This window comes from Bombina bombina, chromosome 5 (assembly GCF_027579735.1).
Source record: "Bombina bombina isolate aBomBom1 chromosome 5, aBomBom1.pri, whole genome shotgun sequence".
Lineage (NCBI taxonomy): Eukaryota > Metazoa > Chordata > Amphibia > Anura > Bombinatoridae > Bombina > Bombina bombina.
This window is the reverse complement of record NC_069503.1, coordinates 728,966,878-729,038,966: the sequence shown is the minus strand read 5'-3', so window position 1 is coordinate 729,038,966 and position 72,089 is coordinate 728,966,878.

Sequence of the window (72,089 nt, the reverse complement as noted above, 5' to 3'; positions counted from 1 at the left end):
TGTCTCCGATGATTCAAGTAGATCAAAAGACCAGAGATTCACTCCGTTGGTGGCTGACCCTGGACAATCTGTCACAGGGAATGAGCTTCCGCAGACCAGAGTGGGTCATTGTCACGACCGACGCCAGTCTAGTGGGCTGGGGCGCGGTCTGGGAATCCCTGAAAGCTCAGGGTCTATGGTCTCGGGAAGAGTCTCTTTTCCTGATAAACATTCTGGAACTGAGAGCGATATTCAATGCTCTCAGAGCTTGGCCTCAACTAGCAAAGGCCAAATTCATAAGGTTTCAATCAGACAACATGACGACCGTTGCATATATCAATCATCAGGGGGGAACAAGGAGTTCCCTGGCGATGAAAGAAGTGACCAAGATAATTCAATGGGCGGAGGATCACTCCTGCCACTTGTCTGCGATCCACATCCCAGGAGTGGAAAATTGGGAAGCGGATTTTCTGAGTCGTCAGACATTCCATCCGGGGGAGTGGGAACTCCATCCGGAAATCTTTGCCCAAATAACTCAATTATGGGGCATTCCAGACATGGATCTGATGGCGTCTCGTCAGAACTTCAAGGTTCCTTGCTACGGGTCCAGATCCAGGGATCCCAAGGCGACTCTAGTAGATGCACTAGTAGCACCTTGGACCTTCAACCTAGCTTATGTATTCCCACCGTTTCCTCTCATTCCCAGGCTGGTAGCCAGGATCAACCAGGAGAGGGCCTCAGTGATCTTGATAGCTCCTGCGTGGCCACGCAGGACTTGGTATGCAGACCTGGTGAATATGTCATCGGCTCCACCATGGAAGCTACCTTTGAGACAGGACCTTCTTGTTCAGGGTCCATTCGAACCTGGTTTCCCTCCAACTGACGGCTTGGAGATTGAACGCTTGATTTTATCAAAGCGTGGGTTTTCAGATTCTGTAATAGATACTCTAATTCAGGCTAGAAAGCCTGTAACTAGAAAAATTTACCATAAAATATGGAAAAAATATATCTGTTGTTGTGAATCCAAAGGATTTCCATGGAACAAGATACAAATTCCTAAGATTCTCTCCTTTCTACAAGAAGGTTTGGAGAAAGGATTATCTGCAAGTTCTCTAAAGGGACAGATCTCTGCTTTATCTGTCTTACTACGCAAGAGACTGGCAGCTGTGCCAGATGTTCAAGCATTTGTTCAGGCTCTGTTTAGGATCAAGCCTGTTTACAGACCTTTGACTCCTCCCTAGAGTCTAAATCTAGTTCTTTCAGTTCTTCAAGGGGTTCCGTTTGAACCTTTACATTCTAAGATAGTAACTTAATATCTATGGAAAGTTTTGTTTTTGGTTGCAATTTCTTCTGCTAGAAGAGTTTCAGAGTTATCTGCTCTGCAGTGTTCTCCGCCCTATCTGGTGTTCCATGCAGATAAGGTGGTTTTGCGTACTAAGCCTGGTTTTCTTCCTAAAGTTGTTTCTAACAAAAATATTAACCAGGAGATAGTTGTACCTTCTTTGTGTCCGAATCCAGTTTCAAAGAGGGAACGTTTGTTACACAATTTGGACGTAGTCCGTGCTCTAAAATTCTATTTAGAGGCTACGAAAGATTTCAGACAAACATCTTCCTTGTTTGTTGTTTATTCTGGTAAAAGGAGAGGTCAAAAAGCGACTTCTACCTCTCTTTCCTTTTGGCTTAAAAGCATTATCCGATTGGCTTATGAGACTGCCGGACGGCAGCCTCCTGAAAGAATTACAGCTCACTCCACTAGGGCTGTGGCTTCCACATGGGCCTTCAAGAACGAGGCTTCTGTTGACCAGATATGTAAGGCAGCGACTTGGTCTTCACTGCACACTTTTGCCAAATTTTACAAATTTGATACTTTTGCTTCTTCGGAGGCTATTTTTGGGAGAAAGGTTTTGCAAGCTGTGGTTCCTTCCGTTTAGGTGACCTGATTTGCTCCCTCCCTTCATCCGTGTCCTAAAGCTTTGGTATTGGTTCCCACAAGTAAGGATGACGCCGTGGACCGGACACACCAATGTTGGAGAAAACAGAATTTATGCTTACCTGATAAATTACTTTCTCCAACGGTGTGTCCGGTCCACGGCCCGCCCTGGTTTTTTTAATCAGGTCTGATTAATTATTTTCTCTAACTACAGTCACCACGGTATCATATGGTTTCTCCTATATATATTTCCTCCTGTCCGTCGGTCGAATGACTGGGGTGGGCGGAGCCTAGGAGGGATCATGTGACCAGCTTTGCTGGGACTCTTTGCCATTTCCTGTTGGGGAAGAGAATATCCCACAAGTAAGGATGACGCCGTGGACCGGACACACCGTTGGAGAAAGTAATTTATCAGGTAAGCATAAATTCTGTTTTATGTAAGAACTTACCTGATAAATTAATTTCTTTCATATTGGCAAGAGTCCATGAGGCCCACCCCCTTTTTTATGGTGGTTATGATTTTTTTGTATAAAGCACAATTATGTCCAAATTCCTTTGATGCTTTTTACTCCTTTCTTTATCACCCCACTTCTTGGCTATTCGTTAAACTGAATTGTGGGTGTGGTGAGGGGTGTATTTATAGGCATTTTGAGGTTTGGGAAAATTTGCCCCTCCTGATAGGATTGTATATCCCATGCGTCACTAGCTCATGGACTCTTGCCAATATGAAAGAAAGGAATTTATCAGGTAAGTTCTTACATAAATTATGTTTCTCTTGTAAGGTGTATCCAGTCCATGGATTCATCCATTACTTGTGGGATATTCTCCTTCCCAACAGGAAGCTGCAAGAGGATCACCCACAGCAGAGCTGTCTATATAGCTCCTCCCCTAACTGCCACCTCCAGTCATTCTCTTGCTGCTCTCGACAAGGAAAGTATCAAGAGATGTGTGGTGTTTTAATGTAGTTTATCTTCAATCAAAAGTTTATTATTTTCAAATGGTACCGGAGTTGTACTATTTTGGCCTCAGGCAGAAAGTTGAAGAAGTCTGCCAGAGGTTTTTGATGATCTTAGCGGTTTGTAACTAAGGTCCACTGCTGTTCTCACACATAACTGAAGAGATGGGTAACTTCAGCTGGGGGAATAGCGTGCAGGATTACCTGCTCTGAGGTATGTGCAGTTTTAAATTTTTCTAGAGAGATAAGCTAGAAAATGCTGACAGTGCCTGATTTATTTAAGGTAAGCCTGATTACAGTGATTTAATAACGACTGGTATCATGCTTGCTGTAAAGGGTAATCTTATTTACTCTCATTACTTAATAGATATAACGTTTGCTTGATGTATATAAACGTTTATTACAAATGGTGATAAAACTTTATTCTGGGGCCCAGTTTTTCCACATGGCTGACTAGATTTTTCCTAGGGATAGTTTTTTAAGGCCCTCACTGTGAGTACATGTTGGGAGGGGCCTATTTTCGCGCCCTAATTGCGCAGTAGTTTTTGCAGCTTGAGACATCCAGCTTCTCTGAAGGAGCCCTCTGACATATAGGACCCCTCTAAAGGGTTTTTGTGCCTTCCAAAGTCGTTTTATGGGCAGGTAGGAGCCACAGTAGAGCTGTGGCAGTTGGTTGTGACTGTTTAAAAACGGTTATATCGTTTTTTTGATCCGGTTTTGAAACTAAGGGGTTAATCATCCATTTGCAAGTGGGTGCAATGCTATTTCAGTCTATTATACACACTGTAAAAATTTTGTAAAATTTACTGCTTTTTTTCACTGTTTTGCAGTTTATGTGATTGTTTTTTTCTCTTAAAGGCACAGTACCGGTTTTATTTTTTGCTTGTTCAGTTATTAAAGTGTTTTCCAAGCTTGCTGGTCTCATTACTAGTCTGTTTAAACATGTCTGGCATAGAGGAAACTCATTGTTCATTATGTTTAGAAGCCATTGTGGAACCCCCTCTTAGAATGTGTACCAAATGCACTGATTTTACTATAGATTACAAAGACCATATTCTGGCTTTAAACAAATTATCACCAGAAGAAATTGACAAGGAGGAAGTTATGCCGTCTAACTCTCCCCACGTGTCAGAACCTATTACTCCTGCTCAGGGGACGCCAAGTACATCTAGCGCGCCCATTGCGTATACCTTACAAGACATGGCGGCAGTTATGAATCATACTTTTACAGAGGTATTATCTAAACTGCCAGGATTACAAGGAAAGCGAAACCGCTCTGGGACTAGAATACATTAAATACAGAGCTCTCTGACGCTTTAGTGGCTATGTCTGATACACCCTCACAATGTACTGAAGCCGAAGCAGGGGAGCTTCAATCTGTGGGTGATTTTTCTGATTCAGGGAAGACACTTCAACCTGATTCTGATATGTCTACATTTAAATTTAAGCTTGAACACCTCCGCATATTGCTCAGGGAGGTCTTAGCAACGCTGGATGACTGTGACGCTATTGTAGTCCCAGAGAAATTATGTAGATTGGATAAATACTATGCAGTACCTACTTACACTGATGTTTTTCCAATCCCTAAGAGGTTTTCTGAAATTATTACTAAGGTATGGGATAGACCAGGTGTACCGTTCTCTCCCCCTCCTGTTTTTAAAAAGATGTTTCCTATAGACGCCGCTACATGGGACTTGTGGCAGACGGTCCCTAAGGTGGAGGGAGCAATTTCTACTCTAGCTAAGTGTACCACTATCCCTGTCGATGACAGTTGTGCTTTTCTAGATCCAATGGATAAAAAATTAGAGGGTTACCTTAAGAAAATTTTTATTCAACAAGGTTTTATTCTCCAGCCTCTTGCATGCACTGCCCCAGTCACTGCTGCTGCGGCGGCTTTCTGGTTTGAGTGTCTAGAGGAGGCTCTACAGGTTGAAACCCCGTTGGAAGATATTATTGACAAGCTTAAGGCCCTTAAGCTAGCCAATTCATTTGTTTCTGACACCGTTGTTCATTTAACCAAACTAACGGCTAAAAATTCAGGTTTTGCTATTCGGGTACGTAGGGCGCTATGGCTTAAATCCTGGTCAGCTGACGTGACTTCAAAGTCTAAACTTCTCAACATTCCCTTCAAAGGACAGACCCTATTCGGGCCTGGACTGAAAGAGATCATTTCTGACATCACTGGAGGAAAAGGTCACGCCCTTCCTCAAGACAGGTCCAACAAATTAAGGACCAGTCTAGTTTTCGGCCCTTTCGAAACTTCAAGAGTGGCACAGCTTGAACTTCCTCTAACACAAAACAAGAGGGAACTTTTGCCCAGTCTAAGCCGGTCTGGAGACCTAACCAAGCTTGGAACAAGGGGAAACAGGCCAAAAAGCCTGCTGCTGCCTCTAAGACAGCATGAAGGAGCAGCCCCCGATCCAGAAACGGATCTAGTAGGGGGCAGACTCTCTTCACCCAGGCACGGGCAAGAGATGTCCAGGATCCCTGGGCATTGGAAATTGTGTCCAAGGGTTATCTTCTGGAATTCAAAACCTCTCCCCCAAAAGGGAGATTTCATCTCTCACATTTATCTGCAAACCAGATAAAGAGAGAGGCAATCTTACATTGTGTTCAAGTCCTCCTAGTTATGGGAGTGATCCACCCAGTTCCGCAGGAGGAACAGGGGCAGGGCTTCTATTCAAATCTGTTTGTAGTTCCTAAAAAAGAGGGAACATTCAGACCAATCTTAGATCTCAAGATCTTAAACAAATTTCTCAGAGTCCCATCCTTCAAGATGGAGACTGTTCGAACCATCCTTCCTATGATCCAGGAGGGTCAATATATGAGTACCGTAGACTTAAAGGATGCTTATCTTCACATCCCGATACACAAAGATCATCGTTTTCTCAGGTTTGCCTTTCTAGACAGGCACTACCAGTTTGTGGCTCTTCCCTTCGGGTTGGCCACGGCACCAAGAATCTTTACGAAGGTTCTAGGGTCTCTCCTAGCGGTCCTAAGGCCGCGGGGTATAGCAGTAGCCCCTTACTTAGATGACATTCTGATACAGGCGTCGACTTTTCAAATCGCCAGGTCCCATACGGACATTGTTCTGGCATTTCTGAGGTCCCATGGGTGGAAGGTGAATGAAGAAAAGAGTTCTCTATCCCCTCTAACAAGAGTTTCATTCCTAGGGACTCTGATAGATTCGGTAGAAATGAAGATTTACCTAACGAAGGCCAGATTGTCAAAACTTCTAGACTCTTGCCGTGTTCTTTATTCCACTTCTCATCCTTCAGTGGCTCAGTGTATGGAAGTAATCGGTTTAATGGTAGCGGCAATGGACATAGTACCGTTTGCCCGCCTACATCTCAGACCGCTGCAACTTTGCATGCTCAGTCAGTGGAATGGGGATTACACAGATTTGTCCCCTCTACTAAATCTGGATCAAGAAACCAGGGATTCTCTTCTCTGGTGGCTATCTCAGGTCCATCTGTCCAAGGGGATGAGCTTCCGCAGGCCAGATTGGACTATAGTAACGACAGATGCCTGCCTTCTGGGCTGGGGTGCAGTCTGGAACTCCCTGAAGGCTAAGGGCTCGTGGACTCAGGAGGAGGCACTCCTTCCGATAAACATTCTGGAACTAAGAGCGATTTTCAATGCTCTTCAGGCGTGGCCTCAGCTAGCTGGGGTCAGGTTCATCAGATTTCGGTCGGACAATGTTGCGACTGTAGCCTACATCAACCATCAGGGGGAACAAGGAGTTCCTTAGCAATGTTGGAGGTTTCAAAGATAATTCTATGGGCAGAGGTTCACTCTTGCCATCTATCTGCTATCCATATCCCAGGAGTCGAGAACTGGGAGGCGGATTTTCTAAGTCGGCAGACTTTTCATCCGGGAGAGTGGGAACTCCATCCGGAGGTATTTACACAGTTGATTCAACGTTGGGGCAAACCAGAACTGGATCTCATGGCATCTCGCCAGAACGCCAAGCTTCCTTGTTACGGGACCAGGTCCAGGGACCCCAAGGTAACGCTGATAGATGCTCTAGCAGCGCCTTGGTCCTTCAACCTGGCTTATGTGTTTCCACCGTTTCCTCTGCTCCCTCGTCTGATTGCCAAGATCAAGCAGGAGAGAGCTTCAGTGATTTTGATAGCACCTGCGTGGCCATGCAGGACTTGGTATGCAGACCTGGTGGACATGTCATCCTGTCCACCATGGACCCTGCCGCTGAGGCAGGACCTTCTACTTCAGGGTCCTTTCAACCACCCAAACCTAATTTCTCTGCGTCTGACTGCTTGGAGATTGAATGTTTGATTTTATCAAAGTGTGGTTTCTCTGAATCAGTCATTGATACCTTAATTCAGGCTCGAAAGCCGGTTACCAGGAAAATCTATCATAAGATATGGTGTAAATATCTTCATTGGTGTGAATCCAAGGGTTACTCATGGAGTAAGGTCAGGATTCCTAGAATATTATCTTTTCTCCAAGAAGGATTGGAGAAGGGATTGTCGGCTAGTTCCTTAAAGGGACAGATTTCTGCTCTGTCTATTCTTTTGCACAAGCGTCTGGCTAATACTCCAGACGTTCAGGCGTTTTGCCAGGCTTTAGTTAGAATCAAGCCTGTGTTTAAACTTGTTGCTCCGCCATGGAGTCTAAATTTAGTTCTTAAAGTTCTTCAAGGGGTTCCGTTTGAACCTTTGCATTCCATAGATATCAAGCTGTTGTCTTGGAAAGTTCTGTTTTTGGTAGCTATCTCCTCGGCTCGACGAGTTTCGGAGTTATTGGCTTTACAATGTGATTCTCCTTATCTCATTTTCCATGCTGATAAGGTACTGTTGCGTACCAAACCTGGGTTTCTTCCTAAGGTGGTATCTAATAAGAATATAAATCAGGAGATTGTTGTTCCTTCACTATGTCCTAATCCGTCTTCAAAGAAGCAACGTCTATTGCACAATCTTGATGTGGTCCGTGCTTTAAAATTCTATTTACAAGCCACTAAAGATTTTCGTCAAACATCTGCTTGCTTTGTGGTTTACTCTGGACAGAGGAGAGGCCAAAAGGCTTCGGCAACTTCTCTTTCTTTTTGGTTAAGAAGCATAATCCGCTTTGCTTATGAGACTGCTGGCCAGCAGCCTCCTGAGAGAATTACAGCTCATTCCACTAGAGCAGTAGCTTCCACATGGGCTTTTAAAAATGTTGAACAGATTTGTAAGGCGGCGACTTGGTCTTCGCTTCATACCTTTTCTAAATTCTACAAATTTGATACTTTTGCTTCTTCAGAGGCTGTTTTTGGGAGAAAGGTCTTGCAGGCAGTGGTGCCCTTCGTTTAAGTGCCTGCCTTGTCCCTCCCTTCATCCGTGTCCTATAGCTTTGGTATTGGTATCCCACAAGTAATGGATGAATCCGTGGACTGGATACACCTTACAAGAGAAAACAAAATTTATGCTTACCTGATAAATTTATTTCTCTTGTGGTGTATCCAGTCCACGGCCCGCCCTGTCATTTTAAGGCAGGTGTTAATTATTTTTTCTTTTAAACTACAGTCACCACTGCACCCTATAGTTTCTCCTTTCTCTTGCTTGTCTTCGGTCGAATGACTGGAGGTGGCAGTTATGGGAGGAGCTATATAAACAGCTCTGCTGTGGGTGATCCTCTTGCAGCTTCCTGTTGGGAAGGAGAATATCCCACAAGTAATGGATGAATCCGTGGACTGGATACACCACAAGAGAAATAAATTTATCAGGTAAGCATAAATTTTGTTTTTTTCATGGGAATGGGATAAGTTTGGGATTCTTTCTTCTACAAGATACAAGTCCACGGATTTCATCCTTGTGGGATATTAACCTCCTGCTAACAGGAAGTGGCAAAGAGCACCACAGCAGAGCTGTATATATAGCTTCTCCGTTCCCTCCACCCCCAGTCATTCTCTTTGCCTGTGTTAGTACTAGAAAGAGGTAAAGTGAGGTGTTAGTTTTAATTTCTTCAATCAAGAAGTTTTTTATTTTTAAATGGTACCGGTGAGTACTATTTTCTTTAGGGAGATATGGAAGAAGATTTCTGCCCTTAGGTTGATGATCTTAGCAGATGTATCTAAGATCCATGTTGGTTCCCACAGAGCTTCTGAAGGTAGTACATGAGAAATCTTCAGTGTGAAGAACGGTTTCATGCTACAAGCAGCATTGAGGTATGTTCAGTCTTTTAATTCTGAGGAGACTTGGTATATCAGAACTGGCTGACATTTTTTCCCTGCAAGGGAAGGGGTAAGCAGTAGACCTGTACACAAAGGGTATTACTGAGAATCCTGTATTTATTTAATTGACGAGAGGCATTCTTATGATACTGGGCTGAAGGCAGTATATAAAAGGGACACTGGGAGAGGCAGCTTAACTATTTTTATTTGGGAAGACAAATAATCAGTATGGCTGTAGTTTTTATGTTGTGCTTTGAGGGGACCACATGGCTTATTTGCTAAACCGCTTCCCATGCGGTTGTACAGACTAATGCAAACGTCCATGATGGGCGGGGCCTATTTTCGTGCACTCGGACGCACAGTTTCTTCTGACTGAGAAGGCAGCAGGCATTAGCTCCGGTTGGGCCTAAACTTGTTTTCTGTTAACCGGATCGTTGTCGAGTCATTTTGCGGTACCCTGGGGGCAGGTAGGCGCCACAGAGGTGCAGGGGTCATTTTTTCTAATCGAATAGATTTTTTTGCTATAAATGTCTTTGAGGTTAAATTCACCCTTTGCTCTTAGGGTGCAATAATTTTTGGCACTATTGAATATGTGTATTTAATTATATTGTGTTATTTAACGCTTTTAGGCAGTTCAGAAAAAATTGTGGGCTTTTTTATTTCTTAAAGGCGCAGTACACATTTTTAAAAAAAAAATTAAATCAATAAATAAAGTGTTTAACGACTATTGTGGTTATTGCTAGTCTGTTCAACATGTCTGAAATTGAGGATACTAATTGCTCTATGTGTTTAGAAGCCATTTTGGAACCCCCTCTTACATTGTGTACCTCTTGTACTGAAAGGGCATTGTAAAAAGCATATTTTAGGTAAAGAAAGTGTGCCTAAGGATGATTCTCAGTCTGAAGAGAATCAGGATATGCCATCTAATTCTCCCCAAGTGTCACAACCTTTAACGCCCACACAAGCGATGCCAAGTACCTCTAGTGCGTCTAATTCTTTTACTCTGCAGTTATGTCAACTACCCTTACAGAGGTATTATCTAAATTACCAGTGTTACAGGGTAAACGCAGTAGGTCAGGTATTAATGTGAATACTGAAACCTCTGATGCTTTATTGGCTATTTCCGACGTACCCTCACAGTGCTCTGAGTTGGGGGTCAGGGAATTGCTGTCTGAGGGAGAACTTTCAGACTCAGGAAATATGTTACCTCAGACAGATTTGGACGTCATGTCCTTTAAATTTAAGCTTGAACATCTCCGCCTGTTACTTTGGGAGGTTTTAGCGACTCTAGATGATTGTGACCCTATTGTGGTACCACCAGAGAAATTGTGTAAGATGGACAAATATCTAGAGGTGCCTACTTACACTGATGTTTTTCCGGTTCCTAAAAGAATTTCAGAAATTGTAAAAAAAGGAATGGGATAGACCAGGTATACCGTTCTCTCCTCCTCCTAATTTTAAGAAAATGTTTCCCATATCAGACACCATTCAGGACTTTTGGCAAACGGTCCCTAAGGTGGAGGGAGCTATATCTACCCTGGCTAAGCGTACAACTATACCTATTGAGGACAGTTGTGCTTTCAAAGACCCTATGGATAAGAAGTTAGAGGGTCTTCTAAAGAAATGTATTCATCAGGGTTTTCTTTTACAACCTACAGCTTGCATTGTTCCAGTTACTACTGCAGCAGCTTTTTGGTTTGATGCTCTAGAAGAGTCTCTGAAGGTTGAGACCCCTTTAGAGGACATTTTGGATATAATTAAGGCTCTCAAGCTAGCTAATTCTTTTATTACAGATGCCGCCTTTCAAATTGCTAGGATTTGCGATTTTAGCGCGTATAGCGTTATGGTTCAAATTTTGGTCTGCTGATGTGTCATCAAAATCTAAGCTTTTAACTATTCCTTTTAAAGGTAAAGACCCTATTCGGGCCTGAATTGAAGGAAGTCATTTCTGACATTACTGGAGGTAAAGGCCATGCCTACCTCAGGATAAGTCTGTTAAAGGGCCACTGTAAGTAAATATTTCTCCAACATTGGTGTGTCCGGTCCACGGCGTCATCCTTACTTGTGGGATATTCTCTTCCCCAACAGGAAATGGCAAAGAGTCCCAGCAAAACTGGTCACATGATCCCTCCTAGGCTCCGCCCACCCCAGTCATTCTCTTTGCCGTTGCACAGGCAACATCTCCACTGAGATGGTTAAGAGTTTTTTGGTGTTTAAATGTAGTTTTATTCTTCTATCAAGAGTTTGTCATTTTAAAATAGTGCTGGTATGTACTATTTACTCTGAAACAGAAAAAGGATGAAGATTTCTGTTTGTAAGAGGAAGATGATTTTAGCAGACAGTAACTAAAATCGATTGCTGTTTCCACACAGGACTGTTGAGATGAAGTAACTTCAGTTGGGGGAAACAGTTAGCAGACTTTTCTGCTTAAGGTATGACTAGCCATATTTCTAACAAGACCATGTAATGCTGGAAGGCTGTCATTTCCCCTCATGGGGACCGGTAAGCCATTTTCTTAGTTAAACATAAAAGAATAAAGGGCTTCAAAAAGGGCTTAAAAACTGGTAGACATTTTTCTGGGCTAAAACGATTGCTTTACTAGGCATATTATGCAGATTCTAACTAATAATTGGTATTATAATCTTGGGGAACGTTTAGAAAAATGGCAGGCACTGTGTTGGACACCTTTTTCAGATGGGGGCCTTTCTAGTTATAGACAGAGCCTCATTTTCGCGCCATTAATGCGCAGTTGTTTTTGGAGAGCAAGGCATGCAGATGCATGTGTCAGGAGCTAAGAATCACTGAAAAAGCTTATAGAAGGCGTCATTTGGTATCGTATTCCCCTCTGGGCTTGGTTGGGTCTCAACAAAGCATATAGCTGGGACTGTATAGGGGTTAAATGTAAAAACGGCTCCGGTTCCGTTAATTTAAGGGTTAAAGCTCTGAAATTTGGTGTGCAATACTTTTAATGCTTTAAGACACTGTGGTGAAATTTTGGTGAATTTTGAACAATTCCTTCATACTTTTTCACATATTCAGTAATAAAGTGTTTTCAGTTTGAAATTTAAGTGACAGTAACGGTTTTATTTTAAAACGTTTTTTGTGCTTTGTTGACAAGTTTAAGCCTGTTTAACATGTCTGTACCATCAGATAAGCTATGTTCTATATGTATGAAAGCCAATGTGTCTCCTCATTTAAATTTATGTGATAATTGTGCCATAGTGTCCAAACAAAGTAAGGACAGTAATGCCACAGATAATGATATTGCCCAAGATGATTCCTCAGATGAGGGGAGTAAACATGATACTACATCATCCCCTACTGTGTCTACACCAGTTATGCCCACACAGGAGGCCCCTAGTACATCTAGTGCGCCAATACTTATTACAATGCAACAATTAACGGCTGTAATGGATAACTCCATAGCAAATCTTTTATCCAAAATGCCTACTTATCAGAGAAAGCGCGATTGCTCTGTTTTAAACACTGAAGAGCAAGAGGACGCTGATGATAATTGTTCTGTCATACCCTCACACCAATCTCAAGGGGCCATGAGGGAGGTTTTGTCTGATGGAGAAATTTCAGATTCAGGAAAAATTTCTCATCAAGCTGAACCTGATGTTGTGACATTTAAATTTAAATTAGAACATCTCCGCGCACTGCTTAAGGAGGTGTTATCTACTCTGGATGATTGTGACAATTTGGTCATTCCAGAGAAATTATGTAAGATGGACAAGTTCCTAGAGGTTCCGGTGCCCCCTGACGCTTTTCCTATACCCAAGCGGGTGGCGGACATAGTAAATAAAGAGTGGGAAAGGCCCGGCATACCTTTTTGTCCCCCCCCCTATATTTAAGAAATTATTTCCTATAGTCGACCCCAGAAAGGATTTATGGCAGTCAGTCCCCAAGGTCGAGGGGGCGGTTTCTACTCTAAACAAACGCACTACTATTCCTATCGAAGATAGTTGTGCTTTCAAAGATCCTATGGATAAGAAATTAGAGGGTTTGCTTAAAAAGATTTTTGTACAGCAAGGTTACCTTCTACAACCAATTTCATGCATTGTTCCTGACACTACAGCAGCGTGTTTCTGGTTCGAGGAACTAGAAAAATCGCTCAGTAAAGAATCTTCGTATGAGGAGGTTATGGACAGAGTTCAAGCACTTAAATTGGCTAACTCTTTTGTTTTAGATGCCGCTTTGCAATTAGCTAGATTAGCGGCGAAAAATTCAGGGTTTGCTATCGTGGCGCGCAGAGCGCTTTGGCTAAAGTCTTGGTCAGCGAATGTGTCTTCCAAGACAAAATTGCTTAACATTCCTTTCAAAGGTAAAACATTATTTGGACCTGATTTGAAAGAGATTATTTCAGACATCACTGGGGGAAAGGGCCACGCCCTCCCACAGGATAGGTCTTTTAAGGCTAAAAATAAGCCTAATTTTCGTCCCTTTCGCAGAAACGGACCAGTCTCTAATTCTGTATCCTCTAAGCAAGAGGGTAATACTTCACAACCCAAACCAGCCTGGAAACCAATGCAAGGCTGGAACAAGGGTAAGCAGGCCAAGAAGCCTACCACTGCTACCAAAACAGCATGAAGGGATAGCCCCCGATCCGGGACCGGATCTAGTGGGGGGCAGACTTTCTCTCTTTGCTCAGGCTTGGGCAAGAGATGTTCAGGATCCTTGGGCGCTAGAAATAGTTTCTCAAGGTTATCTCCTGGAATTCAAGGAACTACCCCCAAGGGGAAGGCTCCACAGGTCTCAATTATCTTCAAACCAAATAAAGAGACAGACATTCTTACATTGTGTAGAAGACCTGTTAAAGATGGGAGTGATACATCCAGTTCCAATAAGAGAACAAGGAATGGGATTTTATTCCAATCTGTTCATAGTTCCCAAAAAAGAGGGAACATTCAGACCAATTTTGGATCTAAAGATCCTAAACAAATTTCTCAGTGTACCATCGTTCAAAATGGAAACTATTCGAACGATCCTACCTACTATCCAGGAAAATCAATTTATGTCTACCGTGGATTTAAAGGATGCGTACCTACATATTCCTATCCACAAGGAACATCATCAGTTCCTAAGGTTCGCTTTTCTGGACAAGCATTACCAGTTTGTGGCACTTCCATTCGGATTAGCCACTGCTCCAAGGATTTTCACAAAGGTACTAGGGTCCCTTCTAGCGGTTCTAAGACCAAGGGGCATTGCAGTAGTACCTTACTTGGACGACATCCTGATTTAAGCGTCGTCCCTGTCAAAAGCAAAGGCTCATACGGACATCGTCCTAGCCTTTCTCAGATCTCACGGATGGAAGCTGAACAAAGAAAAAAGTTCTCTGTCCCCGTCAACAAGAGTTCCCTTCTTGGGAACAATAATAGATTCCTTAGAAATGAGGATTTTTCTGACAGAGGTCAGAAAATCAAAACTTCTAAGCTCTTGTCAAGTACTTCATTCTGTTCCTCGTCCTTCCATAGCGCAGTGCATGGAAGTAATAGGATTGATGGTTGCAACAATGGACATAGTTCCTTTTGCACGAATTCATCTAAGACCATTACAACTGTGCATGCTCAGACAGTGGAATGGGGATTATACAGACTTGTCTCCGACGATTCAAGTAGATCAAAAGACCAGAGATTCACTCCGTTGGTGGCTGACCCTGGACAATCTGTCACAGGGAATGAGCTTCCGCAGACCAGAGTGGGTCATTGTCACGACCGACGCCAGCCTAGTGGGCTGGGGCGCGGTCTGGGAATCCCTGAAAGCTCAGGGTCTATGGTCTCGGGAAGAGTCTCTTTTCCCGATAAACATTCTGGAACTGAGAGCGATATTCAATGCTCTCAGAGCTTGGCCTCAACTAGCAAAGGCCAAATTAATAAGGTTTCAGTCAGACAACATGACGACCGTTGCATATATCAATCATCAGGGGGGAACAAGGAGTTCCCTGGCGATGAAAGAAGTGACCAAGATAATTCAATGGGCGGAGGATCACTCCTGCCACTTGTCTGCGATCCACATCCCAGGAGTGGAAAATTGGGAAGCGGATTTTCTGAGTCGTCAGACATTCCATCCGGGGGAGTGGGAACTCCATCCGGAAATCTTTGCCCAAATAACTCAATTATGGGGCATTCCAGACATGAATCTGATGGCGTCTCGTCAGAACTTCAAGGTTCCTTGCTACGGGTCCAGATCCAGGGATCCCAAGGCGACTCTAGTAGATGCACTAGTAACACCTTGGACCTTCAACCTATCTTATGTATTCCCACCGTTTCCTCTCATCCCCAGGCTGGTAGCCAGGATCAATCAGGAGAGGGCCTCGGTGATCTTGATAGCTCCTGCGTGGCCACGCAGGACTTGGTATGCAGACCTGGTGAATATGTCATCGGCTCCACCATGGAAGCTACCTTTGAGACAGGACCTTCTTGTTCAGGGTCCATTCGAACATCCGAATCTGGTTTCCCTCCAACTGACGGCTTGGAGATTGAACGCTTGATTTTATCAAAGCGTGGGTTTTCAGATTCTGTAATAGATACTCTGATTCAGGCTAGAAAGCCTGTAACTAGAAAAATTTACCATAAAAAGGATTCCCATGGAACAAGATAAAAATTCCTAAGATTCTGAGGGGCGGAGCCGGCAGCTGACATGAGTGCAGCTTAACTCCGGAGCTCCGCCGCAAATAGCCCTCAATCACACAAATATCCTGGCCATCCACCTCAGAATCGCCTTCATAGGCACTGGCAATTAAATATCTAAACCCTAGAAAGGGCAGCGGGGCTAACTTGTAACGCTCCGGAGCACTTAGATCTCAGCATCCACACGGCCGCCACAGGCCGCACCAGACTCACCACCCACCTTTCCTGGGGCCTTACCGTCTGTCACGGAGCCCCTACAGAAGCGCCAATACAGCGGATCACCACCCTACAGCCTAACCTACCCTCCGGACTGATCTCCCACCAGGCCGCACAGTGAACCGGATAGCGGCCACAACTTTAGGCCGGGGATTGGGCCTACCGCGGCACTCAAAACGGACCCGGGTAAGCCAGCAATCATACAGCTTCTGCCCACAACACAGCGGTATTGCCGAACAGGCCCCTGTACCCCCTTCATCAGCCTTCATAAACTCTCACACTAAAGGGCAACCTTATCTGGGGTTTGGGCCTATCATTAAAGACAAAACAGAAAACAGCAAGCTTTGCTGCCCACACTAAACTAGTGTCTAAGCCTACCTAAAACTGCACCTTAGAAGCCTAAAATACCCTCACAGGAGGCCCCCCCTCATATGGGTTATTAACCTCTGACAGAGTAAAACAAGCATAAATCAAAAGGAGGGGAAAGAAAGGCAGGAATACAAAGACACAAAAAGAAAAACTAAAAGAATAAGGGAGAATACAACAAAATAAAGACACTACCCTCTTTTAATTCTCCAGGAACCAGCTCCTCATATACACGCTGCCTTGTTCCACCTGCAGCCTTAACCTAACATTTGCCAAACGTCCTCTATAAGGTGACACCATCCAGTGCAAGGTCACCCCACTTTCTTCTTTGTTTATCACCTTGCCACCTATCTGACCCACATACTATCCAAAATGACGTCAAAGCGCAATACAAAACAAGACAAATTGATCAAACCTGCAACAGGTAAATCCCTCACTATGTCCTCTTTCCTACAATGCCCTGACCCAATCTCTCCTACCAGCCGCAGGCCCAGGGAAAAATCCCCCCCTGCACACTCACAAGAACTGCAAGCAAGCAACACCCAGCCAGAAAACTGTCCACTCTCACCCACCTTCCTCAAAAATTTGCCGTCAAAACAAGATATTGCAGATATAGTACGATCCTGCATAAGAGAGGAACTTGCGGAAATGAAACAGGACATTCACACATTAGGTTTTCAAGTTGAAACCCTAGAGAGTAATCAGGACACTATCAAAGAAGATGTACATCAACTAAACGAGCAGCTCGCTTCCCAACATGAAACTATCCTCTCACTTCAAGAAAAATTAGACGATTTAGAGAACCGCAGCAGGCGCAAAAACATGCGCATCAGGGGGGTACCTGAATCAATTCTACCCAGAGACTTTCCAGTCTATCTCCAAGACCTATTCCGCCATTTAAAAGACTCATCCTTTCCAGACGATATCCAATGGGTCAGGGCACACAGGACATTACGACCAAAGCCACCCTTACTCAGCCCCACCTAGAGACATTGTGATACGCTTCAAAGTATTCCAAGAAAAGGAAATGCTCTTGAATCAATCTCGCAAAAATCAACCTATACGTTTCAGGGGCAACGTATTACAATTCTTTCAAGATTTGTCAACTCGGACCCTGCAACGCAGGAAAGAATTCTCACCCCTTACAACCCTACTCAGGAACAAGAAGATTCCATACAGATGGGGCTTCCCTACGAACGTCTGGACCATCAGCAACAACACCCGCGTAGTCTGCAAATCTCCAGAGGACATTCAATCATTTTGCACATCACTTGGACTGGACCCTCCTAAAGAAACACCCCCTCCGGGGCAGAAAACACCCCAAAACCCCAAGAGACTAAGCAATCCTGCAGAGTCTTGGCACACCGCCATTCACAAAAAAAACAAGCCTTCGAGTACAGCAGCTAGAAGCCAACTCCCCTCTAGCCCTACCTCCTCCTGCAGCCAGTCGCCTTAAAGACGAACTACCTATATTCCAACCCTCAGAGACGTTGCACATCACTTTGAACTTTGGGTAATGTTTTCTTTTTAATTTGGATGAATATAATTGAATGCTATGCCCTCTGTTCTCTCCCATCTACCACTTACCTTCTCACCCCCCTCCTAAAACCCTTTCCCCACTGCCCCCCCACCCCCCCTTCCCTCCCTCCCTTCCCATCACCTACCCCAAGCCAGGATGTCTGTCAAATTAACCCTAAGCAAAAAAAAAAGGACTATTAGGGCTCTTTGCGGTATTACCCCCGCACTGCTCTCAATTATGCCCTACAATAGGATGAGAGACTTTTTCACCATTTGTTTGTTGTTCTTCATAGTTCAGTTCACGCTTGTTATAATCATCAATGTTATAATGTTAACCATGATTTATTGTTCATATTGTTGTACTTTTTTATGCACCTTTTTATTCTCCTGCAGGTATTCTGTCACACAGACTGTACCCTACCATAACAGGTCCACATCTACTATACTGTCTCATCTTGTCAAAACATCAACCACCACTACACCATGACGTCCAAAGACACCATTGACCAGACAAGAACACTAACCCTCCTTACGCAAAATGCAAAGGGACTGAACTCTCCACACAAAAGATCAAAAGCCTTACTTGACCTATCCAAAAGACAGGCCGATATCTTGTTTCTACAAGAAACCCACTTCAGACGCAATAGGGAACCCAAGTACTTTGGTAAGACCTACACCACACACTACCACAGTTCTAATACTTCTAAGAGCGGTGGGGTCAGCATTTTAATTCACAAATCGCTCCCCTTTACCCTGTTACATGCAGCGAAAGACTCAGATGGCAGGTTCCTCGCCCTAGTGGGACTGCTTTTTGGCAGGCCAATCACATTAATCAACATTTACGCCCCAAACACTAATCAAACCCCCTTCTTCAAATATATACTTAATAGAATAGTCGACATCGCAAAGGGCCCCACTTTCTTCGCTGGCGACTTCAATGTACCATTGCAACCCATAAAGGATAGCTCTAACCCCAATGTTACTATCTCTAAAAAAATCACAAACACACTTTGGGTAGGACTACGAAACCTTAACCTACACGACACTTGGCGTTTCATCCACCCGGACACTAGGGATTATACTTTCTTTTCACATCCCAACAAGACGTACAGTCGCTTAGACTATATCTTTTCCAACCAGGCATCTTTAACCTTGGTTAAAAGATGTGATATCTCCCCCACATCATGGTCCGACCACTCCGCAGTAAAACTCAAAATCTCTTGGCCAAATACACCCGTAACACCATACATATGGAAACTAGATAATAACTTACTAAACGACCCAGCCACCATAACAAAGATTAGCTCCACCATACAGGAATACTTCCACCTAAATACACTCTCGGTAGACAATAAATACACAATCTGGGAAGCACATAAGTGCGTGATCAGAGGGGAGCTAATTGAACTTAAAAATCGAGGGGTGGAGCCTGGAGGGAGAGCGGAATGGCCGCATAAAGGTAAAGCTCCAGGCAGCCAAAAAGATCAACAGGCGTATTTGACCAATTTGCCTCATGCTAGCCAAGAGATAGATGTCCGGAGGCAAGATCAAAAGGACCGGAGCAGTTTGAGGTTAGCGGCGGAACGCCGCGCTGAGCACCCGACAAGGAAATTACTCACGAGTAGAGGAGCGGGCAGAAAGGAGACAGCGGCCATGCTTGTATCCCACGTGGCAACCCGACGATAGATCCAGAGCACACAGTAGTGCCGGGCTCATCTCAAAACAGCAGATGTGACTTGCGATGTTTGCCGCATGTCCGTGGAGGACCAGTAATGTAAGGCAAGGGGTATCCTCACGAGGGGTCTAGTCACTGTGGCGGTGTTTGCACCGTGGGTGACCCTGCATAGGTAACGAGAGAGATAGTTACACACGGGAACACGCAGGGAGGCCCGCGATTGCCAACGATACCTCACAGCATCGAATTAAACACAGAAAGGCACAAAAAGCTGCAGGGGGGAAAAATGAGCAGCACGAGCCCCTATGATCAGTAAGAACAAGGATGCATTGTGAGGCACTGTAAATGACCCTCCACATGTTTAGCTGAAGCTTGCTTAGGCCCTGCAGGATCACATAGACCTTTTCAGAACTAAATAGGGGTCATAAGAGACACATGTAGTGAACACACCGGCATTACCTGAAAGAGGCCTTAAAATAGAAAGTAAACTGAAGAGGGCCAGAAGAGGGGACTGTAAGTTGTTGTGACATCATCTGTGGCCTATGGTATGCTTCCCCACCAATATACAGATTTTGGAAACACGATGACAGTGTACTGAAGGGGCACTTAAGTGACTAATAGACTGCTGGAGGTGAACATATTGATTTACACATAAGTTAGTCTCTGCCTGGTAATTGAGGAGCCGCAGGCATGGCCTCTAGAAGGAACATTAAAACTACACCAGCTAACAAGCAGGCTACGGCGCCCATCTTTTTTAAAGCTTCCAGGGGGGAGAGGTCACCAGAACAAAGATCACCCCAAGCAGACAGAGAGGGAGATAACGACACGAACCCCCTCCCAGAGGCGGGTAGCCACGAACCCCTAACCAGAGCTGATCTAGAACAGCTGGTGTCAAAACAGGACATTTCTACAAATTTTGAGAGGCTCCTTGAAAAAATTGAAACGCTCCAGAACACGGTCGCTAACAGTCTATCGGAACTTAAACAGGAAGTGGGCGATCTAGGTTCTAGAGTGGACTCCTTAGAAGAAAGTGGAGAAGCTCTAACAGAAGGCCTAAATGATCTTTCATCTCAGACGACAGCCCATCAACAAGAGCTGGATGATGTACATGACAAGCTCGAGGATCTCGAGAACCGCAGCCGCCGCTGCAATATACGCCTTAAAGGTGTCCCAGAATCGGTAACCCCAAAAGAGCTGAATACGTATCTACTCAATTTATTTCAAGGTATCACAGGGGTCGAAGGTGAGGAGAAATTTCAGATAGAAAGGGCACACAGGGCACTTAGGCCAAAACCTAAAGGTGATGACCCGCCTAGAGATATAATAATTCGCATGCTCAGATTCCAAGAAAAGGAAGAAATAATGGCGGCAGCACGCAGACACCCGACATACAAGCATCAGGGCAATATCATCCAGTTCTTTCAGGATTTATGCCTAAGGACACTACAGAGAAGAGGGGCTCTTCGTCCACTCACAGCCCTACTGAGGAAAAATCAGGTCCCGTATAGATGGGGATTCCCATTCGCTCTGCACATCTCTTGGGAAAATAGAGTCATATCAATTAAAGACCCAGCAGAGATCCCAGAGACTTGCAGAAAAATGAAACTTGAACCACCTACTTTTCATCAACAAAGACCCTCAGCAGGGGGTGAAGAGGGTAACAGAATGCCACTCCAGAAGAAGTGGACTCGTGTTCCCGAGAAGAGAAAGAAGACATGAAGATACAGGGACTTTTTTTCCTTTTCTTTTTCTTTTCAAGGTTGAAATTAAGTGATACTTAGTGGTGCTCTGTCTTTGGACTTGGCCGTGCTGGACTTGCACGACCGAGTGGTGCGAGACTTTTCAGGACATGAACGCCGGACAGATGAGTATATAATACTGTTAGAGTTGTATTTTTCTTACAGGTTTTTTTGTTAATAATGTGTACTGGACTTTGGTTCGAGGTTCTGAAGAAGACTGTTTATTAAAATTGATCAGTATGATAGAACTGTTAAAGACTATGACCTTTGCTTCACAGGAAGGTCACTACACTTGAGGTTGCAGAAGTGGCTTTATATAATAGTACGCCAGTTTGAGTCATTATAAGAAAGTAATTTTTGGCTGCCTTTTAGGCCTTTCTAAATGTATTGTTTAGTCGAGATTGGCTTATTTTATGTTACATTGAAAAGTTATTGCATGTTTTTGTTTCTATTCTTACAGGCTGGGTCTCCAATAAGTAAATACGAAGTTCAAATCAGGGGATTAGGGAAACGGGAAACACCAGAGGAGTCACAGGTTAGGTTGTTGAAGCCCAGACATAACACTGAGGGGATCACAGCCATAAGGGGGGAGAGGAGACATGGAGTGAAGGGTACTGCAGGATGTCACCACACAACATAACCATACTTACTCACAATGTTAGGGGACTAAACACAGACACTAAGAGGAGGACTGCTATAACCCAATACCTGAGGACAAAGGCCAAAATTATCTTTTTACAAGAGACCCACTTTGTGAAGTCATCTATCCCCAGGTTTTGGTCACGCCACTTCCCTCATCACTTCCATTCCACCTCAGACTCGAAAAAAAGAGGGGTCACGATATTGGTGCACAGATCTCTCGACCTAGTAATTGACAAGGTGACCACAGACAAAGATGGACGCTATGTTATAGTGCAGGGGACAATTCAGGGTTCTAATGTGATGTTATGTAATTTATATGCCCCTAATGAGACTCAAAATGCCTTCTTCAACACAATCTCTTCTTTACTTACACAATGGTCACAAACTAGAGTGATCCTCGCCGGGGACTTCAATGTTAATTTGGCCCCTAAGGAGGGGACTGGGAATTCCAAGCTTTCTAACAAACAGCACAGACACAACAGCATAGTCAAGTCCATTAAAAATTCATTGGAGGAACATAGCCTTATTGACACGTGGGAGGCAATGGGTAGACTCGACCACGACCACACTTATTACTCCCCGGCACATAAACTATACACCACACTTGACTACATCTATATTAGCCAAATATTATCACCTTCTCTGGTGAAGGTGGGCACTCAGGCATGCGTCTGGTCAGACCACTCCCTGGTCTACGCGGAGATGGCGGGCTTAATTAACTTCGCCAGACAACGCTCATGGACATATAGTTCGGGCTTGCTGAGGGACCCGGATATATATGGGAAGGCACAGAGGGCACTCAGGGAATACTGGGACATGAATATGGGTTCAGTTAATAATCCATTGGTGGTTTGGGAGGCGCATAAGCCCTTTATTAGAGGTCTGTTAATAAAGGAGAAGTCAATTAAAAATAAAACGTCAGCAAAATTAGTAGATACCCTTCAGAAAGAAGTTGAACAATTAGAAAAAGACCACCGTCAAAACACATCCACTCACATTTACCAACTTTTAGTGGCAAAGAGGAGGGAGTTGGCTAAAATCTTGAATGACGCTTCCGTTAGGGCAGCCCTGCGGATGAGAGCCCATTATTTTGTATACGCCAACAAACCCGATAGGTTCTTGGCATACAAATTGAGAGAAAGAAATAAATTCTTCTCCATCCCTAAGCTTTATACAGAAAAGGGGGATCTCATCACACACCCACAAGAAATAGCTGATAGCTTCGCAAAGTATTACGAAACTCTCTATGATGGGAAAAAATTAGGGCCAGGGGATATAGAGGACAAGACGAGACAATTTTTAGAGAGAGCAAGACTCCCGACCGTAAAAGATAGTGATTTAGAGAGTCTTAACAAGAAAATAACTAGTGTAGAGGTCCTGAGGGTAATTAAGGATTTGAAAACTGGTAAGGCGGCAGGCCCTGACGGACTGACCGGGGAATACTACAAACTTTTTAGAAATGAGCTGATACCCCATTTGGTCAACTTCTGTAATGGAATAATGGAGGGTTGGGAGATACCTAGAGAAACACTTAAAGCTAAGATAATTGTGATTCCAAAAGGGGGAAAAAACACTAAATTATGTCAGAATTATAGACCGATATCCTTGATAAACCACGACATAAAGATATTTGCCAAGATAATGGCAAATAGATTAAATCAGATAGTCCCCACGCTGGTCCACCAGGATCAAGTGGGCTTTGTACAGGGAAGGGAGGCCCCGGATAATGTTAGGAGAGCTACCACCTTAATAGATTTCGCGAGGGCTGCTGGGACCCCAGCTCTATTCCTGTCATTGGACGCAGAAAAAGCGTTCGACAGGGTAGACTGGGGTTTCATGTTTACAGTGCTCTCGACCATGGGGTTTAAAGGGTCCTTTATACAGGCTCTCAAAGGTATCTATTCTAGTCCACCAGCGGTAGTGGGGGCAGCGGGACACATTTCTAGACAAATAACAATCTTGAACGGGACTCGACAGGGGTGCCCACTGTCACCATTGTTATTCGCCCTATGCATAGAGCCACTGGCCTCATATATTAGGAATGAAAAAGATATCAGGGGAATACAGGTGGTGGATTCAGAACATAAATTAATGTTGTTCGCGGATGACGTGTTACTAACGATAACCAGGCCCCTACACTCATTAACACACCTGTACAAAACATTAGACGAGTTCTCAATAATTTCGGGCTACAAGATTAATGCTGCCAAGTGCGAGGCTCTTCAGGTCTGTCTCCCAGCACACACGAAAAAGATGATTGAACTGAATTTCAATATTGAGGGGGGGAAAAAGCACATCACTTACTTGGGAGTTAAACTAAGCGACAGCTGGTCAGATCTATATAAGTTAAACTATCTTCCAATTTATAGGGCCATTAGAGGTGACTTGGCAAAGTGGAAAAAAGGGAAATTCTCATGGTATGGTAGATTGACGGCGATCAAAATGAATCTCCTACCAAGACTGATGTATGTTTTCCGTGCTCTGCCCATAGGTGTCCCCACTAGAGACCTTGAGGCCTTACAAGATGACTTAATAAAATTCTTAAGGGGCGACGGAAAGAGTAGGATCGCGGCACAGGTGCTGAAACAGCATAGACAGTTGGGGGGAGTGGGAGTACCAAATCTTGTGGACTATTATCGGGCCTCAAGACTGGCCCAAACGGTGGTGATGGGAAAGAGTGACAATGAGCTAATCTGGACTAGGTTGGAGGCAGCTATAGCAGGTTATGATAGGGCAGCAGACATCTTATGGGATACAGAAAAGCTCCCCAAATCAACAGACTATAAATCACCGGTTACAATGGAGGCCTTAGGTCTTTGGTCAAAAATCACGAGAGGACTAAAACTGTGTAGACCGGAATCCTTGTGTAAACCCATTAAATTTTTGATACCTAGGGAACTGAGGAGAACGGTCGGAAAATGGGAAAACAAGGGGTTGTATAGAGTGGCAGACTTCTTGCAGAACTCAAAAATTCTCACATTTAATCAGATTAAAGACAGAATTGAACCAGAACCCCTGCATTGGTATTTATACCTACAGATTAGTGCAACCATACATACTTACATGTCACCAAAACGGTCTACGCCAACTACAGAACTAGAGACAATGTTAAGAGCTCCGTTCAGGGGGAAAAAACTGATCTCACGAGTCTACCTGCTAATGCAAAAGGCGAGAAGCCAGGCTAAGTCACCCTTGATGGAAAGATGGGAGGGGGACCTGGGTGAAGTCAGGGAGTTAGGTGAATGGGAAGATTTACTGGGGGAAGCCAGCAAGGGCTTACTTAGCGCAGACCTAAGGGAGAATGCTATCAAGGTGTCGTTTAGATGGTACCTCACACCGATCAGAACGGCACACTATGCGGCTGTACGCGACGGCAATTGCTATAGAGGTTGTCGTGAGAAGGGGACATATCGACACATGTGGTGGGATTGCCCTAGGGTTCAGTCACTATGGGAGAAAATGTCACTGCTGATAGGCACACTTTTGAACGAAAGAGTTTCCCTCACGATTTCACAGGCTCTGCTACATGACAGGGTGAGACCTTTTAACAAGGCAATTAACTGTCTTATTAGAATACTATGTACGTGCCTGAGAATTTGTGTCGCTAGACATTGGAAAGAAGGGACGCCCACGTGGCAGGAAGTGACGGATAAAATCACAGACACCTTTCAACTATCAGAGGCGGCGGCATGGGCACAGGGGCAGACGGAGCAATTTCATAAGACATGGTATTATTGGGTGTTGAGGAAGGGTGAGGTGCGGATTCTGGGAGATCAGGCAGGTCAAGGCGTAGATCAGGCGTAGGACCCGTTAGGGTAAGATTGAGATGTTGGTTTGGGTAGCGGTGATACATCCCGTTTAATTAAGGGTAGTTCTGAGGAAGATTTGTGATATACACTAATCCTCATATAAGATGGAGACATTTTAACACAGCCTGGGAGAAGGGGGGGGGGTTGAGGTTTACAAGTTGGGGAAATTGTATTTTCGTTTTTTGTGTTTTTTCTTTTTATGTACAAGGAGTCAATCTTGCATACAGGCACAGTATAGAAGGGATGGTCTAGGCCATCGAGGTATATTTAAGGTTTCACATTATCTACATGTCTGTTAATGTTAGATGTTGTCATGGTGATTCTTACTTGTGCTTGTAATTTTGATAGCCATTGTATTTTTGCATAATACTCAATAAAAATCATTTCAACTAAACTTAAAAATCAATACCAGAAGTCGCAGAGACAATTATATAAAGAGCTCTCAGACACGTTTGCCCGCCTAGATTTAGCCCATAAGCTGTCCCCAACTGATCCGCTAATAACTGCTAATCTACAAGATGCCAGACAAGCTTTAGATAACTTTCTTCAAATTGAATACCAGTCACTTAGGACAAAAAACAACAGCATGTTCTTTCATGAGAGCAATAGATCAGGGAAGCTTCTAGCCAGGGCCTTAAAAAAAAAGAGACTTAAAGCATACATAAACGAAATTAAGCGACCCCACCCCCCCGCTACTCTCACTACCACTACCGACATCTTACAATCTTTCCACGACTATTATTCAAAACTCTATAACATCAACAAAAATTCCACACCAAATGGGCCCTCCCCGGAACTACTCTCTTACCTGGCGCAAGCACAGTTACCCAAAATAACACCTGAGCAAACTCGACATCTTAACAGCCCTATTTCCCAATCCGAAATACTTGTGGCTATTAAATCACTCGACAACGGGAAGAGCCCCGGCCCAGACGGCTTCACAGGGAAATATTATCACACCTTCTCCTCCCTACTCCTACCCCATCTCACTCTGCTTTTTAACGAAGTATCAGAAACTAACCCTTTCCCTCAATCAATGCTAGAAGCACAAGTTTCAGTGTTACCAAAACCAGGCAAACCCCCCACCACACCTGCCAATTTCCGCCCAATATCCCTTTTAAACACAGACATCAAGTTATACGCCAAGATACTTGCCACCCGTATCAATAACATACTGCCGCCAATCGTACACATTAACCAAGCTGGATTCACCCCCCTTAGAGAAACCAAAGACAACACCACTAAAATCCTTCTTCTAATGGAATACGCTGCCACTAACGGCATACCCTCCGCATTCATCTCCATGGATGCGGAAAAAGCCTTTGATGGGCTGGATTGGCTTTTTTTACAGACAACCCTAAAACAATTTGGCTTTGAACAATTGTTCATAGGAAAAATATTCTCCCTCTACAACCGCCCACAGGCAAAAATCAAACTAAATGATACACTCTCCCAACCATTCAACATCACAAACGGCACACGACAGGGATGCCCTCTCTCCCCTATTTTGTTTGTCCTCGCCATGGAGGTCCTTGCCTCCTACATCAGGCACAATGAGGCTATACATGGAATCAAAATAGCACACCAAGAGTACAAAGTTACTCTGTACGCTGACGATCTCTTTCTCACCATCACACAACCCGAATTGTCACTTCCATCACTTATGCAAACCCTCCACACTTATGGCACCTTCTCCAACTTTAAAATCAACATTACAAAATCAGAATTATTACCCATAGGGCTGCGCGAGAATGACCTGGATGCAATACGATCAATAGCCCACTTTCGCCTTCAATGCCAATCCATCAAGTACCTAGGTGTCCACATCTCCCCGCACTTACAGGTCATACTCGACTTAAATTTCAAAGCCATTTTTAACACAATAACTGCTTTACTTAGGTCTTGGAGCAACAAGCCTATCTCTTGGCTGGGTAGGATCAATTCAGTGAAGATGACCCTCCTTCCCAAGTTATTATACCTCTTTCAAACCCTACCAATTCCCACCCCAAACCCCCTAATCCATAAACTTCAAAAATCTATTATCTCCTACATCTGGCAACATAAGAGACCTAGAATAGCCACTACCACATTATACCGCCCCAAGGAACTAGGCGGCCTAGGGATCCCAAACTTAATGCAATACAGACTAGCCTCCTTCTACTCCCGAATTATCCACTGGAGTAGACACTCAGAGCATAAAGAATGGGTGCTCCTCGAGCACTTACTATCCTCCACCACCCACCTGAGCAGCAAATGCTGGCTACCATCCAATAAACGAAACCTACCAATACACCTCCCAACTATAACCAAAGAGACATTCAAGATGTGGGACTCGCACATTAAACGCCAAAACCACATATCAACAATACCCTCCCCACTAACCCCTCTCAACGACAATCCCGACCTCCCTGTTAAACTCCTCCCACAAGTAACCCAAACCCCCTATATATCCAGGGGCTTCCCTTGCCACGCAATACTTATAAACGGGAAACCCAAGACTCTACCCGAAATCATATCAACACTAGGGACCACACAATTAAACTGGTTCCAACACCAACAGCTTTCAGACTTCATTACTAAACACCCCAAGAAAACCCAACTCACACGCCCTTTAACCAGCTTCGAAAGCAGCTGTATTAACGAAACATTGAACAAAGGCTTTCTTTCATTCACACATCGACTACTCATGCAACCGTATCAACTCTTCCTCCCCTCTTATATACAAAAGTGGGAAAAAGAGATCGGCTCCACTCAAACCCATAAAGATTGGCTGCAGATCGTTCACTATATGACAAAATCTTCATCCTCCATTTATATAATGGAGATGAACGTCAAACTTCTGTACAGATGGTATTACACCCCATACCGACTACATACCATCCTCCCCGAGCTCTCACCAAACTGTTGGAGGGGCTGCAACGACATAGGCACCCCAACACATATATGGTGGACATGTCCTGTCGCCCAAGAGTACTGGAAATCAATCAAAGTAGAATTTGAAATTCTCTTATCAACAAATCTTGAACTAAATATCTGGTTTTTCCTTTTTAACAAGTTCACTAAAATAAAATGTAAACTAAGACTGGCATTACTAACTATTATGACAAACTCGGCAAAACGATTGATACCATAGCCTCCCGTCAGTCTCAATTTGGAAAGAAACTACCTCTCAGTCCCTCAAACTAGAAAAACACCACTATAACCGCAATAAACAGACAGACGACTACCACTCCATTTGCTTCCTATGGGAAGAATACCTCAATCACACAAAACCCCCACATACCACATAAGGAACCCTACAATACCTTTCCTTTACATACCTACCCTTACATTCCATTGCTTGCAAACGACAATGGACCTCTCAGCCCCAACCGACTCTCCACCTATCTTCTCGACCTTACAACCCTTCTCTTTTCTACCTGCAGGAATCATGCAACCAGACTATATTTTATACAGTTAAATACCTAATTAGATACTTTCTTTTATTTAACCAATAATTACTCTCACCGTTGTTGACCCATAAAGGGTATCTTATTTACTATAAAAGAAAAAAAAAAGAAAAAAGGGAATTACCTTTCTCTCTGTATGTCAATTAAACTTTCTTTGTTATTCCCTTGTAACTTATAGAATTGCCAAAACAAAACAAAAGACTGATGCATATGTACCATTTTGCAAATTATCATGTTTGTATTATTTATACGTTTTTCAATAAAGCATTTAAAACCAAAAAAAAAAAAAAAAAATCCTAAGATTCTATCCTTTCTACAAGAAGGTTTGGAAAAAGGATTATCTGCAAGTTCTCTGAAGGGACAGATCTCTGCTTTATCTGTTTTACTTCACAAAAGACTGTCAGCTGTGCCAGATGTTCAAGCATTTGTTCAGGCTCTGGTTAGGATCAAGCCTGTTTACAGACCTTTGACTCCTCCCTGGAGTCTAAATCTAGTTCTTTCAGTTCTTCAAGGGGTTCCGTTTGAACCCTTACATTCCGTAGATATTAAGTTATTATCTTGGAAAGTTTTGTTTTTGGTTGCAATTTCTTCTGCTAGAAGAGTTTCAGAGTTATCTGCTCTGCAGTGTTCTCCGCCCTATCTGGTGTTCCATGCAGATAAGGTGGTTTTGCGTACTAAGCCTGGTTTTCTTCCGAAAGTTGTTTCCAACAAAAATATTAACCAGGAGATAGTTGTACCTTCTTTGTGTCCGAATCCAGTTTCAAAGAAGGAACGTTTGTTACACAATTTGGACGTAGTCCGTGCTCTAAAATTCTATTTAGAGGCTACTAAAGATTTCAGACAAACATCTTCCTTGTTTGTTGTTTATTCTGGTAAAAGGAGAGGTCAAAAAGCGACTTCTACCTCTCTTTCCTTTTGACTTAAAAGTATTATCCGATTGGCTTATGAGACTGCCGGACGGCAGCCTCCTGAAAGAATCACAGCTCACTCCACTAGGGCTGTGGCTTCCACATGGGCCTTCAAGAACGAGGCTTCTGTTGACCAGATATGTAAGGCAGCGACTTGGTCTTCACTGCACACTTTAGCCAAATTTTACAAATTTGATACTTTTGCTTCTTCGGAGGCTATTTTTGGGAGAAAGGTTTTGCAAGCCGTGGTGCCTTCCATTTAGATGACCTGATTTGCTCCCTCCCTTCATCCGTGTCCAAAAGCTTTGGTATTGGTTCCCACAAGTAAGGATGACGCCGTGGACCGGACACACCAATGTTGGAGAAAACAGAATTTATGCTTACCTGATAAATTACTTTCTCCAACGGTGTGTCCGGTCCACGGCCCGCCCTGGTTTTTTAATCAGGTCTGATGAATTATTTTCTCTAACTACAGTCACCACGGTATCATATGGTTTCTCCTATATATATTTCCTCCTGTCCGTCGGTCGAATGACTGGGGTGGGCGGAGCCTAGGAGGGATCATGTGACCAGCTTTGCTGGGACTCTTTGCCATTTCCTGTTGGGGAAGAGAATATCCCACAAGTAAGGATGACGCCGTGGACCGGACACACCGTTGGAGAAAGTAATTTATCAGGTAAGCATAAATTCTGTTTTTCTATGCCTGTTACTAACTAACTACCCCAAATACGCTTTTTATCAATAGCATTTCATTAACATATCTCTACCGTATATCAGAAATCTTGTCTGCAAATTTAATTGTTTTCCAAACCCACTCCGTGGGTATCCTTTGCTCTGTACCAATCCGTTTACAATATCTAGGTTTCAAAATGGCGCTTTAAACACAAAGTTATTGGTTTAAGTATTTTGAACATGCAGTGCTGAAAATAGTGGGCAGGATAATGTGACATCATCGGCGAATAAAACATATAACTTTTAGAACGTTATGAAACTTTGTTTTGGAGAAAATATAGGTCAGTAGGTTTTAATTAATGTTTATTAACTTTAATATGTTAGTTGTTTAGCTTAAAAATTATAACAGAAAGTAATCCTTTAAGATGAGGGGTAAACAAAATAATTTTTGTTCTATTTCGAAATTTTAAGGGAGTACCCTCTGCTTCCTCTTCCTCCACAAAGCAGGAAGGGAATTTTGGTCAATCCAAGTCAGTCTGGAGACCCAACCAGGCTTGGAATAAAGGTAAACAATCCAAGAAGCCTGCTGCTGATACAAAGACAGCATGAAGGGGTGGCCCCCGATCCGGGACCGGATCTAGTAGGGGGCAGACTTTCTTTCTTTGCTCAGGCTTGGGCAAGAGATATTCAGGACCCATGGGCATTGGAAATCGTGACCCATGGGTATCAACTGGAATTAAAGGATTTTCTCCCAAGAGGGAGATTTCATCTTTCACGATTGTCTGTAGACCAGTTAAAAAGAGGGGCGTTCTTACCCTGTGTAAAAGACCTCTCTACCATGGGAGTAATTTGTCCCGTTCCAAAACTGGGACAGGGGTTTTACTCAAATCTTTTCGTGGTTTTCAAAAAAAGAGGGAACTTTCAGACCCATTCTAGATCTCAAGTGTCTAAACAAGTTTCTCAGAGTGCCATCGTTCAAGATGGAGACTATACGAACAATTTTACCAATGATTCAGGAGGGTCAATATATGACTACCATGGATTTGAAGGATACATACCTTCATATCCTATTCACAAGGATCATCATCAGTTCCTAAGGTTTGCCTTCGGGTTAGCCACAGCACCCAGGATCTTCACAAAGGTTCTAGGGTCTCTTCTGGCGGTTCTCAGACATCTGGGTATAGCAGTGGCGCCTTATCTGGACGATATTTTGATTCAGGCGTCAACTTATCATCTGACAAAATCTCACACAGACACAGTGTTGTCTTTCTTGAGAACTCACGGTTGGAAGGTGAACATAGAGATGAGTTCACTAATTCCACAGACAAGGGTTCCCTTCCTGGGAACTTTGATAGACTCGGTAGACATGAAAATATTTCTGACGGAGGTCAGAAAGTCAAAGATTCTAAATACTTGCCGAGAACTTCAGTCCATTCCTCAGCCATCAGTGGCTCATTGTATGGAGGTAATCGGATTAATGGTAGCGGCAATGGGCATCATTCCATTTGTTCGCTTTCATCTCAGACCACTGCAGCTGTGCATGCTTGGACAGTGGAATGGGGACTATGCAAATTTATCTCCTCAGATAAATCTAGATCAAGAGACTAGAGACTCTCTTCTTTGGTGGTTGTCACCGGATCATCTGTTCCAGGGGACGTGTTTCCGCAGGCCCTCGTGGGTGATAGTGACGACGGACGCCAGTCTACTCGGCTGGGGTGCAGTCTGGAATTCCCTGAAAGCTCAGAGTGTTTGGACTCAGGTGGAGTCTCGACTTCCAATCAATATTCTGGACCTGAGAGCAATATTCAATGCGCTTCAGGCGTGGCCTCAGTTGGCTTCGGCCAAATTCATCAGATTCCAGTGGGACAATATCACGACTGTGGCTTATATCAATCATCAGGGGGGAACAAGGGGTTCCTTAGTGATGATAGAAGTATCCAAGATAATCCGATGGGCGGAGACCCACTCTTGTTATCTGTCAGCAATCTACATCCCAGGGGTAGAGAACTGGGAAGCAGATTTTCGAAGTCATCAGACTTTTCATCCGGGTGGAGTAAGAATTTCACCCGGAGGTGTTTGCCTCACTGATTCTTCAATGGAGCAGGCAGGAATTGGATCTGATGGCATCTCGACAGAATGCCAAGCTTCCACGATACGGATCCAGGTCGAGGGATCCCCAGGCCGAACTGATAGATGCCTTGGCAGTGCATTGGTCGTTCAGCCTAGCTTATACGTTTCCACCGTTTCCTCTACTTCCACGCGTGATTGCTTGGATCAAACAGGAGAGAGCTTCAGTAATCCTGATCGCGCCTGCGTGGCCACGCAGGACTTGGTATGCGGATCTAGTGGACATGTCCTCTCTGCCACCATGGAAACTTCCTTTGAGACAAGACTTCATTCAAGGACCTTTCCAACATCCAAATCCAAGTTCTCTGCAGCTGACTGCTTGGAAATTGAACGCTTGATTTTATCTAAGCAGGGATTCTCAGATTCGGTCATTAATACCTTGATACAGGCACGTAAGCCTGTCACTAGAAAAATCTATCATATGATATGGCGTAAATATCTTTATTGGTGTGAATCCTTGGGCTACTCATGTAGTAAAGTTAGGATTCCTAGGATTTTGTCTCTTCTCCAAGAAGGATTGGAGAAAGGGTTATCAGCAAGTTCCTTAAAGGGACAGATTTCTGCTTTGTCTATTTTGCTTCACAAATGTTTGGCAGATGTTCAGTCTTTTTGTCAGGCTCTAACCAGAATTAAGCCTGTATTTAGACCAATTACTTCTCCCTGGAGTTTGAATTTAGTTCTGATTGTTCTTCAAGGGGTTCCGTTTGAACCCATGCATTCCATAGATATTAAATTACTATCTTGGAAAGTTTTGTTTTGGTTGCTATTTCTTCTTCTCGTAGAGTTTCTGAGCTTTCAGCATTACAATGTGATTTGCCTTATCTTATATTTCATTCTGATAAGGTGGTTTTCCGTACCAAACCTGGATTTCTTCCTAAGGTTGTTTAAAAATAAGAATATTAATCAGGAAATTGTTGTTCCTTCCTTGTGTCCTAATCCTTCTTCTAAGAAGGAGCGTCTGTTACATAACCTGGACGTGGTCCGTGCCTTGAAGTTTTACTTACAGGCAACTAAGGATTTCCGTCAATCATCTTCATTATTCATTGTTTATTCTGGGAAGCGTAGGGGTCAGAAAGCTATGGCTACCTCTTTCTTTTTGGCTGAGGAGTATCATCCGCCTGGCATAGGAGACTGCTGAACAGCAGCCTCCTGAAAGAATTACGGCTCATTCTACTAGGGCTGTGGCTTCCACATGGGCCTTTAAAAACGATGCTTCTGTTGAACAGATTTGTCTTAGGTGGATGATAGAGTGGCGCACAAGGCTAAGTTCACAAAACAAATATGTAAAAGAGATAAATACCAATATCCTTATCAAAAAGTAAATATATTTATAAAAGCTGCTAATTAAGCATTAGATGGATGTAAGATCAATAAGATTATTTATTAATCAAATCACAAACTCAAATAAATGAAATAAGTTAAACAAATATACATAAGATAAATGATTATACTAAATGAATCAATTATGGCAGTTAAAAAAGGAATAATTAATTGACTTAAAATAATCTGATAAGATGTGGCCACATCGTCTAAAATCTACTATTAAATACCAAAACCAAACAATTAATCAGACATTTGATCATAGATACACAATGAAAGAATAATAAGATGCGTATTTTGAGGAGGCTAATACTCTAATGCAAAACCGCTAAATACAAGGGGAGAACTCTCACAGATGTAGTAAGTGTATATATAATTATACTTCTGCTTATACTGAAATATTGAATGATGGCAATCCGATATATTGGCTTGTAAAGTTCAAATTTCCCTTTTTGTGCACAGAAGGAAAATGGCAAATATAAAAGTCACCAAGAGCAAATGTGATAGTGGATAGCTCATATATTATAAAATCTCAAAAATGTGAGTCTCTTCCAAGTACTTGTAGGTAAAATGCTGACCGGTCAGATCAATGTTAACTCCAAGAGTGTAGCTGGAAGTATATTCCACGTACCTGACAGACTTGCGGCTAAGAGTGGCTCCGATATTGCTTCCAAGCTCACAACAGAGTGAGCGGCGATGAGCACTACACGCTGAGCTTGTTTCCTGCTCCCAAGCGTGACTCCAGCGTCTTCACTGTCTGCGTGCGTGCTATGTCACCTGACAGTTAGCATCCAATGGGGTTTCTCCAAAAGCGGTCCGGATTCAAATGTCACTTTCAAGTGTACAAAGTGAAAAATATCCAATGTGGTGTCCAAAAGGTTAGTAAGTCTCTTCTACGCGTTTCGGCACGTTGTGCCTTTATCAAGATGACTTACTGGATGCCTGATACCTATTTTTATAGGGTTATTCTGGATGCCATTTTTTGTGTTAACTGTTTGATGGCTGTGTCAATAAACTTTATTCAATACACATTGTTCGTTATTTACCTGAATATCTATAATCATGACAGTCTCCTATTTTTTAAGGCACAATGCTTATACAAATAAATGTAATAACTTCAATATTGTATTAAAATATAAATTAGTTATAATTGTAAAATGGTTCATAGTTGATGTATGAATAAAATATTAGAATGATTGGTATCATTTGATGGATCTGATAACTAATATATAAATAAATAACTAACTAACGTATTATCTTTCTTAAAACCTTACAAAAAGTCCAATCTACTATAAAATAATAAAAAGCTGGCTAAAACTACTGCATAAAATTGGCCATAAGACAGTACAGAAAATTAAAAATATATATAAGCAAATATTCAATTAAAGGGATTAAGATCAAGTTCAGCGTTCAATCCACCAGGGGTCAGGGTGGCAAAATTAAAAATAAGCTCAGCTTCTGTCATTAAAAGTTGTTTTAATATATTTCCTCCTCTATGTTGTTTTACTTTTTTAACACCCCAATACAACAGGCCATCGGTCTTCTGGCCATGACACTCTTTAAAATGTTTAGAAAGTAGGTGGTCCTCATATCCCCACTCTATATTAAGGAGGTGCTGTCTTATTCTGTCCCTTACAGGTCTGCTTGTTTGTCCAAAATATTGTTTTTTGCACGGACACTGTATCTTATAAACCACATTTTTATCACAGCATCTAATAGTGTCTCTAATTTTGATTTTACAGTCTGAGTTACTGGCCTCTATTTGTTTACACTTATTACTGAAACTACAGGCTTTACACTGATGGCATGGAAAGAAGCCTTCCAATTTATTACCTTGTATATCTAAATCTTGATTTTTCTTTTTTCTAAACTCACTGGGGGCTAAAATGGATTTTAGTGTTTTAGCTTTCCTATAAATGATCTTGGGTTTGTTATCAGTAATATCAAATAAAATGGGGTCTTTCTGGACTAAATGCCAGTGCTTATGTATAATTCTCTTTATTAATTTAAAATCTGCACTGTATTGCGTGATAAATGTAGATTGAAGACAGATTATATTTTGGTTTTTTTTAACAACTTCAGTCCTCTGCACCTTCAGCTTTTCCTTTCTCTTCCTAAACCTTCGGTCGAATGACTGGGGGTGGAGGGAAGGGAGGAGCTATATATACAGCTCTGCTGTGGTGCTCTTTGCCACTTCCTGTTAGCAGAAGGTTAATATCCCACAAGTAAGGATGAAATCCGTGGACTTGTCGTATTGTAGAAGAAATCAATTTATCAGGTAAGCATAAATTTCCTTTTTTTTCCCGTCCCCTGTCTTCACAAAGATTTTCCTGTCTCTGTCTCGATTAAATATCGTGATGCACGGTGCCTAAAGTAGTAGGGCATTTCTACTCTGGCTAAAAGAACTGTGAAGAATAGATGTTCTGTTCAGGATTCAAGGGTCTAAGGGGCTTCAATGGAAGTTGTATTGCCACGATGTCAAGTGCGGCATCTTATGGTGCAACGCCTTGTCTGATTCCTTTAAAGAGGAGATCCAGTACAGAATTTAGACTCTTAGATTAAGCAATTTTGTTATTCTGATGCTACCATGCAGAATTTTTAGCCGGGAGCTAAGATATCTGCCTTCGCTGTGCTAGACCGTGGGGCTTTGGGTCTATGTTCATGGTCAGTGGATTTTCTTCTGAGTCCATGTTTTCTGGCGCTTCCTTGCAAGGGTAGGAAAGTGTCTTTTCTACCACTAGACAAGATGAATAGTCCTAAAGGAGTTTGCCCTCAATCCGGGATCGGTCCAACGAGATGTCCTGGATAGGACATGGACATAGTATTTTATTTTAGGATTTCTTCATATGCTTCATTCCTTCCTTTCAGTGACAGGTTCCTCTTCTTAATTTTATCTGCAGACATATAACAGTGAGGCATTTTGAAGTATGTTAAGGACCTGTGAATGATAGAAGAGGCAATTGTTTGTCCTATGGTAGACCTAATGTGTCTCATTAAGCTGGGTATAATCCTTCAAAATTAAATCTATTTCCTTTCTTCCTTGGTTCAAGAGGGTCAGTTTATGGTGACCATAGACCTGGAGGATGCATATTAAAGTTTTGGTTTTCATACAAACTGTTTCAGTTTATGGCTTTTCCACGGCTCCCAATGGGGGCTCTCTAGTTTTGGGGAATTGCGGTGGTGCCCTTCCTTGACAACATAATGGTTCAGGCACCATATTTTCAACTAGCAAACTCTCACACAGAGACTTTGCTGTCTTTTCTGCGTTTTCATGGTGGGAAAGTGAATTTGAAAGAGTTCCCTTGTTCCAGCCATAAGGATGGGTTTACATAGTAACATAGTAGATGAGGTTGAAAAAAGACAGAATTTCATCAAGTTCAACCTATACAAATATAAAATACTTACAAAAAGTTCCAGTTAAGCTTAAATAATCCCACTAAAAGATTACCCATTTAATACAAGCAATCATATCCATGAGTTTAGTTTCTAGACAGAAATGTATCCAAACAATTTTTAAATGTATCTAGGGTATTAGCATTCACTGCCTCCTTTGGTAATGAGTTCCACAATTTTATTGCTCTTACAGTGAAAAAACATTTCTGTTGCAGAAGATTAAATCTCCTTTCCTCCAACCTTAAATTGTGACCTCTTATCACAAACAATTTTCTTGGAATAAACAGAGCTTCTGCCATCTCTTTATAATGGGCCTTGAATATATTTATATAAAGTAATCATGTCACCTCTAAAGCGCCTTTTCTTTCATGTAATTAGCAAGAGTCCATGAGCTAGTGACGTATGGGATATACATTCCTACCAGGAGGGGCAAAGTTTCCCAAACCTCAAAATGCCTATAAATACACCCCTCACCACACCCACGAATCAGTTTTACAAACTTTGCCTCCTATGGAGGTGGTGAAGTAAGTTTGTGCTAGATTCTACGTTGATATGCGCTCCGCAGCAGGTTGGAGCCCGGTTTTCCTCTCAGCGTGCAGTGAATGTCAGAGGGATGTGAGGAGAGTATTGCCTATTTGAATTCAATGATCTCCTTCTACGGGGTCTATTTCATAGGTTCTCTGTTATCGGTCGTAGAGATTCATCTCTTACCTCCCTTTTCAGATCGACGATATACTCTTATATATACCATTACCTCTACTGATTCTCGTTTCAGTACTGGTTTGGCTTTCTACTACATGTAGATGAGTGTCCTGGGGTAAGTAAGTCTTATTTTCTGTGACACTCTAAGCTATGGTTGGGCACTTTTATATAAAGTTCTAAATATATGTATTCAAACATTTATTTGCCTTGACTCAGGATGTTCAACGTTCCTTATTTCAGACAGTCAATTTCATATTTGGGATAATGCATATGAATAAATCATTTTTTTTTTTCTTACCTTAAAATTTGACTTTTCCCTGTGGGCTGTTAGGCTCGCGGGGGCTGAAAATGCTTCATTTTATTGCGTCATTCTTGGCGCGGACTTTTTTGGCGCAAACATTTTTTTTCTGTTTCCGGCGTCATACGTGTCGCCGGAAGTTGCGTCATTATTTGAAGTTTTTTTGCGCCAAAAGTGTCGGCGTTCCGGATGCGGCGTCATTTTTGGTGCCAAAAGGATTTAGGCGCCAAATAATGTGGGCGTCTTTTTTGGCGCTAAAAAATATGGGCGTCACTATTGTCTCCACATTATTTAAGTCTCATTATTTATTGCTTCTGGTTGCTAGAAGCTTGTTCACTGGCATTTTTTCCCATTCCTGAAACTGTCATTTAAGGAATTTGATCAATTTTGCTTTATATGTTGTTTTTTCTATTACATATTGCAAGATGTCCCAGATTGACACTGAGTCAGAAGATACTTCTGGAAAAACGCTGCCTGGTGCTGGATCTACCAAAGTTAAGTGTATCTGCTGTAAACTTGTGGTATCTATTCCTCCAGCTGTTGTTTGTAATGAATGTCATGACAAACTTGTTAATGCAGATAATATTTCCTTCAGTAATGTTACATTACCTGTTGCTGTTCCATCAACATCTAATACTCAGAGTGTTCCTGTTCACATAAGAGATTTTGTTTCTAAATCCATTAAGAAGGCTATGTCTGTTATTCCTCCTTCTAGTAAACGTAAAAGGTCTTTTAAAACTTCTCATTTTTCAGATGAATTTTTAAATGAACATCATCATTCTGATTCTGATAATGGTTCCTCTGGTTCAGAGGATTCTGTCTTAGAGGTTGATGCTGATAAATCTTCATATTTATTCAAAATGGAATTTATTCGTTCTTTACTTAAAGAAGTCTTAATTGCATTAGAAATAGAGGATTCTGGTCCTCTTGATACTAAATCTAAACGTTTAAATAAGGTTTTTAAATCTCCTGTAGTTATTCCAGAAGTTTTTCCTGTCCCTGATGCTATTTCTGAAGTAATCTCCAGGGAATGGAATAATTTGGGTAATTCATTTACTCCTTCTAAACGTTTTAAGCAATTATATCCTGTGCCATCTGACAGATTAGAATTTTGGGACAAAATCCCTAAAGTTGATGGGGCTGTCTCTACTCTTGCTAAACGTACTACTATTCCTACGGAAGATAGTACTTCCTTTAAGGATCCTTTAGATAGGAAGATTGAATCCTTTAAGAAAAGCTTACTTATGTTCAGGTAATCTTCTTAGACCTGCTATATCTTTAGCGGATGTTGCTGCAGCTTCAACTTTTTGGTTAGAAGCTTTAGCGCAACAAGTAACAGATCATAATTCTCATAGCATTGTTAATCTTCTTCAACATGCTAATAATTTTATTTGTGATGCCATCTTTGATATCATTAGGGTTGATGTCAGGTATATGTCTCTAGCTATTTTAGCTAGAAGAGCTTTATGGCTTAAAACTTGGAATGCTGATATGTCTTCTAAGTCAACTTTGCTTTCCCTTTCTTTCCAGGGTAATAAATTATTTGGTTCTCAGTTGGATTCTATTATCTCAACTGTTACTGGAGGGAAAGGAACTTTTTTACCACAGGATAAAAAATCTAAAGGTAAATTTAGGTCTAATAATCGTTTTTGTTCCTTTCGTCACAATAAGGAACAAAAGCCTGATCCTTCACCCACAGGAGCGGTATCAGTTTGGAAACCATCTCCAGTCTGGAATAAATCCAAGCCTTTTAGAAAATCAAAGCCAGCTCCCAAGTCCACATGAAGGTGCGGCCCTCATTCCAGCCCAGCTGGTAGGGGGCAGATTACGATTTTTCAAAGAAATTTGGATCAATTCAATTCACAATCTTTGGATTCAAAACATTGTTTCAGAAGGGTACAGAATTGGCTTCAAGATAAGGCCTCCTGCAAAGAGATTTTTTCTTTCCCGTGTCCCAGTAAATCCAGCGAAGGCTCAAGCATTTCTGAAATGTGTTTCAGATCTAGAGTTGGCTGGAGTAATTATGCCAGTTCCAGTTCTGGAACAGGGGCTGGGGTTTTATTCAAATCTCTTCATTGTACCAAAGAAGGAGAATTCCTTCAGACCAGTTCTGGATCTAAAAATATTGAATCGTTATGTAAGGATACCAACATTCAAAATGGTAACTATAAGGACTATCCTGCCTTTTGTTCAGCAAGGGCATTATATGTCCACAATAGATTTACAGGATGCATATCTGCATATTCCGATTCATCCAGATCACTATCAGTTTCTGAGATTCTCTTTCCTAGATAACCAGTTTGTGGCTCTGCCGTTTGGCCTAGCAACAGCTCCAAGAATTTTTACAAAGGTTCTCGGTGCCCTTCTGTCTGTAATCAGAGAACAGGGTATTGTGGTATTTCCTTATTTGGACGATATCTTGGTACTTGCTCAGTCTTCACATTTAGCAGAATCTCATACGAATCGACTTATGTTGTTTCTTCAAGATCATGGTTGGAGGATCAATTTACCGAAAAGTTCATTGATTCCTCAGACAAGGGTAACCTTTTTAGGTTTCCAGATAGATTCAGCGTCCATGACTCTGTCTCTGACAGACAAGAGACGTCTAAAATTGATCTCAGCTTATCGAAACCTTCAATCACAATCATTCCCTTCGGTAGCCTTATGCATGGAAATTCTAGGTCTTATGACTGCTGCATCGGATGCAATCCCCTTTGCTCGTTTTCACATGCGACCTCTTCAGCTCTGTATGCTGAACCAGTGGTGCAGGGATTACACAAAGATATCTCAATTAATATCTTTAAAACCGATTGTACGAGCCTTGATGAGGAGCAGACGTGGTGTACTAGAGCTCCTGAATAAACTTATTAAAAGTAGTAATTTGTGAAGGTTCAGTTCGCGATACTAAAAGATATCTGGGCTTATTGGATGATATCTGATATGTGGCTGTAGTAGTGAGAGTGATTGCCATCCGAAACTCCGCTACGAGAGACATTACTACAGCAGACTCTGCAGGAGTATAGCAACCCAAACGGAGACTACGGATCTCTCCCTAAAAGTAGCCTAGACTGAAGAAAGGGACAGCGGCTACATCGGAAAGACCGGGTGAGTCAGAGAAACATACAGATACTCACCCCCGGCTCAATAAATTCCACAGTGACAGCGGAGTGCAAAGGCGCGAAAGCGCACCATTACTCTGAGGCAGCGCATAAAGAACCTGGAAGAGCCGGGGGGAGACTACCCGTAAGGCAGCGCAAACAGTAAATCTCCAGTGCGAGGGGAACCGCACAGCAGCAGCTCACGCAGGTAGCACTCGACTAGAATAAGGGGACCCAGAGCCTTTAACAAAGTGGGGTATACCTTTAGCCTCTCCAAAGGTTGACAGAAAGTAAAACAGCCCATTTAAAGTTTTAGCTGATTGCCAGACAACATCGCTCCACAGTGCTTATTCAGCGGAGAGGAATTTTAACAGCTCCTGAAATAAGAGTCATTATAGTGACACCCACTGCTCTGCCCTATAAATATAAATAGAGAGCCCTATAAACACTCAAGAATAAACACAGATTCCTCAGTGTGATACCTTGATTACAGGTTATAGCTAACTTAACCCCTTCAGATCTGTGCCCCAAGTTGTGTGCTCATCCTAACAAAAATAGGCTTATATATTCCTTCGCAGTAACAAGCTATAACAGCCTAAGAATATATGTAGAATAGAATGTGAACCACATATTGACTCTTACTGGGGGTTATGTAGATTAAATATTATTAAACTCACAGGATCAAAATAAATTTCATTATGAAATAAGAACAGGAAGTATACCTCTTGTTATATTGAAGGAGATACCTGCCTAAACAAAATAACTACAGTCAAGTCTGAATCATAAAAACCCTTACTTAAGAGTTTAATATACACAGCTCGCTGCATAAGAGGAAACAACCACCTCAGGAAACTGCACAGCCGTCCTGTTTGCTTAACTCTACAGCTCTTCTAACTGCATTTTTCCCATATTAAGGTGGCCTCTAAGAGACCCACAAAGGGAGATAAAACCATAAAATCTTCAGCCGTGTCCACATTCTTTAAACCTCCCCAAACAGGTAAACAACCGCTAGACATGGAAGTGGATGGGGACTCAGACACCGACTCTCAACAATTACTAGTCCACTAACAAAAGCTGATCTTCGAAATCTAGTATCCAAAAAAGACATTGCAGATAATTTTGAAAAATTATGGGAAAAAATTGACTCTATACACTCATCTGTGACCAACAGCCTTTCCGAAATAAAATCCGATCTACAGGAAATGGGTAACAGAATTGAGACACTGGAAGATCAAAAGGACTCCATGGTTGAACAAATGGATGAAATGTCCCAAACTATGTCCTCACAACAACAGGCATTGGAGGAATTTCAAGATAAGTTGGAGGACCTGGAAAATAGGAGCAGGAGGAACAATATCCGTCTCAAAGGCGTTCCAATAAGAGGTGAGCCCCACAGAAATTCCAGCCTATCTTACCCAACTCTTCACACATATCACCAACTCTCCAGCTGACTACCTCTTCCACATAGAAAGAGCACACAGGGCGCTAAAGGCCAAACCCAAACCAGATCTACCCCCAAGAGACATTATAATCAAACTAACCTTTTTCCCGGATAAAGAAAAAATTTTACAGGCAGCAAGAAAACAGCCAACGTTCAAATACCAAGGTAACGTTTTACAGTTTTATCAAGATCTCAGTATTAGAACACTACCGAGAAGAGCAGCCCTACGTCCCCTTACTACTTTACTCAGAAAGCATCAGATCCCTTACAGGTGGGGGTTCCCATTTGCTTTGTATATTATGAAGGATTCTAAAACAATCACCCTTAAAGATCCAGAGGACATACCCGAAATCTGCAAGATCCTAGATTTGGAGACACCCATTACCCCAAACGTAACAGCGGCCTCAGAGAAGAACAGAAATCCAGACAGACAACCAGACTCATCTAAATGGCAGACTATCAATTCTAAAAGGCAAAAAAAAAAAGAAACAAGAGGGTAGATTTCATAGATGGAATCATACCCATCTCAGAGTTACAAATAAATGGAATACATTTCTTTTGGAGCCTGAGGGCTATGGAGATGGGTTGAGTGAACAACAGACAGAGATATTTTCAGTCCACCTTAGGAACATTTGCAACCCTGATTCTCTAGTTCCCAACCTGACACTCATTTTTCTAGGTTGTTGCCCTTTTTCAGAGACTCCTGCTAAGATATACTTCCAAAAATTAACTAATGCTGTGGGAATATAGCTCCCCCCAGTGTAGCATAAGATAAGATATTTTCTTGTTTATTGTTAGGATGTATCAAAGAATACCTCCTGGAGGTCCTACTGTTGGGGACCCTAACTTATTGTTTATTATGTTATTAATGTTGTATTCTTTTTCTAGTTCCCCCCCCATCCCCTGTGACGACACACCACAAATCACCAATGGCCATCTCGATCAACTACAACGCATAACTCTAGAATTCCAGGTCAACTGCTTCCAGGTAACAAACCGCACCTTGCATCACAATAACATTGACATTCTAACATGATCCCTAAGTTAAAGATACTATCCCATAACGTAAGGGGATTGAACACAGATGTAAAGAGGCGGATGGCGATGACGCAGTACACCTCCTTACATGCTAATATCCTATTCCTACAGGAGACGCACCTACTTAAAGATAGTATTCCAAAATACTGGGCTAAACACTTCAACACTCATTACCACTCGACAGCTACCTCAAAAAAGGGGGCACATCTATCCTGATACACTCTTCACTCAATTTTACTCATGACGATATAATTGTAGACACTGAAGGGAGATATATTATAGTAAAAGGGAGGATTTCGGACACCGAAGTCACTCTATGCTCCGAATGAAAATCAACACTGCTTTTTTCAAAAGATCTCACACAGTGGTCTCACACCAAAATAGTTTTAGCAGGAGACTTTAACATTTCCATGACGCCCATTAGATCAAATGAAACTAAACCCTTAACCAACAAACAAATTAGACACAATCGTATTGTGAAATCAATACAAGAAACCCTTCTTCCACACTCCCTAATAGACACTTGGACAACATTGTATGGCTTGACTAATGACACTACATTTTATTCGGCGGCGCATAAAACTTATATCAGATTAGATTACATATTTGTCAGTCAAATACTGCAGCCCCTCTTGCTTAACTCGCAAATCCATACTTGTGTGTGGTCTGACCATTCGATTGTCACTCTACAGGTGGACGGTCTGTGTGATCCAAACAGAAGTAAAACGTGGACCTTTGATAAGTTATACATTAGAAACCCCCAAACACATGACAACGTACTTAAGCTATTAACTGAATACTGGAATATAAACACGAACACGGTAACAAATCCAGGGATCACTTGGGCTGCTCATAAAGCGGTCCTAAGGGGGATACTTATCAAGGAAAAAACACTACAGATCAGAAAATATAGACAAAAGTTAAAACAGCTCCACACAGAAATTGAAGAGCTAGAAAGACGTCATAAACACACTAAGACAGCAGCTGTCCAAAAGACTCTTCAGACGAAAAAAACAGAATTAGCTCCACTCACAAGCCACTAGAGCCATACAGAATCAACAAGCACAATATTTCATATTCGCAAACAAACCGGATAGATATATGGCGCACAAAATTAGGGAACGCTGTCGAGCTTCAGTTATCCCCTTAATTGAGACACCTAACAACACAGTAACTTCACACCCACAAGAGATAGTAGATACTTTTGCGGCATACTACGGCGATCTTTACAATGGGAGGAAAGTCATGCACACTTCAGAAACAGAGACACTTACTTCGACCTTCTTTAGCCATAATCTACTGCAAACCATATCCAAAGATCAGAGGGAAGCATTAAATACTCCCATATCCAATATAGAAGTAATAGGGGCTATCAAAGATCTTAAAACCAGGAAAGGATCATAAAAAATGCCAAAACTATCGCCCAATTTCCCTTATTAACCAAGACCTTAAGATCTTCACAAAAATATTAGCGAACCGACTTAAACACATCATACCGCATCTGGTTCATCCAGACCAGGTAGGTTTTATTAAAGGTAGGGAAGCCCCAGATAACATACGTAAAGTTACTAATCTAATTCAGACTTTGAAAGAGACAAGTATGCCTTCTCTGCTCCTATCGTTGGATGCGGAAAAGGCGTTCGATAGAATTGACTGGGAATATATGTTTCTAGTGTTACATAAGATGGGTTTTGAGGGAGCAATAGTAAAGGCCTTGAGAGCTATTTATTCTGCACCAGGAGCTCAGGTATCATCAGCGGGATGCAAATCTCAACCTTTCCCAATTCGCAACGGGACCAGACAGGGGTGCCCTCTATCTCCGCTACTTTTTGCCCTATGTATAGAGCCTCTGGCTGCTAAAATTCGGTTAAACAAGGATATAGCTGGGGTGAAGACAGCTACTAAGGAATATAAATTAGCCTTATTCGCGGACGACATCCTACTAACTATGACGAACCCCCTAATATCCCTACCCAATCTCCATCAAACATTAGAGACTTTTTCTAATATTTCAGGATTTAAAATAAACACAGAGAAATGTGAGGCTCTCCCCATTGTGCTTCCCCGACAAATCCAGACACTATTAGAATCCAACTTTAAATTTAAATGGATGAAACACTCCTTAAAATACCTGGGAGTTAACCTGACTGCATGCCCTGCACAGCTATATAAAGCAAATTATACGCCATTGTTTAAACAAATTAAAAAAGATTTATTAAAATGGAAATCCTATAAATTTTCATGGCTGGGCAGGGTAGCTGCGGTTAAGATGAATGCTCTACCGAGAATTTTATACCTTTTTAGAACCCTACCCATCAAGATAGTAAAAACTGATCTAGACGCACTACAAAAGGAAATACTTACATACATTAGAGGAGATAAAACTAACAGAATAGCGAAATCTATCCTGAATAGACATAAGAAACTGGGAGGTATTGGAGCCCCTAATTTAATAGAATACTATAATGCGGCCAGATTAGCACAAGATAGTTTACTTCTAAAAAGAAACAAAGAAATAATTTGGCCTACCCTAGAAGCAACATTAGGCGGTTGGGACGAGACTGATACAATTATTTGGGAACCTGGGAAAGCGCAGACCGCTCAAACGATCCATAGGCCCTACACTACTAACCTCACAGTTAATATATGGAAAAAAGCAAGAAATAATTACGACCTCCTGCCACAGTATTCCTTATACATCCTAATGAGACTTATCCTGCCCAGTGACATCTGGGCTCAACTTCAGAAATGGGAAAATAAGGGATTATATAGAGTGGCATTTCATGGAGGGCGGACATGTTCTCTCATTTATTCAACTTCAGACAAAACTGAGCCCCCTGAAACTACATTGGTACATATACTTACAGATTAACTCGGCTGTTCGGTCATATCTGAAAAAGCCAAGACAAAGTGGCATTACGCCATTAGAAATCCTCAGCAAATCAGAGGACCGTAGTAAACACACTATTTCTACACTATATGTGGCCATTCAGACCTCGCAGTTTAACACAAAAAAAACCACTATGTTAGCCTGGGAGAGAGAATTGCATATCAGTAAAGAAACTCAAGATTGGGAGGGAATTTTTCAAAATGCAAAAAAAGGGCTGATAAGTGTAGATCTTAGAGAAAACGTAATTAAAACAATATACAGATGGTACTTAACACCCACGAGAACAGCTCACATGAACAAACAAGGAAGCGCCTTATGTTATAGAGGGTGTGGCGAAGTGGGTACATATAGGCACATGTGGTGGGACTGTAGGGATGTCACAGGGATTTGGAAGCAACTTTCTACTTTCCTTAGCCAAATCTTGAATGAAGATATAGATCTTACAATCCAGCAAGCTCTCCTACATATCCATATACACAGACTCAACAAACATATTAATACATTTATTAGGATACTATGCACAATCACGAGGATTTGCATAGCCAGATACTGGAAAACAGGTAGCCCAACCTGGACAGAAATCTACAATAAAATCCAATATACATACAGTATGTATGAATTGGCAACACACACTCTAGATAATAAAGAGGTAGTCCAAGCGATATGGTATTATTGGATAACTAAATAAAAAATACGAGATACAAGCCGAGCTAAAAAAATAGACTTTGGCGGTTTAAACAGATACAAATCTTTCCTCAGATTACAATACATACAACATTAAGGAAAATACGGTGTGTCGTCACTCCCCTACCCCTTCTATTCCCCCCCCCCCCCTTTTTATTATTCTTTACGACATAACCTCCTAGTAATGTGATGTACCTTAAATTTGAGTTATATAGAGGCTGGGAAGATGATCCTAGCTTCATTGAACACTTCAACATAGAATACCAAGATATTTTCTCAGAACAAGACAGAAAAGAACTGTGCTATATGTTAATAGACACTGATTGATATGAAGGTAAATACATGGTCAAAACGCCATCACAATTAAAGGATCACAGAACTTTGGTTAGAACTTTATAGGACTCATTATCTGAATCATTTATTATATAGAATTAATGCGATGTAAGCCTAATCCCCGTAGATCTCGAAAATAACAATCACTGCGGAGGAAGGTATGTCTATAACTGTTTGTTATCTTTCTTTTTTTGTAAATCAATAAAAATTATTCAAACATAAAACCGATTGTACGACACTCTCTGACGTGGTGGACAGATCACCATCGTTTAGTTCAGGGGGCTTCTTTTGTTCTTCCGACCTGGACTGTAATTTCAACAGATGCAAGTCTGACAGGTTGGGGAGCTGTTTGGGGGTCTCTGACAGCACAAGGGGTTTGGGAATCTCAGGAGGTGAGATTACCAATCAATATTTTGGAACTCTGTGCAATTTTCAGAGCTCTTCAGTCATGGCCTCTTCTAAAGAGAGAATCGTTCATTTGTTTTCAGACAGACAATGTCACAACTGTGGCATTCATCAAGGAGGGACTCACAGTCCTCTGGCTATGAAAGAAGTATCTTGGATACTGGTATGGGCGGAATCCAGCTCCTGTCTAGTTTCTGCGGTTCATATCCCAGGTATAGACAATTGGGAAGCGGATTATCTCAGTCGCCAAACGTTACATCCGGGCGAATGGTCTCTTCACCCAGAGGTATTTCTTCAGATTGTTCAAATGTGGGGACTTCCAGAAATAGATCTGATGGCTTCTCATCTAAACAAGAAACTTCCCAGGTATCTGTCCAGATCCAGGGATCCTCAAGCGGAAGCAGTGGATACATTGTCACTTCCTTGGAAGTATCATCCTGCCTATATCTTTCCGCCTCTAGTTCTTCTTCCAAGAGTAATCTCCAAGATTCTGAAGGAATGCTCGTTTGTTCTGCTGGTGGCTCCAGCATGGCCTCACAGGTTTTGGTATGCGGATCTTGTCTGGATGGCCTCTTGCCAACCGTGGACTCTTCCGTTAAGACCAGACCTTCTGTCGCAAGGTCCTTTTTTCCATCAGGATCTCAAATCCTTAAATTTAAAGGTATGGAGATTGAACGCTTGATTCTTAGTCAAAGAGGTTTCTCTGACTCTGTGATTAATACTATGTTACAGGCTCGTAAATCTGTATCTAGGAAGATATATTATAGAGTCTGGAAGACTTACATTTCTTGGTGTCTTTTTCATCATTTTTCCTGGCATTCTTTTAGAATTCCGAGAATTTTACAGTTTCTTCAGGATGGTTTGGATAAAGGTTTGTCTGCAAGTTCCTTGAAAGGACAAATCTCTGCTCTTTCTGTTCTTTTTCACAGAAAGATTGCTAATCTTCCTGATATTCATTGTTTTGTACAAGCTTTGGTTCGTATAGAACCTGTCATTAAGTCAATTTCTCCTCCTTGGAGTTTGAATTTGGTTCTGGGGGCTCTTCAAGCTCCTCCGTTTGAACCTATGCATTCATTGGACATTAAATTACTTTCTTGGAAAGTTTTGTTTCTTTTGGCCATCTCTTCTGCTAGAAGAGTTTCTGAATTATCTGCTCTTTCTTGTGAGTCTCCTTTTCTGATTTCTCCTGTTAAGTGTAGTCAGTCCACGGGTCATCCATTACTTATGGGATATTAACTCCTCCCCAACAGGAAGTGCAAGAGGATCACCCAAGCAGAGCTGCTATATAGCTCCTCCCCTCTACGTCACACCCAGTCATTCTCTTGCACCCAACTAATAGATAGGATGTGTGAGAGGACTGTGGTGATTAAACTTAGTTTTTATATCTTCAATCAAAAGTTTGTTATTTTAAACGGCACCGGAGTGTGTTGTTTTCTTCTCAGGCAGCATTTGAAGAAGAATCTACCTGAGTTTTGTGTATGATCTTAGCGGACGTAACTAAGATCCATTTGCTGTTCTCGGCCATTCTGAGGAGTGAGGTAACTTCAGAACAGGGGACAGCGGGCAGGTTCACCTGCAAAGAGGTATGTTGCAGTATATTATTTTCTAAGGAATGGAATTGACTGAGAAAATACTGCTAATACCGATATAATGTAAGTACAGCCTTAAATGCAGTAGTAGCAACTGGTATCAGGCTGATATGTATGTATGTTTACACTTAAGTATTTCTGGGGAATGGCACTTCACTGGGAATATACTATATGCATATAACTTTTAGCCTAACTTGCAGTGTGAGCGACTAGCAGCAGGCTTTTAATGACATTTCATAAATTAGATTTTAAACGTTTGCTGGCATGTTAAATCGTTTAATTATCTGAGGTACTTGGTGAAAAATTGTTTTGGGCATTATTTTCCACATGGCTGTCGTTTGTTTTGAATTAAAACAGTTTACTGAGCTTCCCTCACTGTTGTATTGTGAGTGGGAGGGGCCTATTTTGGCGCTTTTACTACGCATTAGAAATTCAGTCACAGTCTGCCTTCTTCTCCCTGCATGATCCAGGACGTCTCTACAGAGCTCAGGGGTCTTCAAAACTAGTTTTGAGGGAGGTAATCACTCACAGCAGACCTGTGAGACTGTGCTTTGACTGTGATAAAAACGCTTATATTTTCATTTGTTATCCGTTTTTTCTGATATTAAGGGTTAATCATCCATTGCTAATGAGTGCAATCCTTTGCTAAATTTATGCATTTACTGTGAAAATTTGGTTTCTATAACTAATCCGGTTCATTGTTATTCAACTGTGACAGTTTTTTGTGTGCTTCTTAAAGGCACAGTAACGTTTTACATATTGCTTGTAAATTCAGTTGAAAAGTATTTCCAAGCTTGCTAGTCTAATTGCTAGTTTGTTTAAACATGTCTGATACAGAGGAATCTCTTTGTGCTATATGTTCAAAAGCCAAGGTGGAGCCCAATAGAAATTTATGTACTAATTGCATTGATGCTACTTTAAATAAAAGCCAATCTGTACATGTTAAACAACATTCACCAGACAACGAGGGGGAAGTTATGCCGACTAACTTGCCTCACGTGTCAGTACCTGCATCTCCCGCTCAGGAGGTACGTGATATTGTAACGCCAAGTACATCAGGGCGGCCATTACAAATCACTTTACAAGACATGGCTAATGTTATGACTGAAGTTTTGTCTAAATTGCCAGAACTTAGGGGTAAACGCGATCACTCTGGGGTGAGAACAGAGTGCGCTGATAATGCTAGGGCCATGTCTGATACTGCGTCACAATTTGCAGAACATGAGGACGGAGAGCTTCATTCTGCGGGTGACGGATCTGATCCAAATAAACTGGATTCAGACATTTCAAATTTTAAGTTTAAGCTGGAAAACCTCTGTGTATTACTAGGGGAGGTGTTAGCGGCTCTGAATGATTGTAACACAGTTGCAATCCCAGAGAAAATGTGTAGGTTGGATAAATATTTTGCGGTACCGACGAGTACTGACGTTTTTCCTATACCTAAGAGACTTACTGAAATTGTTACTAAGGAGTGGGATAGACCCGGTGTGCCTTTCTCACCCCCTCCTATATTCAGAAAAATGTTTCCAATAGACGCCACCACAAGGGACTTATGGCAAACGGTCCCTAAGGTGGAGGGAGCAGTTTCTACTTTAGCTAAGCGTACCACTATCCCGGTGGAGGATAGCTGTGCCTTTTCAGATCCAATGGATAAAAAGTTAGAGGGTTACCTTAAGAAAATGTTTGTTCAACAAGGTTTTATATTGCAACCCCTTGCATGCATTGCGCCTGTCACGGCTGCGGCAGCATTTTGGTTTGAGTCTCTGGAAGAGACCCTTGACTCAGCTCCATTAGATGAGATTACACACAAGCTTAAAATCCTTAAGCTATCTAATTCATTTATTTCTGATGCCGTAGTACATTTAACTAAACTTACGGCTAAGAATTCCGGATTCGCCATTCAGGTGCGCAGAGCGCTGTGGCTAAAATCCTGGTCAGCTGATGTAACTTCTAAATCTAAACTACTTAACATACCTTTCAAGGGGCAGACATTATTCGGGCCCGGTTTGAAAGAAATTATCGCTGATATTACGGGAGGTAAAGGCCATGCCCTGCCTCAAGACAGAGCCAAACCAAGGGCTAGACAGTCTAATTTTCGTACCTTTCGTAACTTCAAGGCAGGAGCAGCATCAACTTCCTCTGCTCCAAAACAGGAAGGAGCTGTTGCTCGCTACAGACAAGGCTGGAAACCTAACCAGACCTGGAACAAGGGCAAGCAGGCCAGAAAACCTGCTGCTGCCCCTAAGACAGCATGAAGTGAGGGCCCCCGATCCGGAAACAGATCTAGTGGGGGGCAGACTCTCTCTCTTCGCCCAGGCTTGGGCAAGAGATGTCCAGGATCCCTGGGCGTTGGAGATCATATCTCAGGGATATCTTCTGGACTTCAAAGCTTCTCCTCCACAAGGGAGATTTCACCTTTCAAGGTTGTCAACAAACCAGATAAAGAAAGAGGCGTTTCTACGCTGTGTACAAGACCTTTTACTAATGGGAGTGATCCACCCAGTTCCACGGTCGGAACACGGACAAGGGTTTTACTCAAATCTGTTTGTGGTTCCCAAAAAAGAGGGAACCTTCAGACCAATATTGGATTTAAAGATCCTAAACAAATTCCTAAGAGTTCCATCGTTCAAAATGGAAACTATTCGGACAATCTTACCCATGATCCAAAGAGGTCAGTACATGACCACAGTGGATCTAAAGGATGCCTACCTTCACATACCGATTCACAAAGAACATTACCGGTATCTAAGGTTTGCCTTCCTAGACAGGCATTACCAGTTTGTAGCTCTTCCCTTCGGGTTGGCTACGGCTCCAAGAATCTTTACAAAGGTTCTGGGCTCTCTTCTGGCGGTACTAAGACCGCGAGGAATTTCGGTTGCTCCGTACCTAGACGACATTCTAATACAAGCGTTAAGCTTCCAAACTGCCAAGTCTCATACAGAGTTAGTACTGGCATTTCTAAGGTCGCATGGGTGGAAAGTGAACGAGGAGAAGAGTTCTCTCTTACCACTCACAAGAGTTCCCTTCTTGGGGACTCTTATAGATTCTGTAGAAATGAAGATTTACCTGACAGAGGACAGGTTAACAAAACTTCTAAATGCTTGCCGTGTCCTTCATTCCATTCAACACCCGTCAGTGGCTTAATGGTAGCGGCAATGGACATAGTTCCTTTTGCACGCCTGCATCTCAGACCGCTGCAATTGTGCATGCTAAGTCAGTGGAATGGGGATTACTCAGATTTGTCCCCTATGCTGAATCTGGATCAAGAGACCAGAGATTCTCTTCTATGGTGGCTTTCTCGGCCACATCTGTCCAGGGGGATGCCCTTCAGCAGGCCGGACTGGACAATTGTAACAACAGACGCCAGCCTACTAGGTTGGGGCGCTGTCTGGAATTCCCTGAAGGCTCAGGGATCATGGACTCAAGAGGAGAGTCTCCTTCCAATAAACATTCTGGAATTGAGAGCAGTTCTCAATGCCCTTCTGGCTTGGCCACAGTTAGCAACTCTGAGGTTCATCAGGTTTCAGTCGGACAACATCACGACTGTGGCTTACATCAACCATCAGGGAGGGACAAGGAGTTCCCTAGCGATGATGGAAGTATCAAAGATAATTCGCTGGGCAGAGTCTCACTCTTGCCACCTGTCAGCGATCCACATCCCAGGCGTGGAGAACTGGGAGGCGGATTTCCTAAGTCGCCAGACTTTTCATCCGGGGGAGTGGGAACTTCATCCGGAGGTCTTTGCCCAAATACTTCAACGTTGGGGCAAACCAGATATGGATCTCATGGCGTCTCGCCAGAACGCCAAGCTTCCTTGTTACGGGTCCAGGTCCAGGGACCCGGGAGCGGTCCTGATAGATGCTTTGACAGCACCTTGGACCTTCAGGATGGCTTATGTGTTTCCACCCTTCCCGATGCTTCCTCGTTTGATTGCCAGGATCAAACAGGAGAAAGCATTGGTGATTCTAATAGCGCCTGCGTGGCCACGCAGGACCTGGTATGCAGATCTAGTGGACATGTCATCCTGTCCACCTTGGTCTCTGCCTCTGAGACAGGACCTTCTAATTCAGGGTCCTTTCAAACATCAAAATCTAATTTCTCTGAAGCTGACTGCATGGAAATTGAACGCTTGATTTTATCAAAGCGTGGATTTTCGGAGTCAGTAATTGATACCTTAATACAGGCTAGGAAACCTGTTACCAGGAAAATTTACCATAAGATATGGCGTAAATACTTACACTGGTGCGAATCCAAGAGTTACTCATGGAGTAAGGTTAGGATTCCTAGGATATTGTCTTTTCTACAAGAAGGTTTAGAAAAGGGTTTATCTGCTAGTTCTTTAAAGGGACAGATCTCAGCTCTGTCCATCCTTTTACACAAACGTCTGTCAGAAGTTCCAGACGTTCAGGCTTTTTGTCAGGCTTTGGCTAGGATTAAGCCTGTGTTTAAGACTGTAGCTCCACCGTGGAGCTTAAACTTAGTTCTTAACGTTTTACAGGGTGTTCCGTTTGAACCCCTTCATTCCATTGATATCAAGCTGTTATCTTGGAAAGTTCTGTTTTTAATGGCTATTTCCTCGGCTCGTAGAGTCTGAGTTATCAGCCTTACATTGTGATTCTCCTTATCTGATTTTTCATTCAGATAAGGTAGTTCTGCGTACTAAACCTGGGTTCTTACCTAAGTTAGTCACTAACAAGAATATCAATCAAGAGATTGTTGTTCCATCATTGTGCCCTAACCCTTCTTCAAAGAAGGAACGACTTCTGCACAATCTAGACGTAGTCCGTGCCCTGAAATTTTATTTACAGGCAACTAAAGATTTTCGCCAAACTTCTTCCCTGTTTGTCGTTTATTCTGGACAGAGGAGAGGTCAAAAAGCATCTGCTACCTCTCTCTCTTTTTTGCTTCGTAGCATAATACGTTTAGCCTATGAGACTGCTGGACAGCAACCTACTGAAAGGATTACAGCTCATTCTACTAGAGCTGTGGCTTCCACTTGGGCCTTTAAGAATGAGGCCTCTGTTGAACAGATTTGCAAGGCTGCAACTTGGTCTTCTCTTCATACTTTTTCCAAATTTTACAAATTTGACACTTTTGCTTCTTCGGAGGCTGTTTTTGGGAGAAAGGTTCTTCAGGCAGTGGTTCCTTCCGTATAAAGATCCTGCCTGTCCCTCCCGTCATCCGTGTACTTTAGCTTTGGTATTGGTATCCCTTAAGTAATGGATGACCCGTGGACTGACTACACTTAACAGGAGAAAACATAATTTATGCTTACCTGATAAATTCCTTTCTCCTGTAGTGTAGTCAGTCCACGGCCCGCCCTGTTTTTTATGGCAGGTCTAAATTTTAAATTATACTCTAGTCACCACTGCACCCTATAGTTTTCTTTCTCGTTTGGTTTTCGGTCGAATGACTGGGTGTGACGTAGAGGGGAGGAGCTATATAGCAGCTCTGCTTGGGTGATCCTCTTGCACTTCCTGTTGGGGAGGAGTTAATATCCCATAAGTAATGGATGACCCGTGGACTGACTACACTACAGGAGAAAGGAATTTATCAGGTAAGCATAAATTATGTTTTTTCATCAGGATAAGGCGGTGTTGCGAACTTCTTTTAAATTTTTACCTAAGGTTGTGAATTCTAACAACATTAGTAGAGAAATTGTGGTTCCTTCATTATGTCCTAATCCTAAGAATTCTAAGGAGAGATCATTGCATTCTTTGGATGTAGTTAGAGCTTTGAAATATTATGTTGAAGCTACTAAGAATTTCCGAAAGACTTCTAGTCTATTTGTTATCTTTTCCGGTTCTAGGAAAGGTCAGAAGGCCTCTGCCATTTCTTTGGCATCTTGGTTGAAATCTTTAATTCATCATGCTTATGTCGAGTCGGGTGAAACTCCGCCTCAAAGGATTACAGCTCATTCTACTAGGTCAGTTTCTACTTCCTGGGCGTTTAGGAATGAAGCTTCGGTTGATCAGATTTGCAAAGCAGCAACTTGGTCTTCTTTGCATACTTTTACTAAATTCTACCATTTTGATGTGTTTTCTTCTTCTGAAGCAGTTTTTGGTAGAAAAGTACTTCAGGCAGCGGTTTCAGTTTGATTCTTCTGCTTATAATTTCGTTTTTTTCATTATAAGATTTAAACTTTATTTTGGGTGTGGATTATTTTCAGCGGAATTGGCTGTCTTTATTTTATCCCTCCCTCTCTAGTGACTCTTGCGTGGAAGATCCACATCTTGGGTAGTCATTATCCCATACGTCACTAGCTCATGGACTCTTGCTAATTACATGAAAGAAAACATAATTTATGTAAGAACTTACCTGATAAATTCATTTATTTCATATTAGCAAGAGTCCATGAGGCCCACCCTTTTTGTGGTGGTTATGATTTTTTTGTATAAAGCACAATTATTACAATTCCTTATTTTTTATGCTTTCTCACTTTTGTCTTATCACCCCACTTCTTGGCTATGCGTTAAACTGATTCGTGGGTGTGGTGAGGGGTGTATTTATAGGCATTTTGAGGTTTGGGAAACTTTGCCCCTCCTGGTAGGAATGTATATCCCATACGTCACTAGCTCATTTACTCTTGCTAATATGAAAGAAATGAATTTATCAGGTAAGTTCTTACATAAATTATGTTTTCTTTCATGTAATTAGCAAGAGTCCATGAGCTAGTGACGTATGGGATATACATTCCTACCAGGAGGGGCAAAGTTTCCCAAACCTTAAAATGCCTATAACTACACCCCTCACCACACCCACAATTCAGTTTTACAAACTTTGCCTCCCATAGAGGTGGTGAAGTAAGTTTGTGCTAGATTCTACGTTGATATGCGCTTCGCAGCAGGCTGGAGCCCGGTTTTCCTCTCAGAGTGCAGTGAATGTCAGAGGGATGTGAAGAGAGTATTGCCTATTTGAATTCAATGGTCTCCTTCTACGGGATCTATTTCATAGGTTCTCTGTTATCGGTCGTAGAGATTCATCTCTTACCTCCCTTTTCAGATCGACGATATACTCTTATATACCATTACCTCTACTGATTCTCGTTTCAGTACTGGTTTGGCTATCTACTATATGTAGATGAGTGTCTTAGGGTAAGTAAGTCTTATTTTATTATGACACTCTAAGCTATGGTTGGGCACTTTTCTATGTAAAGTTCTAAATATATGTCTTTAAATTTATATTTGCCTTGATTCAGGATAATCAGTATTCCTTTAAAATTCAGACTGTCAGTTTCATTATTTGGGATAATGCATTTTAATTCAATTTATTTTTCTTTACCTTGAAAATTTTCAATTGATCATTTTTCCCTGTGTGCTGTTAGGCTCGCGGGGGCAGAAAATGTTTCTTTTTATTGCGTCATTCTTGGCGCTGACTTTTTTTGGTGCAAAAATTTCGTAATTTCCGGCGCCGTAGTTGACGCTGGAAGTTGTATTCTGTTAATACGTCATTTTTTACGCATGTGTATTCAGACATTTTTTTGCGCCAAAAAATGTGGGCGTCGGTTCTGGCATCAGAGGATGTGGCGTCATACTTGGCGCCAAATATATGGGCGTTGTATTTAGCGCCAATAATGTGGGCGTCATATTTGGCGCCAAAAAATGTGGGCGTATTTTTGTTTCACTTTTTTTCCTCACATTATTTAAACCTCACTTTTTTATTGCTTCTGGTTTCTAGAAGCTTATTATTTTGCATTCTTTTCCCATTCCTGAAACTGTCATTTAAGGAATTTGATATTTTTGCTTTAAATATTGTTTTTTTTTCTATTACATATTGCAAGATTTCACTGTTCCTTTTTCAAAACAATCTAAGAGGATTCCTGTTTACTGAGTTCAGTCCTACCAAAGCTAAGTTCATTTATTTTAAATGTTATGAATGTTTATCTTTAGCTATGGTTTGTAATAAGTTATCATGATAAACTTTTTCATGCAGAATCCTTTAGTATTTATGCTTTATATATTGCCATTCTTTTTACATCTTATGTACAAGAAATATTTAGAAGATTTATTAGAAATATTTTTCTGATTCTATTTTAAAGGCTTTGTCTGACATCGTGCCTTCTAATAAAATTTTTAGGTCTTTTTCAAACTTCTTTTTTAATTATTGAAGTTTCAAATGACCAACAACATACTGATTTATCCTTCTCTGATGATGTTTTTTCTCATTCAGAATTTTCTTCATCAGATATTGACACTAACAAATCTACTTTTTTATTTTTTTATTAAAGTACATTTGTTCTTTGTTGAAAAGGTGTTGATTATTTTGGATATTAAGGTAACTAGTTCTTTTTCAAGACTAGCTAACACTATTTCTGCTTATTTATTCTTCTGTGTTTTCAGAGGGTTTTTTTCCAATTCCTCATACTAGGGAATGGAATAGGCTGAGAATTTTCTTATATTCCTTCTTCAAAGGTTTTTAAACTATATTCTTTGCCGGCAGTTAAATTCAATTTGGAGGGTTCTCCAATTTATTGGGGCTATCTCTACTCCTACTAATTATGCTATTGTTTCTATAGCAAAATAGTATTTATTTTCCTTTAGACGGTTGTATCTTATTTATGGAAAATTATTTAGTTTCAGGTACTTTTCTTGGACCTGTGATTTATTTGGATGTTGCAATTGCTTCATTTTTTCTGTTTACTTTAAGATCAAGTATCAGATTATGATTTATTTTAGCATTGTTAAAGGGACTAAATTTACTAGACTAGGTGCTGTTGCATTTGTCTTGTTTTGCATTTATTGATTATGCAAGTCCACTGTATGGACTGGTCCTTTAACTGGACTATCATGCTAATAATTTCATTTGTGTCTTCATTTTATTGAATATTTTCGCAAATGAGGTTTAATCTATGTCTTTAGCTGTTTTAGCTAGAAGAATTTTGTGATTTCTAAAAATCCATATTTCTTTTGTTCTAAGATAATCAATTATTTGTTTTATAATTGGATTCAATTCTTAACTGTTACTCTGGGCTTCAAGATTGAGTTCTAAGATTAAAACTTTAAGCTTATTCTAGTTTGGTTGTTCTTATTAAGGAACGAATTCCTGAATTCTTTCCCAAGTAACATGTTTTTTATTGGAAATTTTTCAGTTCGAAATCAGCTCCCTAAAATTGCGATGTACATGCCGTATTCCAGCTTGGCTGGCAAGGGGCAGGTTAAGACTTTTTTGAAATTTATTTGGTTCTATTCGGTCCAAATTTCTTTGATTTTATTCCAGTAAGGCTAACACTTTAAGTGTGTTTCGGTCTTATATATTTTGGGTACTGTTGAAGCATGGCTGATCACCCGTGGGGTTCAAGCGCTGCTCAGACCTGGAATCTTCTGGGGTATTTCTTCCAGTCCCATTTTTAAGAACTGGGTTTTGGAGTTTTATTCAAACTATTCTGCCTTTTTTTGGTCAGTGATAGCATTATTTGTTTTCATTAGATACAATAAATGCATATTTTCATTTTTCTGTTTTCATTCAGATTATTTTCTGAGGATGCGGAATCTCATATGATTCACTTTGTTCTTCCAGGACATAGTTAGAGGATCTTTTTTTCAAAAGATTCCTCACACAAGGGTCACCTTTTTTAGGTTTCCAGATAGTTTGTGTCACTGTCTTTGTCTCTATCAGACAAGGGACAATTTTATTGTGTTCCGTCTGTCGGTACCTTTAGTCTCTATTATTTCCTTCAGTTGCTATATATGCATATAAGTTTTAGGTCTTATGGCCACAGCATTGGATTCAATTCCCTTTGCTCATTTTCAATAGAATGAACCTTTCCAGTCTTTTATGCTGAATTATGGTGCAGGGATTCTAGGATTTCGCATTTTAAATCTTCGAATCCTAATATTTATCTCTTGATTTGGTGGTTAAGATCACCATCATTTAGTTCTACAGGTCTCTTCGTTTCTTTCAACCTGGACCATGATCTCTACAGAGGTGAGTCTTTTTGGTTGGGAGGCTGTCTGAGGATCTCTGTCAGCACAAGGGGTTTGCAAATCTCAGGAGGCGAGATTACCATTTGATATTTTAGAACTCTGTGCTTTCTCAGAGTTTTTCAGTTAGTTTCTTTTTAAAGAAGAGACGTTTATTGTTTTTCAGACAATATCACAACTATGGTGTATGTCAATCATCAGGGTAGGACTATCAGTCCTTAGGCTGTGACAGAAGTGTCTCGGATATTAGCTTGGGCTAAATCCAGCTCCTATCTAAATTCTGTGTTTTTTTTCCCAGGTATAGATATTTGGGAAGCGGATTATCTCTGTTAATCAAGCTTTACTTCCGGGAGAATGGTCTCTTTTACCCAGATATGTTTTTCAATTTTTCAGATGTGAGCATTTCTAGAAATAGATCTGTTGGCATCTCATCTGAATAAAGAACTTCCCAGGGGCCTATTCAGGTCCGGGGATCTTCAGGCGGAAGTAGTGTATGCATTGACATTTCTTTGGAATTATCTTTTTGCCTATTTCTTTCCGCCTCTAGTTCTTCTTCCAAAGTGATTTCCAAAATTCTTATGGAGTATTTGTTTGTTATGCTGGTGGCTCCAGCATGGCCTCTCAGGTTTTGGTATGTGGATCTCATTCGGATGGCCAGTTGCCAACCTTGGACACTTCCGTTTAAACCAGACCTTCTTTCTCAAGGCCCATTTTTTTCCATCAGGATCTCAAATCATTAAATTTGAAGGGATGGAGGTTGAACGCTTGGTTTTTAGTCATAGAGGTTTTTCTGACTCATTGATTAATACTATGTTTCAGGCTCATAAATCTGTCTCTAGAAAGATTTATTATTGAGTCTGGAAGACCTACTTTTCTTGGCATTCTTTTAAAATTCATAGAATTTTATTATTTTTTCCGGTTGGTTTGGATAAGGTTTTGTCTTCAGTTCTTTGTTAAGACAAATCTCTACTCTTTCTGTTCTTTTTTCACAGAAAGATTGCTAATCATCCTGAAATTCATTGTTTTGTACAGGCTTTGGTCCGTATCAAGCCTGTCATTAATTCAATCTCTCCTCTTTGGAGTCTCAATTTGGTGCTGAGGGCTTTACAGGCTCCTCCGTTTGAAACTATGCATTTTCTGAACATTAAATTACTTTCTTGGAAAAGTATTGTTCCTTTTGGTCATTTCTTCTGCTAGAAGAGTTTTTGAGTTATCTGCTCTTTTTTGTGAATATCCTTTTCTGAATTTTCATCAGGATAAGGCAGTGTTACTTCCTGATATTCATCATTTTGTTCAGGTTTTGTTTTCGTATCAAACCTGTCATTAATCCAATTTCTCCTCCTTGGAGTCTTAATTGGGTTCTGAAGGTTTTTCAGGCTCTTCTATTTGAGCATATGCTTGCTCTGGACATTAATTATTTTCATGGAAAGTATTGTTCTTTTTGGACATCTCTACAGTTAGAACAGTTTTTGAATTATCGGTTCTTTCTTGTGAATCTCTTTTCTCCAACATAGGTGTGTCCGGTCCACGGCGTCATCCTTACTTGTGGGATATTCTCTTCCCCAACAGGAAATGGCAAAGAGCCCAGCAAAGCTGGTCACATGATCCCTCCTAGGCTCCGCCTACCCCAGTCATTCTCTTTGCCGTTGTACAGGCAACATCTCCACGGAGATGGCTTAGAGTTTTTTAGTGTTTAACTGTAGTTTTTATTATTCAATCAAGAGTTTGTTATTTTAAAATAGTGCTGGTATGTACTATTTACTCTGAAACAGAAAAGAGATGAAGATTTCTGTTTGTATGAGGAAAATGATTTTAGCAACCGTTACTAAAATCCATGGCTGTTCCACACAGGACTGTTGAGAGGAATTAACTTCAGTTGGGGGAACAGTGAGCAGTCTTTTGCTGCTTGAGGTATGACACATTCTAACAAGACGATGTAATGCTGGAAGCTGTCATTTTCCCTATGGGATCCGGTAAGCCATGTTTATTCAGAAAGTAAATAAGGGCTTCACAAGGGCTTATTAAGACTGTAGACTTTTTCTGGGCTAAATCGATTCATATATTACACATATCTAGCCTTGAGGAATCATTTAATCTGGGTATTTTGATAAAATAATATCGGCAGGCACTGTTTTAGACACCTTATTCTTTAGGGGCTTTCCCTAATCATAGGCAGAGCCTCATTTTCGCGCCGGTATTGCGCACTTGTTTTTGAGAGGCATGACATGCAGTCGCATGTGTGAGGAGCTCTGATACATAGAAAAGACTTTTGAAGGCGTCATTTGGTATCGTATTCCCCTTTGGGCTTGGTTGGGTCTCAGCAAAGCAGATACCAGGGACTGTAAAGGGGTTAAAGTTAAAAACGGCTCCGGTTCCGTTATTTTAAGGGTTAAAGCTTCCAAATTTGGTGTGCAATACTTTTAAGGCTTTAAGACACTGTGGTGAAATTTTGGTGAATTTTGAACAATTCCTTCATACTTTTTCGCAATTGCAGTAATAAAGTGTGTTCAGTTTAAAATTTAAAGTGACAGTAACGGTTTTATTTTAAAACGTTTTTTGTACTTTGTTATCAAGTTTATGCCTGTTTAACATGTCTGAACTACCAGATAGACTGTGTTCTGAATGTGGGGAAGCCAGGGTTCCTTCTCATTTAAATAAATGTGATTTCTGTGACACTGAAAATGATGCCCAAGATGATTCCTCAAGTGAGGGGAGTAAGCATGGTACTGCATCATTCCCTCCTTCGTCTACACGAGTCTTGCCCACTCAGGAGGCCCCTAGTACATCTAGCGCGCCAATACTCCTTACTATGCAACAATTAACGGCTGTAATGGATAATTCTATTAAAAACATTTTAGCCAAAATGCCCACTTATCAGCGTAAGCGCGACTGCTCTGTTTTAGATACTGAAGAGCATGAGGACGCTGATGATAATGGTTCTGAAATGCCCCTACACCAGTCTGAGGGGGCCAGGGAGGTTTTGTCTGAGGGAGAAATTTCAGATTCAGGGAAAATTTCTCAACAAGCTGAACCCGATGTGATTACATTTAAATTTAAGTTGGAACATCTCCGCGCTCTGCTTAAGGAGGTATTATCCACTCTGGATGATTGTGAGAATTTGATCATCCCAGAGAAACTATGTAAAATGGACAAGTTCCTAGAGGTCCCGGGGCTCCCAGAAGCTTTTCCTATACCCAAGCGGGTGGCGGACATTGTAAATAAAGAATGGGAAAGGCCCGGTATACCTTTCGTCCCTCCCCCCATATTTAAAAAATTGTTTCCTATGGTCGACCCCAGAAAGGACTTATGGCAGACAGTCCCCAAGGTCGAGGGAGCGGTTTCTACTTTAAACAAACGCACCACTATACCCATAGAAGATAGTTGTGCTTTCAAAGATCCTATGGATAAAAAAATTAGAAGGTTTGCTTAAAAAGATGTTTGTTCAGCAAGGTTACCTTCTACAACCAATTTCATGCATTGTCCCTGTCACTACAGCCGCGTGTTTCTGGTTCGATGAACTAGTTAAGGCGATCAATAGTGATTCTCCTCCTTATGAGGAGATTATGGACAGAATCCGTGCTCTCAAATTGGCTAATTCTTTCACCCTAGACGCCACTTTGCAATTGGCTAGGTTAGCGGCGAAAAATTCTGGGTTTGCTATTGTGGCGCGCAGAGCGCTTTGGTTGAAATCTTGGTCAGCGGATGCGTCTTCCAAGAACAAACTACTTAACATTCCTTTCAAGGGGAAAACGCTGTTTGGCCCTGACTTGAAAGAGATTATCTCTGATATCACTGGGGGTAAGGGCCACGCCCTTCCTCAGGATAGGTCTTTCAAGGCCAAAAATAAACCTAATTTTCGTCCCTTTCGTAGAAACGGACCAGCCCCAAGTGCTACGTCCTCTAAACAAGAGGGTAATACTTCTCAAGCCAAGCCAGCCTGGAGACCAATGCAAGGCTGGAACAAGGGAAAGCAGGCCAAGAAACCTGCCACTGCTACCAAGACAGCATGAAAGGTTGGCCCCCGATCCGGGACCGGATCTGGTGGGGGGCAGACTCTCTCTCTTCGCTCAGGCTTGGGCAAGAGATGTTCTGGATCCTTGGGCACTAGAAATAGTCTCCCAAGGTTATCTTCTGGAATTCAAGGGACTTCCCCCAAGGGGGAGGTTCCACAGGTCTCAATTGTCTTCAGACCACATAAAAAGACAGGCATTCTTACATTGTGTAGAAGACCTGCTAAAAATGGGAGTAATTCATCCTGTTCCATTAGGAGAACAAGGAATGGGGTTCTACTCCAATCTGTTCATAGTTCCCAAAAAAGAGGGAACGTTCAGACCAATCTTAGATCTCAAGATCTTAAACAAGTTTCTCAAGGTTCCGTCGTTCAAGATGGAAACCATTCGAACAATTCTTCCTTCCATCCAGGAAGGTCAATTCATGACCACGGTGGATTTAAAGGATGCGTATCTACATATTCCTATCCACAAGGAACATCATCGGTTCCTAAGGTTCGCATTCCTGGACAAGCATTACCAGTTCGTGGCGCTTCCTTTCGGATTAGCCACTGCTCCAAGGATTTTCACAAAGGTACTAGGGTCCCTTCTAGCGGTGCTAAGACCAAGGGGCATTGCAGTAGTACCTTACTTGGACGACATTCTGATTCAAGCGTCGTCCCTTCCTCAAGCAAAGGCTCACATGGACATAGTCCTGGCCTTTCTCAGATCTCACGGATGGAAAGTGAACGTGGAAAAGAGTTCTCTATCTCCGTCGACAAGGGTTCCCTTCTTGGGAACAATAATAGACTCCTTAGAAATGAGGATTTTTCTGACAGAGGCCAGAAAATCAAAACTTCTAAACTCTTGTCGGACACTTCTTTCCGTTCCTCTTCCTTCCATAGCGCAGTGCATGGAAGTAATAGGTTTGATGGTAGCGGCAATGGACATAGTTCCTTTTGCGCGCATTCATCTAAGACCATTACAACTGTGCATGCTCAGTCAGTGGAATGGGGACTATACAGACTTGTCTCCGAAGATACAAGTAAATCAGAGGACCAGAGACTCACTCCGCTGGTGGCTGTCCCTGGACAACCTGTCACAAGGGATGACCTTCCGCAGACCAGAGTGGGTCATTGTCACGACCGACGCCAGTCTGATGGGCTGGGGCGCGGTCTGGGGATCCCTGAAAGCTCAGGGTCTTTGGTCTCGGGAAGAATCTCTTCTACCGATAAATATTCTGGAACTGAGAGCGATATTCAATGCTCTCAAGGCTTGGCCTCAGCTAGCGAAGGCCAAGTTCATACGGTTTCAATCAGACAACATGACGACTGTTGCGTACATCAACCATCAGGGGGGAACAAGGAGTTCCCTGGCGATGGAAGAAGTGACCAAAATTATTCAGTGGGCGGAGACTCGCTCCTGCCACCTGTCTGCAATCCACATCCCAGGAGTGGAAAATTGGGAAGCGGATTTTCTGAGTCGTCAGACATTGCATCCGGGGGAGTGGGAACTCCATCCGGAAATCTTTGCCCAAATCACTCAACTGTGGGGCATTCCAGACATGGATCTGATGGCCTCTCGTCAGAACTTCAAGGTTCCTTGCTACGGGTCCAGATCCAGGGATCCCAAGGCAACTCTAGTAGATGCACTAGTAGCACCTTGGACCTTCAAACTAGCTTATGTATTCCCGCCGTTTCCTCTCATCCCCAGGCTGGTAGCCAGGATCCATCAGGAGAGGGCGTCGGTGATCTTGATAGCTCCTGCGTGGCCACGCAGGACTTGGTATGCAGATCTGGTGAATATGTCATCGGCTCCACCATGGAAGCTACCTTTGAGACGAGACCTTCTTGTTCAAGGTCCGTTCGTACATCCGAATCTGGTCTCACTCCAGCTGACTGCTTGGAGATTGAACGCTTGATTTTATCAAAACGAGGGTTCTCAGATTCTGTTATTGATACTCTTGTTCAGGCCAGAAAGCCTGTAACTAGAAAAATTTACCACAAAATATGGAAAAAATATATCTGTTGGTGTGAATCTAAAGGATTCCCCTGGGACAAGGTAAAGATTCCTAAGATTCTATCTTTTCTCCAAGAAGGATTGGAGAAAGGGTTATCTGCAAGTTCCTTGAAGGGACAGATTTCTGCCTTGTCTGTGTTACTTCACAAAAAGCTGGCAGCTGTGCCAGATGTTCAAGCCTTTGTTCAGGCTCTGGTTAGAATCAAGCCTGTTTACAAACCTTTGACTCCTCCTTGGAGTCTCAACTTAGTTCTTTCAGTTCTTCAGGGGGTTCCGTTTGAACCCTTACATTCCGTTGATATTAAGTTATTATCTTGGAAAGTTTTGTTTTTGGTTGCAATTTCTTCTGCTAGAAGAGTTTCAGAATTATCTGCTCTGCAGTGTTCTCCTCCTTATCTGGTGTTCCATGCAGATAAGGTGGTTTTACGTACTAAACCTGGTTTTCTTCCGAAAGTTGTTTCTAACAAAAACATTAACCAGGAGATAGTCGTGCCTTCTTTGTGTCCAAAACCTGTTTCGAAGAAGGAGCGTTTGTTGCACAATTTGGATGTTGTTCGCGCTCTAAAATTCTATTTAGATGCTACAAAGGATTTTAGACAAACATCTTCCTTGTTTGTTGTTTATTCTGGTAAAAGGAGAGGTCAAAAAGCAACTTCTACCTCTCTCTCTTTTTGGATTAAAAGCATCATCAGATTGGCTTACGAGACTGCCGGACGGCAGCCTCCTGAAAGAATCACAGCTCATTCCACTAGGGCTGTGGCTTCCACATGGGCCTTCAAGAACGAGGCTTCTGTTGATCAGATATGTAGGGCAGCGACTTGGTCTTCACTGCACACTTTTACCAAATTTTACAAGTTTGATACTTTTGCTTCTTCTGAGGCTGTTTTTGGGAGAAAGGTTTTGCAAGCCGTGGTGCCTTCCATTTAGGTGACCTGATTTGCTCCCTCCCTTCATCCGTGTCCTAAAGCTTTGGTATTGGTTCCCACAAGTAAGGATGACGCCGTGGACCGGACACACCTATGTTGGAGAAAACAGAATTTATGTTTACCTGATAAATTACTTTCTCCAACGGTGTGTCCGGTCCACGGCCCGCCCTGGTTTTTTAATCAGGTCTGATAATTTATTTTCTTTAACTACAGTCACCACGGTATCATATGGTTTCTCCTATGCAAATATTCCTCCTTAACGTCGGTCGAATGACTGGGGTAGGCGGAGCCTAGGAGGGATCATGTGACCAGCTTTGCTGGGCTCTTTGCCATTTCCTTTTGGGGAAGAGAATATCCCACAAGTAAGGATGACGCCGTGGACCGGACACACCGTTGGAGAAAGTAATTTATCAGGTAAACATAAATTCTGTTTTTTCTGATTTTTTTCATCAGGATAAGGTGGTTTTTGCTGTCCTCGTTTCAATTCTTACCTAAAGTTGTAAATTCTAACAAACATTAGGGAGGAATTATTGTTTTCCTAAGACTTCTTTGGTGAGATTCTTACTTTCTTTGGATATGGTAAGAGTTTTTGAAATTCTATGTTGAAGCTATTCAGATTTCAGATAGACTTCTAGTCTATTTTTTATCTTTTCTGGTTTTAGGAAGGTCAAAAGCTTCTGCCATTTATTTGGCATCTTGCTTAAACTTTTGATTCATCATGCTTATTTGGAGTCGGGTGGATTCCCGCCTCGGAGGATTACGGCTCATTCTACTAGGTAAGTTTCTACTTCCTGGGCTTTTTAAGAATGAAGCTTCTGTTGATCAGATTTGCAAAGCAATGACTTGGTCTTCTTTGCATACTTTTACTATGTTCTACCATTTTGATGTTTTCTCTTCTTTAGAAGCAGTTTTGGTAGAATGGTACTTCAGGCAGCTGTCTCAGTTTGATTCTTCTGCTTATAATTTCAGTTTTTTTCATTATAAAAATTGAAACTTTTTTGATTTGGGTAGTGGATTAATTTTTCAGCGGAATTGGCTGTCTTTATTTTATCCCTCCCTCTCTAGTGACTCTTGCGTGGAAGTTCCACATCTTGGGTATTTATTATCCCATACGTCACTAGCTCATGGACTCTTGCTTTTTACATGAAAGAAAACAAAATTTATGTAAGAACTTACCTGATAAATTAATTTCTTCTGTTATGTGTGATCAGTCCACGGGTCATCATTACTTCTGGGATATAACTCCTCCCCAACAGGAAATGCAAGAGGATTCACCCAGCAGAGCTGCATATAGCTCCTCCCCTCTACGTCAGTCCCAGTCATTCTCTTGCACCCAACGACTAGATAGGATGTGTGAGAGGACTATGGTGATTATACTTAGTTTTTATGACTTCAATCAAAAGTTTGTTATTTTAAAATAGCACCGGAGCGTGTTATTACTTCTCTGGCAGAGTTTGAGGAAGAATCTGTCAGAGTTTTTTACTATGATTTTAACCGGAGTAGTTAAGATCATATTGCTGTTCTCGGCCATCTGAGGGAGGTAAAGGCTTCAGATCAGGGGACAGCGGGCAGATGAATCTGCATTGAGGTATGTAGCAGTTTTTATTTTCTGAATGGAATTGATGAGAAAATCCTGCCATACCGTTAAAATGACATGTATGTATACACTTCAGTATTCTGGGGATGGTATTTCACCGGAACTACTCTGTTAAAGGTCACTAATCCTTTTTAATAACTATTTATCATGTTAAACGTTTTTGCTGGAATGTAGAATCGTTTACATTGCTGAGGTACTGTGTGAATAAATATTTGGGCATTATTTTCCACTTGGCAGTTTTTTTTTTGCTTTAATTGTGACAGTTTCGTTTCTCTTCACTGCTGTGTGGGAGAGGGAGGGGCCGTTTTTGGCGCTCTTTGCTACGCATCAAAAAATACCAGTCAGTTACTTTTATATTTCCTGCATGATCCGGTTCATCTCTGATAGATCTCAGGGGTCTTCAAACTTCTTTGAAGGGAGGTAAATTCTCTCAGCAGAGCTGTGAGAATTCTTATAGTGACTGTGAATAAAAACGTTGCTTTGTATTTTTTATGTCAAATTTAATTATTATTATTTTACTAATGGGAACAAACCTTTGCTAAAAGTTTTGTTGTTTTAAAGTTTGATGCTATAACTGTTTTTCAGTTCATTATTTCAACTGTCATTTAATCGTTAGTACCTCTTTGAGGCACAGTACGTTTTTTGCTAAAAAAAGATTATAACCAAGTTGTAAGTTTTTTGCTAGTGTGTTAAACATGTCTGACTCAGAGGAAGATATCTGTGTCATTTGTTCCAATGCCAAGGTGGAGCCCAATAGAAATTTATGTACTAACTGTATTGATGCTACTTTAAATAAAAGTCAATCTGTACAATGTGAACAAATTTCACCAAACAGCGAGGGGAGAGTTATGCCGACTAACTCGCCTCACGCGGCAGTACCTGCATCTCCCGCCCGGGAGGTGCGTGATATTTTGGCGCCTAGTACATCTGGGCGGCCATTACAGATAACATTACAAGATATGGCTACTGTTATGACTGAAGTTTTGTCTAAATTACCAGAACTAAGAGGCAAGCGTGATCACTCTGGGGTGAGAACAGAGTGCGCTGACAATGCTAGGGCCATGTCTGATACTGCGTCACAGCTCGCAGAGCATGAGGACGGAGAGCTTCATTCTGTGGGTGACGGTTCTGATCCAAACAGATTGGACTCAGATATTTCAAATTTTAAATTTAAATTGGAGAACCTCCGTGTATTACTAGGGGAGGTCTTAGCAGCTCTCAACGATTGTAACACCGTTGCAATACCAGAGAAACTGTGTAGGTTGGATAAATACTTTGCGGTACCGGCGAGTACTGACGTTTTTCCTATACCTAAGAGACTAACTGAAATTGTTACTAAGGAGTGGGATAGACCCGGTGTGCCGTTCTCACCCCCTCCAATATTTAGAAAGATGTTTCCAATAGACGCCACCACTCGGGACTTATGGCAAACGGTCCCCAAGGTGGAGGGAGCAGTTTCTACTTTAGCTAAGCGTACCACTATCCCGGTGGAGGATAGCTGTGCTTTCTCAGATCCAATGGATAAAAAATTAGAGGGTTACCTTAAGAAAATGTTTGTTCAACAAGGTTTTATTTTACAACCCCTTGCATGTATCGCGCCGATTACGGCTGCGTCAGCATTTTGGATTGAGTCGCTTGAAGAGAACCTTAGTTCATCTACGCTAGACGACATTACGGACAGGCTTAGAGTCCTTAAACTAGCTAATTCCTTCATTTCGGAGGCCGTAGTACATTTAACCAAACTTACGGCTAAGAACTCAGGATTCGCCATACAGGCACGTAGGGCGCTGTGGCTAAAATCCTGGTCAGCTGATGTTACTTCTAAGTCCAAATTACTTAATATACCTTTCAAGGGGCAGTCTTTATTTGGGCCCGGTTTGAAAGAGATTATCGCTGACATTACAGGAGGTAAGGGCCACGCCCTACCTCAAGACAAAGCCAAAGCTAAGGCTAGACAGTCTAATTTTCGTCCCTTTCGGAACTTCAAAACAGGAGCAGCATCAACCTCCACTGCACCAAAACAGGAAGGAGCTGTTGCTCGTTACAGGCAAGGCTGGAAGCCTAACCAGTCCTGGAACAAGAGCAAGCAGGCCAGGAAACCTGCTGCTGCCCCAAAGACAGCATGAACCGAGAGCCCCCGATCCGGGACCGGATCTAGTGGGGGGCAGACTCTCTCTCTTCGCCCAGGCCTGGGCAAGAGATGTTCAGGATCCCTGGGCACTAGAGATCATATCTCAGGGATACCTTCTAGACTTCAAATTATCTCCCCCAAGAGGGAGATTTCATCTGTCAAGGTTTTCAACAAACCAGATAAAGAAAGAAGCGTTTCTACGCTGCGTACAAGATCTGTTAATAATGGGAGTGATCCATCCGGTTCCGCGGTCGGAACAAGGACAAGGGTTCTACTCAAACCTGTTTGTGGTTCCCAAAAAAGAGGGAACTTTCAGGCCAATCTTAGATTTAAAGATTCTAAACAAATTCCTAAGAGTTCCATCGTTCAAAATGGAAACTATTCGGACAATCTTACCCATGATCCAAGAGGGTCAGTACATGACCACAGTGGATTTAAAGGATGCTTACCTTCACATACCGATCCACAAAGATCATCACCGGTATCTAAGGTTTGCCTTCTTAGACAGGCACTACCAGTTTGTAGCTCTTCCATTCGGATTGGCTACGGCTCCAAGAATCTTCACAAAGGTTCTGGGTGCCCTTCTGGCGGTACTAAGACCGCGAGGGATTTCGGTAGCTCCATACCTAGACGACATTCTAATACAAGCTTCAAGCTTTCAAACTGCCAAGTCTCATACAGAGTTAGTTCTGGCATTTCTAAGGTCGCATGGATGGAAAGTAAACGAAAAGAAGAGTTCTCTTTTTCCTCTCACAAGAGTTCCATTCTTGGGGACTCTTATAGATTCTGTAGAAATGAAGATTTACCTGACAGAGGACAGGTTAACAAAGCTTCAAAATGCATGCCGTGTCCTTCATTCCATTCAACACCCGTCAGTAGCTCAATGCATGGAGGTGATCGGCTTAATGGTAGCGGCAATGGACATAGTACCTTTTGCACGCCTACACCTCAGACCTCTGCAATTAGGCATGCTAAGTCAGTGGAATGGGGATTACTCAGATTTGTCCCCTACTCTGAATCTGAATCAAGAGACCAGAAATTCTCTTCTATGGTGGCTTCATCGGCCACACCTGTCCAGGGGGATGCCATTCAGCAGGCCAGACTGGACAATTGTAACAACAGACGCCAGCCTACTAGGTTGGGGCGCTGTCTGGAATTCTCTGAAGGCTCAGGGACTATGGAATCAGGAGGAGAGTCTCCTTCCAATAAACATTCTGGAATTGAGAGCAGTTCTCAATGCCCTTCTAGCTTGGCCCCAATTAACAACTCGGGGGTTCATCAGGTTTCAGTCGGACAACATCACGACTGTAGCTTACATCAACCATCAGGGAGGGACAAGAAGCTCCCTAGCAATGGTGGAAGTATCAAAGATAATTCGCTGGGCAGAGTCTCACTCTTGCCACCTGTCAGCAATCCACATCCCGGGAGTGGAGAACTGGGAGGCGGATTTCTTGAGTCGCCAGACTTTTCATCCGGGGGAGTGGGAACTTCATCCGGAGGTCTTTGCCCAAATACTTCGACGTTGGGGCA